This window comes from Benincasa hispida, chromosome 6 (assembly GCF_009727055.1).
Source record: "Benincasa hispida cultivar B227 chromosome 6, ASM972705v1, whole genome shotgun sequence".
Lineage (NCBI taxonomy): Eukaryota > Viridiplantae > Streptophyta > Magnoliopsida > Cucurbitales > Cucurbitaceae > Benincasa > Benincasa hispida.
Window position 1 is genome coordinate 39,171,574 of NC_052354.1, and position 72,089 is coordinate 39,243,662.

At 33.2% G+C, this 72,089-nt stretch overlaps 4 protein-coding genes across 5 annotated transcripts; 2 read left to right on the plus strand and 2 right to left on the minus strand.

Annotated features, from left to right (window-relative positions):
• The first annotated feature begins 21,043 nt into the window (after positions 1 to 21,043).
• LOC120079230 lies at positions 21,044 to 21,397 on the plus strand. The gene has a single exon (XM_039033392.1). It carries the CDS (start codon positions 21,044 to 21,046, stop codon positions 21,395 to 21,397), a length of 354 nt encoding a protein of 117 aa, XP_038889320.1.
• An 11,076-nt stretch (positions 21,398 to 32,473) lies between these two features.
• On the plus strand, positions 32,474 to 34,933 carry LOC120079530. The gene is made up of 2 exons (XM_039033742.1): positions 32,474 to 32,501; positions 34,199 to 34,933. The coding sequence occupies exon 2, from the start codon at positions 34,254 to 34,256 to the stop codon at positions 34,662 to 34,664; it is 411 nt and encodes a 136-aa protein (XP_038889670.1). The 5' UTR covers positions 32,474 to 32,501; positions 34,199 to 34,253; the 3' UTR covers positions 34,665 to 34,933.
• A 1,300-nt stretch (positions 34,934 to 36,233) lies between these two features.
• On the minus strand, positions 36,234 to 39,521 carry LOC120080338 (transcription factor MYB36-like). The gene is made up of 3 exons (XM_039034981.1): positions 39,332 to 39,521; positions 38,360 to 38,489; positions 36,234 to 37,125 (listed from the first exon to the last, which is right to left on the minus strand). Exons 1-3 carry the CDS (start codon positions 39,465 to 39,467, stop codon positions 36,507 to 36,509), a joined length of 885 nt encoding a protein of 294 aa, XP_038890909.1. The 5' UTR covers positions 39,468 to 39,521; the 3' UTR covers positions 36,234 to 36,506.
• A 7,222-nt stretch (positions 39,522 to 46,743) lies between these two features.
• Positions 46,744 to 58,330, minus strand: LOC120079734. Of its 2 annotated transcripts, XM_039034083.1 has the most exons (11): positions 57,961 to 58,328; positions 57,816 to 57,846; positions 52,802 to 55,360; positions 52,611 to 52,712; positions 52,310 to 52,462; positions 51,906 to 52,069; positions 51,617 to 51,764; positions 51,167 to 51,289; positions 50,983 to 51,070; positions 47,325 to 47,782; positions 46,744 to 47,191 (listed from the first exon to the last, which is right to left on the minus strand). In XM_039034083.1, exons 3-10 carry the CDS (start codon positions 55,163 to 55,165, stop codon positions 47,616 to 47,618), a joined length of 3,309 nt encoding a protein of 1,102 aa, XP_038890011.1. In that variant the 5' UTR covers positions 55,166 to 55,360; positions 57,816 to 57,846; positions 57,961 to 58,328; the 3' UTR covers positions 46,744 to 47,191; positions 47,325 to 47,615. The 2 variants fall into 2 exon arrangements, with proteins under 2 accessions (XP_038890011.1, XP_038890012.1); XM_039034084.1 differs by lacking the exons at positions 46,744 to 47,191; positions 47,325 to 47,782; positions 50,983 to 51,070; positions 51,167 to 51,289 and adding an exon at positions 51,296 to 51,453 and having other exon boundaries at positions 57,961 to 58,330.
• Positions 58,331 to 72,089: the final 13,759 nt, after the last annotated feature.

A 72,089-nucleotide genomic window follows, 5' to 3' on the forward strand; every position in this document is an offset into this window, starting at 1 on the left:
ATTGATTCTCAACTTGAATCCATTGAGCTACCAAGGGGACCTTATGGACCTGTAGCTTGAAACTCTAACGGTACGTAAATAACTAACTAAACTCTTTAGTCACGGAATCCACCATTCGTTAACTGCCAAACACTCCATTAAAGACCAACAACTGCACTCTTCTTACTACAGATATATTTCTGTGTCCATATCAACCAATCAACAGTGCAATAACCCTTCACAAATCGCTCGTAAGTACAATTGGGCCAATTTACCATTTTGCCCTTGTAGTTACATCTAACTCCTTAGGTACCACTGATTCCTCTAATGAACAATAAGTCATAGTTCTACTATGACTAGGTTCTCCCTTCTAAAGAAAGGATGTAGCCACTATGTTCAAGTCCCAAAATCAGCTCTACAGGCAGCAATCTATGTACTTACCCCTGCTTTGGGGAATGAGTGAATTTTGTCTTGTGTAACTGAGTTCCCAGCTCCCCAATCAGACAAATCCCCAAAAATGTAGGCTTGTTAATTTGGCAATCTGGCACTCTCACCTATACTAATCAAAGGTAGGAGTTTTCAAAACACTTAGGATTAAGGTCATGTCACCTATGGTCGTTTAAGCTAGATGTAAGTCTCAATTATCAACGGCATTATATAAAATGACTAATCATATCGTGGTCCGGTCTTATACAAACTCTTTGTATAGGACACCCTTGCTAGCATGTCTCCACATGAATGGTCAGGATCAGATCATCTGTAGTAGTTCACAACACTTGTAAACCTCTACAAAGTGGGCCATATCCGTAGTGTCACTAGGATAAGATATCCCTTCTTAGTCTTTATACTACAGACCTTTTAGGTTATTACTTAAGGCATGATCCACTTGTATATCTCATATACATGCTTAAGTTTATATACAATAACCATGGATCTTTGTTTATTGGATATGAGTAAATGCAAATAAAATAACTCTTATTTTATTAATAATAATGTGTACAAAGTTTACAAACTACGAGACTCCAGGCGAATTAGGACACCAATCCTAACAAGTGTAACCCTTCATTTTATACTATAAAGTTCTGCCCCACTGAGTCAACCGTAGGGAAAAATCAATTGAGGCAAAAATTAATGTAATCCTACCCGTAACTTAAATTTGAGTAAAATTTCATGCAAATACCTTCCTTAGAGGGACACAAACAAATGGTGCCACGAGGCTGAGCATGAAACCTTACTGCAAACTAATGAATGAGACCATGGGATGTGTTGACAAACATCCCTCTCTCACTTACTATAAACACTTTCTCTATTCACCTTGATATTGACCTATACAAACACCTCCCTTAGAGGGACATAAGCAAACGATGCCACGAGGCCGAGCTAGATCTCATGGTGTGAACTTTTAGGGAGAACATGAAAGGAAATTGACACATCATATACATCATTTTCCTTCCACTAAGTGTTTTAAACCTAGGGTTTGTTACTCAGTAAATCCGGTTAATAATTTATCTAAGTCCATTGTTAAATTGGCCCAATATAACTCTTATATTGGATAGTTTAACAATATATAGTTTTTTTTTTTCGTTAAACACTTTAATAAACTAAATCATGTATTGAATACTTAGAAAATAGTTGTCTAATTCACCTTCCAAGTCAAATCCCTAGTAGGGGTGTTTCGTTTCCATCATTTTAAATACCTTACCCTTAGATAGAACCTTCCTTAGACAAAGGTGTTGAATTTGGTACCCTAAATCTCATATATCTTATAGTTTGTAAAAACAAATTATATATTTAATAAAACAAGAGGTATTTTATTAATATTTACACAGCATTAATTCAATCTAATAAACTAAGATTCAAGGTTATTTTATGTAACTTAAAACATGTATGTGGTTTACATATAGGTGGATCATGTTTAAATAATAACCTAAATGGTCTGTAGTTGATGGATAGGGCTGGATACCTTATCCTGATGACAATACGAATACAACTCGCTTTGTAGTTGTTACAATTGTTGTAAAGTACTACAAATGATTTCATCCTGATCATTTATGTGGAGACATATGAGTGGGGGTATTCTATACAAAGAGTTTGTATAAGATTGGACCATGAAATGAATAGCCTATCTATATAACACCGTTGATAGAAGAGACGTACATTTCACTAGGATGACCATAGGTGACTTGACCTTAATCCTGAGTGAATTGTGAACTCCTATTTATAAGGGCAATCTTTTGATCTGTTAGGTGAGAGTGGCTATGCTAGCGAACTCAACAAGTCTAGCATTTTGGGGACTTTACCGAGTAAGGAGCTGGGAACACAACTACACAAGATGAAATTTGCTCATTCCTGACCTTAGAGAAAGTAGATAAATTGTTCCCTTAATAGCTGATTCTAAATCTTGAATAATGAGGCCTCAACCTCTCATTGGCTCGAGAAATGCTAGTTTATAGTTGGACTAAAAATTATTTGTTTATTAGAGGAATTAGTGGTACTTAAAGAGTTAGATGTGTAACTACATGGGTAAAACGGTAATTTGACCAAACTGTAGTTATGAGCGATTTGTAAAGTGTCGATTGACTGTTGATTGGTTATATCTATGGACATAGAAAGATATCTGCAGTGTGAAGAGTGCAACTATTGACCTTTAGTGGAGTGACCGGTAGTTAATGAATATTGATTAATTTGATTGAAGAGCTTAATTAATTAATCTCATATCATTGAAACTTCTAATCTGTAGGTTCATAAGGTCCCTTTATTAGCTCGTTAAGAATCGTAATGAGGAATGATTTGAAATGTTCAAATTACTTGAAAGGAATTCTATATCAATATGATTAACATATAATGTATGATGATACATTATAAAATATGGTTAATTATAGATATGATATATAATCCAAACTATATAAGAGAGATATATTTGAATGTGATTCGAATATTAAATTCATGTGAATTAGATTCATATAGAAATATAACGTAGAGAGATGTATGCATATAAATATGTTATGTTTATATGTTAATTAATTAACTCTATATTAAATTGGATTTAATATATAGTTATTTAATTTGTACGCCAATTTATTAAATAATGATTATTTAGTTAATTAACTAAAAAGGAGAAAAAATAAATACTTGGAGGAAGGGTTACCCCTCTCTCTATAAATATACCATTATAGCCCTTTTTTAGGGCAAGGTTTTCATTTGGTGAAAAAAAAAAAACCAGCCTCCACTCCAAAATTCTCTTTACTCTCTCAAGAAAATTCTCTCAACCTCTTCCTCTTCCAAGGTGTTAAAGCTCATACATCTAGCTCCTTGGAATCCTAGAGAATAACAAAGAAACTCTTACGATGGTGTCTTTGTTCGTAGAGAGGTGTTTGTGACAAAAGGAGAGGAAAAATGTGAAGAAAAGGAATCAACAAAGGTGAGATCTCTTTTTCCCTTTCTTCCTCATTAGTAGCATGCTTAATTTTTAGATGTTTATCCTTATTTTGTGTGAATAGTTCACTGTTTTTGTTTACCATAAAATCGATTTTCAAATGGCACTGCGATCACATGTTTTGCGGGAATCTGATGCCCTTCAAAAGGTCCCTTATAGACAATTATTTTATAAATTTAATATTTTATTATTTCCAATTTAATCCCATTAAAAAAAATAAAAGATTAACCTATTTCTAATCATATAGAAATATTTTAACATAGGTTTAGGTGAATTAATTTTAAACCATTTAAAATTAATTGAAACGTATGTTTGCATGCAACTCTTGATTATAGATTTAAATTCTAATAATCAAACTTATAATACTTATAAATTAATGAAATAATTAAAACCTATAATCATGCATCTAATGACATTAATTAAATATAACATTTATATTTACTAAGTAATGACATGTTAATGATGCATGCAATCACATAATATACTATTTACATTCAATATGATGCATGGGCATGCTTATAATACATGCAACTATATAATATAACAATTATATTAAAAATGATACATGATAAAATGTTTATCCTATGGTGGGATTTTAAACTATATGGCATATATTATGTACCATATAAAATTAATCATACATCACATATAAAATTAATTAAACAACAAAATTGGACCAAATTTTGGTAATCCTAAAAATTAGTTAAATTAATATAACATTATATTAATTTAAGTAATTAAAGAATAAATATATTACATTAAACTAAAAAAATAGGTAAAAAAAAACGACTGTTGCACCACGTTTACCTCAAACCCACGACCTCTAAATCGTTGGATGTATGTATGCAAATGTCTCGGAGCATGGCAACGCTCGGTTGAAGCGTCGCAACGTTGGTCTAGAAATTGTTCTAGCGTTGTTTCGCTCGGCTAGAGCATTACAACATTGGTCTGGCATAGCAATGCTCTGCCTGAGTGTTACAATGTTAACCCTTCTGTGCTACAGCATAAAGGGTAGTGTTTCTATGCTCTCCCATTACGCTTTAGTATAAATGCAATTTCCACTGCAAATTGAGTCTGTTCTTGTTCCAAATTGTACCGAATCTTCTTAGCAACACTTGACGATTGACCCAGACATACAGACTCGAAAGCATGAATTAAATGCCTAAAACAATGAGCCCTTACAACTTTAAACAATTTAAAGCAATAAATCTAAAGTGCCACATTTTGAAAACATCCAATTTGCAAACCAACATTCACATTGCAATGCAATACCCACCATTTCTCTATTTTTTGTTTCCAAAAATAAATTTAGAGACACGATTTGGCTTCGATACCAATTAAAGGGATGGAATCCCAATGTAGAAGCGAGTATCGCCTTTGTGTCAGTGAATTCTTTTTCAAAAGAAACTTAAAAATAGAGAAATAAATACATAATAAGGATAAACATAACTCTAAGCATGGTATCAAAAATTGTACAGAGAGGAAAGGGAAGAAACTTACCCTTAATGAAAAACACTTCTTCACGTTCTCTTCTCTAAAAGATCACGAAATCTTCTCGTCTTCACAAACATAACAACGTACAAGATTTCTCTTGGACAATACCACCAAGGCCTTCCTTGACTATTTTCAAGGTAAAAACCAAAATGGAGTTGTGGGATCGTCTATTGAATTTTGGTGAGGGATTTGGAAGGAAGTTTCTTGAGAGAGATCTATGAGAGGAAGAAGGATTGTAGAGATTTTTCACACTGTGAATTTTATATACCTTTTCAAAACTTCCTCTGTTTGTTGTTGATAACTTGTTGAAATACAAGTTATTGTAGCCTTTTACTTAGAATAGTGAGGTTAAAATAGGAAAATATGCATTGATTAGGCTAGGAATTCATGCTGAATATTATACTTGCGCTGAAGTACACTAGAGTTTCCCGTTGACTGAATTTCATGATTAAATTGCGCCAAAAGTGTCTATTTTGCAATTAATTGCAGGACTTCGTTGCATGCACGGAACTCCTACCTATGAACAAACAATTGGTCACATGCCTCGGGATCTCTGAACAGATACCAACGATTTTCTAACAAGCATCCAAAATGTTGATTATGATTAATAAGCCAGCATTTGCACCTACCGTGTCAGACAATAACAATTTATTAGAGCGGGAATTCCAACAAGTCCAACGCTCAACTCTATAAATAGAGCCCCTATGCCCAAGAGACAGATACATAGAGATATCCATATATCTAGAGATATATACATACACACAGAGAGAGACTTTAAGATTTAACGAGAGAACTTCCATCTTCCAAACTTCATCCTGATTCATCATCGGACCTTCGCTGGAGTAAGAGATTGAGAGAGCTTCTCCATTCACACAACCACTCTATCCTAATAGCCTTGGCATCCATCTGTTGGAGGCAAGGAATTGCTGACAATTGTTCCCTTTTACTTCTCTACTACTTTTGTTGTTGTATTAGATTCTATTTAAAAGATTATTCATTTTGTAGACAATGACTCTATCTTTATCTTAATATTATCATGACTATTTTCATCATCTTCTCCATCTCTACTTTTATTTTCTTTTTTAACATGAGTAACTAATTTTCACGGGGAAAGGGGAAAGGTTAATGCCATGAACTAAGCTTATTTTGTAAAAGTTACCCTGTTTGCTTAATGTATGACTATTTAAATACTTGCCTATAATGACTCATTTGGTCAATTAGTTATAACTAACTTCCCAAGAGGATAAGTAGTTGTGAATCTCATTAAGCAGAGCAAGAAGTGTTTCTAGAGATAGAAATAACCTTGCACTCAAGGCAACAATATTCACGCATCATAGAAATATGATCAGTGTAGCGGGCCACCGAGAGGTGTGCGATGAATAAAAGCTGCAAGCTAGGATTAACTTTTAAGTTGAAGCTTAGGGATGCGACCTTGGTCTCCCCCAAACCCTGATTTCTCTATATATTTCTCACGCGTTAAGGTTGTTGTGTTACATAAGTTTTCTCTAAATCAATTTCAAAGTAATCTTAGTATAAATCCTCGTGTTCAACCTTGGGTCAATTCAAGAAACTTGTTGTCTTGTTATACTTGGCAAGAGAACAAGAAAACTTGTGACTAGTGCATGATCCATTACAACTGATCACATAACATAACATCGTATAGATATCCTAGTGTAATGCATGATTGACGCATTCAAAGAAATTCTACAACAGTTGTATATGAGAGAATGAAGGGAGTTGTTTTCATAACTCCCTTCAACACGTAGAATAACTCCCAAGGGAGTGATTCTACATTTAATTATATTAAAATTAATATAATTAATTAAACTTTATATTATATCTCATATAATATAACTTATAGTTTATATTATATCATATATAATATAATATAACTTTATATTCTCTCATATTACCTATAGTTTTAATATAAATCATATTCATATTAATTTTAACCTATAGTTTTATATGAATCTCATTCATATAATTAATATCTTAATCATATTTATATATTTATCTTTCTCATCATGTAACGACCCGACTCTCTAGGATGGGTTTAGGATTGTTACTAATGCATGCACAAACCTCAAAATGACTTTTTCACAAAATTTGGCTAGAACCAAAATAAATTCATAAATTAAGTTTCTAGTATAAACCCTAAAAAAAACATAAAATCACTATTTGGAGTATCCTTAATTCTAATTGAAAACTAAATTAAATAAGTAACCGAATAAATAATTAAAGGATTTAAAATATTGGACTCCTAGACTAAAATAGGAAAATACAAGAAAACATATGTGGAAGTGATGTCAAGTCCCAAGGCTCAATCACGAATTCTTCTTGTCATTCGTTGTCCTATCTTTTCCTTTACCTGAAAACACACAAAGGAAAGAGTGAGTATAAAGATACCCAGTAAGTGACCCATTACAGGGCTCACTAGATGTGCATGTTAGCCTTTCTATCAGGACAACAGTGTGCATCCCAAACATAGGCATAGGCATAAAGGTGAAACAAAGACACGTTTTCATAGGTAGTGATCCCAAAGGGTCACAATCATAAGCATAGGGGTGATCTCATAAGGATATCGAAACATACACAGAGGATGTACACAGCCCGATGGGAGTGTGATAACACCATAAAAGTGTTATTTTTCCTCAAAGCTCATTCATGGATTTTACATGTTTATTATGCTATTTTGTAGGTAATTGGGCATCTAAGGGACAATATGGATCATCAGAGTCAAAACAAGATGAAAATGAATCAAAACGGAGCTCCCAGGCATCAACAATGAAAAGAATAAGGATAAGACTGAGTAATGTCTTAAATATGTTATTTTATAGGCATCAAACACTTAAGAGGTAGAACCAAACGTTAGGGACCTAACAGATTTGAATTGGATCAAATAGAAGCTCTAATAAAGCAACTAGGTCAAAAGGGAGAAAAGACACATGAAATTATGAAACTGGCACTAGGCAGAGCATAGAGCTACGCTCAAAGGTAGAATTGTGCCTAAAGGAGAGCACCATGGAGAGCGAAGTTGCGCTCTGGGTTGGCGCTACAACAAGAGTGTCGTTGCGCTCTCCAATAGCGCAGCTGCTCTCCATCACTTTTGTAAAAGTATTTTTAGTCGAATTAGGTCATTCATCATCAAAATTTGCAGCCTCCACAAAAACTTGCTCTGTATTTCTCACCTCCCAACACTTTCTCTTGTATCCTTCATTAATTTTTTATATTATAACTTATATTGCCACATTATGAGTAGTTAAGGTACAAGATTTCAAGCTTAGGATAGGATTGAATCTCGTCAGTTCTTGGTTGTGAGACTTGATTAAACTTCTAGTTGCTGCTGTACTTTTATTTGTTCTTGAATAATTTTTAATTTCTATGCTTGGAATACATTTATGGTTTGATCACCCACTATGATTTTCTTTGATTACTAAAGAGGAATGCATATTGTGTGTGAATCTCATTACGACATAGGGTGTTGCATGTGTGGTTAATTTTCAAGTTGTTTAGGGCAACTCTCATTTGATAATTGCATGACTCGCCTAATTCAAGAACTAAATCAATTGGTTAAATGGCTTTCCAATATCCAATTGTCTTGACTAGATACCTAGGCTTAATCCGTACATAAAATTAATATGGGCGCTTGAACCCAATTAGTTAAGCATATAGGATAATTGAGAATTTGATTAGTACATAGAGTGTTTAGCTATGGTATTCCAAGTAAATGAGCCAAGTATAAAATTTAGCATACAACGACCCCTTCGTGTTTTATGAGCAACCAAGTAGATGATTGGATTCTGAAATCCTAAGCTAAGTTTCTTTAGATTGAATTAAATTTCCTTTTACAATTACGCATTTAATTTCATGCTATTTAAATTTATTGCATTCAAAACAACTCCAAACCCCCATGTAGTCGTTCAAATTCAACCATCGGCTAAATTCTCAGATTCCTTGTGGAGATGACCTGATCTTGCCACTCATACTACATTGTAGTGTGGATAGTACAGATTGAAAGTTATAAATTTTATTTGTTTAGTCAAGGTTTGTGGGCGAAAACAAATTTTGACCTAACAAATTGGCACCATTGTCGGGGAATCTAGCAACATTTTAGTCAACTATTGAATTTATTCTTGTTTGTGTGCATTCTCTTTTGTGTAGGACTCGTTCCTTTGGGAGTTCTGGGCTTCATTATTTTCCAGATATAGAAAGAGAGGAGCAACGATTCAGAAGAGAAAGAAAAGAAAGACTAGAGGAGGAACACAACCCTCATTTGGACCAAGAGGAAGAAGAGGACATTCAGAAGCATAGAAAAGAGGAGACCTAGCGTTTAGAGCCCGAGGCAGACATTGGGGATGGCCCAGAGCGCACATTGAGGCAGTTTCCTAAGCTCAACTTAACACAATAACTATTGTATATTGTCTATCTAGAGACCTTGTTCTGTTTGAGCTCAAGCCAAGCCTAATTCATTTGTTGCCACAGTTTTTCGGTAGTCGAGGAGAGGACCCAAACAAACATTTAAAGAGCTTTCACGTGGTGTGTGAGGTTATGAGGCCTCGAGAGCCTTTCCGTTCTCTTTGAAAGAAGAAGCAAAAAAGTGGCTATACTACTAACCTCCGGGGTCTATCAAAACATGGGTTGACTTGAAAAAAATAGGTTTTTAGAAAAATTATTTCCTGCTTCCAGAGCCAACAACATAAGGAAAGATATTTATGAGATCCTCCAGAGTGTTGGAGAGACCTTGTCTGAGTACTGAAAGCATTACGAGCGGTTGTGTGTCAGTTTCCCATACCACCAGATTTCATACCAGCTTCTAATCCAGTACTTCTATGAGGGGTTGCTCTCCTATGATCGGAGCACTATCAATGCTGCAACTGTGGAGCATTAGCTGATAAGACTTCTATCGAAGCCATATTACTGATTCGACGATGGTTGAGAACTTTCATCACTTCAGGACACGAGCTCTCGCTGTCATGTCCACTACTCAAAAGATAAGTGAACTTAAATCTCAAATATCTAATCTTACTTCTCTTGTGCAATAGGTAGCTCTTGCTCAGCTGCAACTTCAAACTCTTATGGAGGAAATGAACTATGTTGGCAACTAGGGAGGAAGAAGGTATGAACCTATTGGCAGCTCATACAATCAGGGATGGAAAAACTACCAAAACTCTCGCTGGGGAGGAAGGCCAGTTGAATAGTTGAGCAGCTCAAACTTTGGTACATCATTAGAGGACATTGTCAGGTCATTGGCAGAGAAATGTGGGAGATTTCAGCAAGGGGACGATGAATTTTTAGAAAGAGAACTCATTGTTCCAGCAGGAGACAAGAGCGGGAATGAAAAAGCTGGAGAATCAGATTTCCCAGATGGTTGTGACCATAAGCAGGCTCGACAACCAGAACGGTAAGCTCTCTGCTTAGCCTGAGCACCAAGTAAGGAATGTAAGTGTGGTAATTGCTCTAGGTACCTTTGAATCTCTTTAAATGATGTCTGAAAAAGAATTTGACGAAGTGTTTGGTCTAGATGACGAGTCTGAGGAAGAAGAAATAGAACTCACACTACTTAGGAGCCTAAAGCAAGCAAGAAATGTTCAATATGATCGATCTAAGAGGCAAATAACACACTCGTACCTCCCTTTCTAGGTAGACTTCTCAGTCCTGAGAGAAGTAAGGACAAGAAAGATGTGAACGATGAAATCCTGGGATATGTGACTACCTGCTCTCCTAAGATGAGCAATGTGCAATGTGTAAAAAATGAGGAAAAGCCTAAACTTGAGAAAGCAATGACAATTCTGCCAAGTAATCTTTCAGAGAAATGTGACAATCCAAGTACGTTCACTTTACCTTGCAAAATAGGAAAGAAGAAGCTTGAGAATGTCATGATAGATCTAGGAGCTTCCGTGAATGTGATGTCTACATTTGTCTTTTATGAGCTAAAACTAAGGAATTTGCAAAGTCCTAGAATTTTGATTTAGTTGGTGGACCGTTCTTTGACTAGGCCCTTAGAAGTAATTAGAGATGTAATTGTAAATGTTGATAGCTTTCTCTTCCCATTTGACTTTTCTGTTTTGAATGTCTGCGCAAATTATTCTTCTTGGAAATTTGTTCTATTAGGAAGTCCCTTCCAGACCGCCAAAGCTCATATAGATGTTAAGGAAGGGTTTATTTCAATTGAGTGGTGTGGGAAATCCAAAAAATTCTCCATGCTTGATGTAGATGCCTTTACAAATCCTTTTTCATAAAGTGAGATTTTACCCTTGTAGGATAGTGGGCAATCCAGTGCTTCACAAACAAAGGATAGAGAGGTGTTGATCATCTCTGATCCCTAATGATCAAGCAAAATATGGTTAAGCAATCGGCCTTAAATATTTACGCTTCCTAGATGCAACCAGGTGTTGGAAAAAAAATTTATCGCTTTCTTTTATTTTATGTTTTTTGTGTAGCTTCTTTGTTTTTCTTTTTTTAGCTTATCTGGGAAATTTTGTTTGCAAAGTATCATTTGAGGCTAAATCTTGAAGAAAGCTCATCCCTCCCTTCACCATGCACAAATGTAGGAGGGTTTCACTATTCCTCTTTAATTTGTTCCCTGCTCTTAATTTCTACTTTTATATATTGAGAACAATGTATGTTCTGAAAGTTAGGGGTGGTTTAGGTATCACTTACTTGTGTGTTGATGCATATTTGGCATTCTTTGAGCATCTAAGCAAGGACTTGAATGCCTGTTTTCTTTGTTGCTTGTGCCCGTTATTAGAATCATTGGTGATACACTCATTTAGGATCTTACATGTTTGAGATAGTGTACAAAGAAAACAAGCACATTTTTTTAGCCCTTTTAAAAAAAATATTCTATCTCTCATGCACACTTGAGTTCTTTGTCTACCTATCCTAGGTCTTTTGCATGCTTAGAGTGGCGTTATAAGGCCTAAATTTTGTTGTCACCCCAAAAGACCTTAGTGATAGGATTAAACTCTTCTAAACATCAATTTAGTAATACGTGCACAAGGATATAATGAATCGTTTTTTCCACTTATCTAAAGAAAAAAAGAGAAGAAAAGGCAAGAGAAAAAGGAAAGAAATAAATGTGATATGAAAAAAAGAAAAAGAAAAAAATAGAGAGAAGAAAAGCAGAAAAAAAAACTAATAACAGAGGTTTACTACGCTTTCTTAGGAACATGATTAACCTGATGCGACTATGACACCCATAGTTTCCCTCTGAGCTAAAATATTCCTGAGAAATGAGTAGCTTAGGCACCTATGAAGGAGAACTCGGCCTGTAGTTAGATGTCATTCTCATAACCCAGGTCGGCAAGCCAAAACAAAAGCAGTCTTTCTAAATTAGGTTTCCTCTCCAATTACTTAGAAAGAAAAAAGAGAATGTGTGATATGCTGACGACTTACTACTGGGAATCGTGGGTGCCATAGAGCTTCTTAGAAAAGTAAGGAAACTCTCTGCACACCTCTCATTTGGGCAAAAAAAAGGTTGTGAAGGTTTGCACCTTTCCTTACTTGAGTAGAAAGTTTGAATAAAAGAAAAAAAACTGGATAAGGAAGAATTGAAGGTGTTTTTCCCTTATTGCATGTCATTGCCACTTTAGATCTAGGAAGTTTAATTTTTTTTTTTTTAATTTTTCGAGCCAGAGTAGTGAAAAATGAACTAAGGGTTCTATAAAACTAGTATGAGCTTTGCTTAAGCTTAAGTGGTGTGGCTTTGAACTCATTTATGCATGAATAGGTTTGAAGAGAGTTTTCTTAAATTGTCTCAATTGATTGCTTGTCTTTAGAGTACATTATTGATTGCATGCCTGATCTTGATAGATTATTAAAAATGTGAGTAACGAGCCATGTAACTAAGCAAACATATTATTTGGTGCCTGATTGTAGGTCTCTGCCTTACTCGGGATGCTCAAGAATTAAGTTGGGGGTGTTTGATAGCACCATAAAAGTGATATTTTTCCTTGCTTAATTTGGGCCCGTTCATAGATTTTACATGTTTATTATGATATTTTGTAGGTAATTGGGCAACTAAGGGACAATATGAACCATCAGAGTTGAAACGGGATGAAAATGAGTCAAAAAGGGGACAAAAACGAGTCAAAACAGAGCTCTCGGGCATCAACAATGAAAAGAAGGAGGATAAGACTAAGTAATGTCTTGAATATGTTATTTTATAAGAATCAAGAACTTAAAAGGTAGAATCAAGCATTAGAGAGCTAGCAGAGTTGAAACAGACCAAATCTAAGCTCTAACGAAGCAACTAGTTCAAAAGGAAGAAAAAGCGTGCGAAATTAGGAAACTGCCACTAGGCAGAGCGCAGAGCTGCACTTAAAGGCATAATCGTGCCTTAATGAGAGCACCACGGAGTGCACAACTACGCTCTAAGGTGACGCTACTAAGAGCATCGTTGTGCTCTCCAACAGCGTAGTTGCGCTCTAACACTTTTATAAAAACGTTTTTAGCCAAATTAGGTCATTCATCACCAATTTTTGCAGCCTCTACATGAATTTTCTTTGTATTTCTCACCTCCCAGCACTTTCTCTTGTACATTTCATTAATTTTGGATATGTAACTCATATTATCACATTATGAGTGGCTAAGGTACGAGATTTCTAGCTTAGGATAGGATTGAAACTCATCGATTCTTGGTTGTGAGACTTGATTAAACTTCTAGTTTCTGCTGGAATTTTATTTGTTCTTGAATAATTTTTAATTTCTATGCTTAGAAAACATTTATGGTTTGGTCACCCATTATAATGTTCTTTGATTGCTAGAGAGGAATGCATCTTTGTGTGTGAATCTCATTAGAGCATATGGTGTTACATGTGTGGTTAATTTTCAAGTTGTTTAGGGAAATTCTCATTTGATAATTGCATGACTCACCTAATTCAAGAACTAAATCAATTGGTTAAATGGTTTTCCAATATCCAATTAGACACCTAAGCTTAATGAGTACGTAAAATTAATATGGGTGCTTGAACCCAATTAGTTAAGCATATAGGATAATTGAGAACTCAATTAGTACATAGCGCATTTAGCTATGGTCTTCAAAGTAAATTAGCCGAGAATAAAATTTAGCATGCAACGACCCTTCGTGTTCTATGAGCAACCAGGTAGATGAGTGGATTTTGACATCCTAAGCTAGGTTTCTTTAGATTGAATTAAATTTTCTTTTACAATTACGCATTTAATTTCATACTATTTAAATTTTTTGCAATCAAAACAACTCCAACACCCCTCCTATGACAGTTCAATTCCATCGTCAACTAAATTCTTAGATTCTATGTGGAGATGACTCAGTCTTGCCACTCATACTATGTTGTAGTATGGGTAGTACAGATTGGAGATTATACATTTTATTTGTTTAGTGAGAGTTTGTCAACGACAACAAATTCTGACCTAACAGAGTGTTAATAGTCATCATCAATCTAACATGCAACATACAATGCAGAAATTCATATCAAGCCATAACTTATTATAATAGTAATTAGTAACATAAGTCCTAAGTTTCCAGAACAGTCTCAACAGTTCATCCATCAATCAATCATGGCATAACATTCCATCATAATAAAAACATGCTTTCAGTGTTATTCACAATCTTAACATCAATTTGGAGTTTGAGAGCAAATCGGTAGTAAATCACTTACTTCAAGTTTAGACACAAAATTAATTCAAACAAACAAGCTCTTCATCCCAAGTAACACCAAGAATAAACCAAAACCAATACTAATTTAATATTAGCCTCTACCGACATTTTCAATCCAAAATTCACCTTAAAACTCCCCAATTGCTTACCAAAATGCTGCCGAAAAACACAACAATGTTGCTTGATAGTGAATTAGTTATCTCAAAAAACTTCAAATTATCTTTCAAATGCCAAGAGAAAAATAATTTTAAACCCAATACATAATAGGTGTTCAAGAACCAACAAAGAACAACACAAAAACCCAAAAACTTACCCAAAACTCAAAATATCGGCAAAAACACGACACTCCAAAGGCGATGACGTTGAACCGACAATGACGATGACCCAAATTTGGTGTGCACGACACTGGAGTAGATCCACATGCGGCTGTGGGTGGTGGTGCGACCAAGAGAACAAATAGTGGTTAGCTCGAGTTCGATGGCATCACGGTTTGAACGATGACTTGATGGAATGAACACATGTGCAGTGGAAGAAAAACGGATCTAAAGTACTTTAATTAGGTTAATTATAAAGATAAGCATGCATTAATATAATAAGTAAAAGGGGAAAAAGAATACAACCTTTGTAGACTTTGAATCTTCTCCACCTTTGCTCCAATCTCCTCACGAATAGTTCGTAGACCACCACGAGAGTCTTCCCGACTATTCTCTGGCCTTAGAACGGGATGGTTGGAACCAGTGAGTGACTAATTTGGAGAGGAAAAGATTAAGACTTTGAGAGAAAATTGTAATGAGATTATCACATAATCTCATCCAATTCCACTATGGCCAAGAGTTTTAAAATTCAATAAACACTTCCTTTTAAAGACCATTACATGCAAAACATGTAACTTTAAGTTTGATGAGAATTTGACATGCAAAAATCCACTAACTCAAAGTGGGATTTAGTGGGGCAAGTGTCTTCAAATGAAGACAACACTTAACAATTCAATAGTTGAAATTTTCCACTCACAAATATTGGATCTTTCTACTAACTTGGTCAAAGTTTGACTCTCAAAGTCCAAAGTCAACAAATTTGACTTTTTTTTAACTTTCAAAAAGTCAAAAGTTAATAATTTGACTTCCATTGCATTTTTTACCTAGTCAACAATTTGACTTTAAATGCAATTTTGACCAATTCCATTTAATTTCAAAATTATAATCAATTTTTAAATTAAATTAATATTAAATAATTTAATTAATTTAATTTAATATTAAATCTAACACTAATCCCTATTTATGTGAATCCCTATTCATAATCTTGATATTTAAATCTTATTTAAATATCTCATTTTTTCTCTCTTCATGTTTAATTCACAATTAAACATTAGGTTAAATATATCGTATATATTTATCGCTTTGCTCTAAAAATCGAATTTTAATACTTCAAATTCATTCGTCACACTGTTCTAAGGTTTAGTCTAATATGAATTGTAGGGGGACCTCATGGACCTACAGATCATAGGCTTCAACGATCCGCGATTAACCAGTTAAACTCTTTAACCTAATTAACCACCATCTGTTAACTACTGGGTCACTCCACTAAAGCCCATTAGTTGCACTTCCCTCACTGTAGATATATTATGTCCACTCAATATAACCATGATTAGTAAGTTAACCATTCACAGGTTGTTTGTAATTACGGCTAGGTCAAAAGTTGTTTTATCCCCGAGATTACATCTTGCTCCTTAAGTCCCATTAATCCTTTAATGAACAATTGGTTTGTAATCCAATCACTAAACTGAGTCCCTTTCGGGCCAATGAGAGAGTGGGGTCCCTTGTTCAATACCTGAAGCCAGCATTTAAGGGAACAACCTCTTTACTATCCCTAAAAGGTGGTAGGATTAAATTCCGTCTTGCACCCTATGTCTCCAGCCAACTACCCGGTCTTACTCCTGAAATGGGAGGCTTATTGAGTTGGTGCTATTGAGGCAACCCTCACCCATGCAAATCTAAGGACAATCCCAAATAAATAGAAGTTCATAGTTAGCTCAAGATTAAGGTCAAGTTACCTAGGTCTAATCTTAAATAGTAAATAATATTATAAAATAAGAGTGACTTAATTCTTGGTCTGATCTTATGCAAACTCATTGCATAAGACACCCTCACTTCTCATGTCAATACATGAACGAATCTGGATCACTTCATTTGTAGCACTTTACAACAAATTGTAACAACTACAGAGTGGGTCGCATCCAATAGTGTTACCTGAATAAGGCACCCAACCTTATTCGTATAATATAGATCATTTTGACTATTTACTCGAACCTGATCCACTCTTATGTCTTCACATAAAGTTCAAGTACTCATGTAAAAGTCATAGATCTTTTGGTTTATTGGATTTATTTCTAAAAATGAAATAAGCAATTCATATATTCAATAACAACTTTATCGATTTACAGAATAGGTTTATTGTTTACAAACTACGAGTTTTAGGACATAAAACCCAATAAACTCCCACTTAGAATGAAACTTCAGTGGTAACATACATATGAATACATTGAGTTTTTTAGTTTTATAGAGAAATACAATAAACTAGGGTATCACATTTCCTGAAGCCTTTGTTTTTGCCTTGCAATGTAGCTTTATGTTGCCAATAGTGTAGCTATGTTGCCTCTTGATGGCAAAATTATTATTTTTGCATCTTCTTCAATTTTGGTGATTCCAAGCTCCTTTTGACTTCAATTTGGCCTATTGTTCTCAAGTGACTCCTTTGATCTCTCGGGATGAAATTACCTATAAAATAAACATTTAAAGCATATGAATTATAGAAAATGGATATAATTAGGGACATAAATATAGCTCTTTTTAAGCCTATCAAACACCCCCAACTTAACTGTCGATCGTCCAGAGCAAGGAAAAATAAAAGTATACATTCAAGAAAAAGGATTTTTTTTTGTTCATTTAATCATATGATCAATTTTCTCCACTCAATCATTTGGTCTAACTCGAGTCCTACCAGTCTTAGAAAGTAATGCAATCAATCACTTGGATAATTAAAAATTTCCAAACAATCAATTCAAACCTTTTTTTTTTTTTTTTGGAAAAGGAATTTTCAAGTAAAATCATGGAAGAAATAATGCAAAGCACTTGTTATTTAAGAGTCTAAGTGTTTACTGATTGGACCATAAACAAGTTGTTCATTAGAGGAGCACTGGTACTTAAGAATACAAAGGTAACCCAAGGATAAAATGGTAATTTGACCCAGTTAGTGTTATGGACACTCATGAAAGATTAACTTGTTGTTATTGTCTATATCCATAGACACATAAATATACCTACAGTGAGAAGAGTGCAGTTGTGGGTCTTTAGTGGAGTGTACCCACAGTTGATGAATACTAATTAATTTGATTAATGAGTTTAGCCAATTAATCTCATATCGTTGGAACTTCTAATTTGCAGGTCCACCAGGTCCCCTTGTTAGCTTACTAAAGGATATTAAAGAGGAATGATTTGAATTGTTCAAACCAATTTGAAGAAATTATATATTTATGTGATTAATATGTAATTGATTATGGACGTGATCTATAATCTGATTTAAGTAGGAAAGAAATATTTGAATGAGATTCAAATATTTAATTCAAGTGAATTAGATTCAAAAGAAATTCATTAATTAAATTAGTAGAGAGGTGATGCACATAAACATTCGATATTTATTTATGTTAATTAAATATATACGTTAAATTGGATTTAATATATAAGTGGTTATTTAATTAATATGCTAATTAATTAACTGAGCACAAGGGTAAATTAGGACCCCTTCTCCATATAAATTCTTCCTTATGGCCCTTTTAGGGCAAAAAATCATTTTGGTGAGATTTACCCTAGCGACCAAAACACAAATCCTCTCTTTACTCTCTAAGAGAAATCTCTCTACCTCTTCCTCTTCCAATTAGTTGGATACCACCTATCTCTCTATTAGAATCCTTGAGAATAACAAGGTTATTCTCGTGGTCGTATTCAAGTTTAATGTAGAAGAAGTTCGTGCCAAGATCGAGAGGATTTTTCGTGGAGCTCGGAAATCTTAAAAGGTAAGAATGGTTCTCTCTTAGTTTCCCTTTTCTAAAGTATGTTGTTTCATATGTTTATCCTTCATATATTCTATTTTCGAACATTCTTTTTGTTTATTCAAAAATCGATTTTCAAGATTCAAGGTGTTCACACACTCTACTCGAGATTCAATCCCTACAATTGGTATCAGAGCCAATTTCTTGCATCTTCGTTATTCGTATTTTTTTAAAAAATAATCAGTTTAGAGGTGGGTTTTTAAATCTACATTTTGAATGAAGGTTTGCAATATTAGATGTTTTCAATTTTGGCACTTATTACTTTTAATGTGATTAAAATGTAAGGGCCCATTGTATTTTTTGGACATTTATTTTTTGCTTCGAGTTTGTAAGTCTGTATCAATCGAAAGAACAAGTGTTGCTGAAGAGATTGGGAAAAACGGAGGTATTCGAGGTAAGTTTGGAGCAAAAACACACAAGAAGGAGGCATTTTGCCTTTTTGTGTTGCAACAATGCAATTGTAGCGTTGTAGCGCTAAAAGGCAAGGTGCAACGCGAGGGAGTCGTAGCGTCGCAACGCTTCGAATGAGTGACGGAGAAAAGCGGCATGCACGTAAGGATGAAGCAACTAAATTTTTTTGACCTAATTGCTTTGTTTTGTTCTTTGTATTAATTAATTAAATCAATATATTAGTTATATTAATTTAATTAATTAATTTTTTACATTAAGGTGCCAAAAAATTGGTCCAATTTTTTATATTTAAATTAATTTAATTATGCATTGGATGTATGTTTAGATTAATGTTTAAATTCATATTACATATTGTATGTCAAATAGATTTAAAAATTCCCTCCTTAGGATAAACATCTTCATGCATCATAATTAAATATAAGTGTTTTTTATGGATATATGATTAAATTAGCATGCTCATGCATCATAGTATAAGTGTTATGTTATAAGGATGTATGATCACATTAAGCATGTTCATGCATCATGGTATGTTATAATTATTATAATGAATGGTGGAATGATGTATGTGAATGCTTGATTTTCATGTAAGATTAATATAAGTGTTATATTCATTAAATGAAAATAGAATTTTCATTGAGCATGACATTACTTAGATAAATATAATTGTTGTATTTAATCAATATCATTATATGCAAATTTATAGGTTTTAATAAAGCATTAAAATATAAGTGTTATGTTTTTAATGAGATAGATTAAAATCTATAATCAAGAGTCGTATGCAAACATAGGTCCAAATTAATTTTAAATGGTTTAAAATTAATTCACCTAGACTTATGTTGGAAGTATTTCTAATGAGATTAGAAATATGTTAATCTTTTAATTTTTTTAAATAGGATTAATTTGAATTTCGTTAAAAGATTAAATTTATAAAATAATTGTCCACAAGGGACCTTTTTCTAAGGAACATTCTGTCTAGGCGGGGGGTATTTAAGCTGACGAAAACAGAACACCTTCTCTAAGAACCGACTTGGAAAGTGACTTGGGTAAATATTTTATAAGCATGCAATAAATGATTGATTTTATTAAAGAGTTTAATAAATGAAATTAAGTATTGTTAAATTATTTAATATAAATTGAGAAAATTAAAAAGACTTAGATAAATTCATTAGTCGGTTTTTAACTAAGTATAATAAAACCCTAAAAATATTAAAATACTTTAGTGAGAGAAAATTGGTATATGAGATATATCAAATTTTAACTCTCACGTCCCTAAGAATTCACACTATGAGATCCATGCTCGGCTTTGTATCGCCCTGAGCGCGGCCTCCCTTCAGAAAGTGTTTATATGGGTCAATAGCAAGGTGAATAGCGAAAGTGTTCATAGTAAGTGGGAAGGGGATGTATGTCAACGTATCCTATGGTCTCCTCCATAAGGTTGTACCGTGAGATTCCTATGATCCGCCTGCGTGTCATCCTAGAGCTACCATCCCTTCGAGGGCCTAATCATAGGAGTTGAAACAACGTAAACTTCAGTAATGGATAGGGTTTCTTAGGTTAATCTTCAATAGTTGTCTTTCCTTTCAGTAGCTTGTTGAAGCATACCTCTAGAACCGAAAATGAGAGGGTCACACTTATGGGATGAATTAAGTTAGTTAATGAATCATTGACCAAAAAATGGTAGCTAAAAACTATAGGAATAAGAGTTATTCTGATATTAGTGATTAGCTGAGATTGTCTCAATTCAGGGGAGGAGTAGTTGATCACTCTTTGATGGTTATTGCTCTAAACCTCTGAAGTATCGTTGCAAAAACTAAATCAATTGTTTAATTAGAGTTCTATGGCTATACGTATTTTTTGCTAAATTGATTGGATAAATAAGTAATGGGTCAACACAAATATAACTAACACGGTCAATTGTTTGTTATTCGTTTCAGCATGTCTTCCATAATCATTTCCTTGCTTTAACTGGTGAAACTATGTGATGTGGAAATCTAATCTGAATACGATTCTGGTTATTGATTATCTGCGATTCGTCTTGACAGAGGAATGTCCTTCAGTCTTCGCTCGCAATGTATCCCAAGCATTGAAAGATGCTTATGACCATTGGACAAAGGCCAGTGACAAGGCCCGAGTCTACATCTTGGCAAGTCTGTCTAACGTTCTTGCCAAGAAGCATGAAGCCATGATGTCTACTCATCAAATCATAGAGTCCCTCCAGGAGATGTTTGGACAACCGTCCATTCAGATCTGGCACAAGGCTCTCAAGTACATTTACAATGCACGCATGAAGGAAAGCCAATCAGTGAGAGAACATGTTCTCGACCTGATGGTCTAGTTCAATGTTACCGAAATGAATGGAGTGCTCATCGACGAGCAAAGTCAGGTATCGTTTATTTTGCAATCTTTTCCAAAAAGTTTCCTTCAAATCTGCAGCAATGCAGTTAAAAACAAAATACAGTACATCATAACTACCTTTCTTAATGAGTTACAGATTTATCAGTCCCTTGTGAAAGGTAAGGGACCGATAGAATGAAAGGCAAATGTTGTCTATTTCAAGAATTCCATAAGGGTTCATCCTCGAGAACCAAGTCTATTTCTTCATCCTCTAGTTATAAGAAGATCCAAAAAAAGAAAGGAGGGAAGGGGAAGGCTCCTACTGCTGGGAAAGGCAAGGGTTAGGACAAGGTGACCGACAAGGGCAAGTGCTTCCACTATAATGTGGATGGTCACTAGAAACGCAATTGTCCCAAGTATCTCACCGAAAAGAAGAAAGAGAAGGAAGGTAAATATGATTTACTAGTCGTGGAAACTTATTTAATTGAAAATGACCATAATGCCTGGATACTTAATTCGAGGGCCATTAATCATGTTTTTTCTTCTTTACAAGACATTAGTTCCTTCCAGCAGCTCGAGAAGGGTGAAATGACGCTCAAGGTTGAAACAAAAGACACCATTTTAGCTCGTGCAGTGGGAGCTGCTAAGTTGTTTTTTGGAAATTGATTCTTTTTGTTAGAAAACTTATATATTATTCCTAAAATGAGGAGGAACCTTGTTTCTATTTCCTATTTAATTGAATAATCGTACTTTGTTTCTTTTTCATTTAATGAAGCGTTTATTATGAAAAATGGTGTGACTATCTGTTCAGCTAAACTAGAAGACAACTTATATGTGTTAAGACCAATTGAATCAAAAGCATTTTTAAATCATGAGATGTTTAAAACTGTGAATACTCAAACAAAAAGGTGAAGAATTTCTGTAAGTAACAATGATATGTATTTTTGGCATTTGAGATTAGGTCACATAAATCTTGAAAGGATCAGGAGATTGGTAAAGAATGGACTTCTAAGCAAGTTAGAAGATGATTCATTACCTCTGTGTGAATCCTGTCTTGAAGAAAAAAAATGACTAAAAGACCTTTTAATGGAAAAGGTTATAGAGCCAAAGAGGCCTTAGAACTCATACATTCGGATCTTTGTGGTCCAATGAATGTAAAGGCTAAAGGAGAGTACGAATACTTCATCTCTTTTATAGATGATTATTCGAGGTATGGTTACTTATACCTAATGGAACATAAGTCTGAAGCCTTTGAAAAGTTCAAAGAGTATAAAGTTGAAGTAGAAAACCTATTAGGTAAAACAATTAAAACACTTTGATCTAATCGAGGTGGAGAGTACATGGATTTAGAATTTAAGGACTATATGATAGAGCATGAAATTTAATCACAACTTTCAGCACCTGGTACACCTCAGCCTAACGGTGCATCAAAGAAGAGAAATTGAGTTTTATTAGATATGGTTCATTCTATGATGAGCTATGCTCAATTGCCTAACTCGTTTTGGAGGTATGCAGTAGAAACTACAGTTCACATCTTGAACAATGTTCCCTCGAAGAGCGTTTCTGAAACACCTTTCGAGTTATGGAGAGGACGCAAACCAAGTTTACATTACTTTAGAATCTAGGTTGTCCTGCACATATGTTAGTGACAAATCCTAAGAAGTTGGAACCTCGTTCAAAATTGTGTCAGTTTGTTGGCTACCCTAAGAAGACGAGAGGTGGTATGTTTTATAACCCTCAAGAAAATAAAGTGTTTGTATCGAAAAACGCTGCATCTTTAGAGGAAGACCATGTGAGAGATCATAAACCACGTAGTAAAGTAGTATTAAGTCAAGTAACTGAAGAATCAACAAGGGTTGTTGAGGAAGTTGGTCCTTCATCAAGAGCTAATGAAGAAGCCAGTACTTCAGATCAATATCGTTCTTCTTAATCATTAAGAGTGTCTCAACACAGTGGGAGGGTTGTGATTACAACCTGACCATTACTTGAGTTTAACTGAAACTCAGATTGTCATACCAGATGATGGTGTTGAGGATCCATTGTCCTATAAACAGGTGATGAATGACGTAGACAAGAAGCAATGGGTCAAAGCCATGGACCTTGAAATGGATTCTATGTACTCCAATTCGGTATGGGAGTTGTAGATTTACCTGAAGGGGTCAAATCCATAGGGTGGAAATGGATCTACAAAATAAAGAGAGATGTAGGTGGAAAGGTGTAGACCTTCAAAACTAAACTTGTAGCATAGGATTATACCCAAAGGGAAGGGGTTGATTATGAGAAAACTTTTTCCCCTGTTGCTATGCTTAAGTCTATCAGAGTTCTCTTGTCCATAGCCACATATTATGACAATGAGATATGAAAAATAGATGTCAAGACTTCTTTTCTAAATGGCAATCTTGAAGAGAAATCTTTATGACTCAGTCCGAGGGTTTCATAACCCGAGGTCAAGAGCAAAAAGTTTACAAGCTAAATCAATCCATTTATGGGTTGAAATAGGCATTCAGATCCTAGAATATTAGATTTGATACAACAATCAAATCTTTTAGTTTTGATCAAAACATTGATGAACCTTGTATCTACAAGAAAATCATCAATGATAAAGTAGCTTTCTTAATACTTTATGTGGACGATATCCTACTCATTGGGAATGATGTAGGGGACCTTACTAAGATTAAGGAATGACTGGCAGCCCAATTCTGAATGAAAGATTTAGGAAAGGCACAGTATGTACCTCAGATCCAAATCATTAGGGATTGCACAAACAGAACGTTGGCTCTGTCTCAACCAACTTATATCGACAAAATGTTGACTCAATATTCAATGCAGAACTCTAAGAAGGGTTTATTACTTTTTAGGCACGGGGTTCACTTGTCTAAGAAACAGTGTCCTAAGCATCTCTAGAAGTTGAGGATATGAGATGTATTCCCCATGCCTCAGTTATGGGCAGTTTAATGTATGTTATGCTCTACACTAGGTCATACATTTGTTATGCAGTGGGAATAGTCAGTAGGTACCAGTCCAATTCAGGGTTAGACCACTGGACTACAGTTAAGAATATCCTTAAGTATCTTAGGAGAACGAGGGATTACAAGCTGGTGTATGGAGCTAAAGATTTGATCCTTACGGGATACATCAACTTTAATTTTCAAACTGATAAGGATTCTAGGAAATTCAAGTCAGGATCAATGTTTACCTTCAATGGGGGAGTTGTAGTATGGTAGAGTATCAAATAAGGATGCATTGAAGATTGCACTATGGAGGCTGAATATGTAGCTACTTGTAAAGTAGCAAATAAAGTAGTTTGGCTTAGGAAGTTCCTAAGCAATTTGGAAGTGGTTCCATATATGGACTTGCCCATGACCTTATACTGTGACAACAGTGGGGCAATAGTCAACTCTAAAGAACCTCGCAGTCACAAAGGAGGAAAACATATTAAGAGGAAGTATCACCTGATACGGAAATTTGTGCAACGAGGAGATTTAATTGTCACAAAGATCACCTCGGAGCACAACATCATTGATCCATTTACAAAGGCTCTCTCAGCTAAAGTGTTCAAGGGTCATCTAGAGAGTCTAGGTCTATGAGACATATACATTGTATAATCTAGGGCAAGTGGGAGATATGTAATGGGTATGTGGATGCTCTAGTTTATTGTATTTATTTACTATATTCCCACTATTTTGGATTCTGATATTATGTATAACCCACTGACTAGAGTTTTAGTTTATATGGGAGTTTGTTGGATTTCATGCCTTAAAACTCGTAGATAGTAAATGTTATCAATTGACTGTCATCAATAAAGAGTTATCAATGTTGTTTCAATAAATATTATTGACTGTGTTGTATTCTATTATGTCTTAATAACCATAAATCCAATAAACTAACATCCAAGTCTACCTTATGAGTCTTGAACTGTATGTGGAGACATATAGAGATCAATGTTCAAGAAACAACCTAAAGGGTCTATAGTATAGGGATAAGGTCGTGTACCTTATCCTGGTGACTCTATGGAGACGACCCACTTTGTATTTGATACAAACGCAATGATCCAATGCATTCATGTAGGTGAAATGCGAGTAAGAGTATCCTATGCAATGAGTTTGCATAAGATCAGACTGGGAAATAGTAACCACTAGATGTAATACCGTTAACTAGTTTGGTTACTATTTCAATTGGATGACTTAGACAACTTAATCATAATCTTGAGTGTATTATAAACTCAAGTTCATGATGGAATTGTCCTATGATTTGTATGGGTGAGAGTGGCCAGTTTGCCGACTCAATAAGCTTACCATTTTGAGGACAATACCGAGTGAGAAGCTAGGAACATAATAATACAAGATGGAATTCACTCTTTGACTTCAGAGTAAATAGATGAGTGTTCCCTTAAGTGATGTCTCCAGGACTTAAACAAAGGGCCCTACCCTCTCATTGGCCCAAGGGTTTCTGTTTATTGGTTGGACCATAATCAGATTATTCAGTAGAGGAACACTGGTACTTAAGGATACAAAGGTGACCCAAGGATAAAATGGTCATTTGACTCAGATGGTGTTATGGACACTCGTGAAGAACTAACTTGTTGTTATTGGTCTATATCCATGGACACAGAAGTATATCTACAGTGAGAAGAGTGCAGCTATGGTCTTTGGTAGAGTGTTCCCACAATTAATGAATGATTAAATTGGTTAATGAGTTTAGCCAATTAATCCCATGTCATTGGAGCTTCTGATCTACAAGTCCACCAAGTCCCCTTTTTAGCTCACTAGAGAATATTAAAGAGGAATGATTTGAATTGTTCAAATCAGTTTGAGAAAATTGTATATTAATGTGATTAATATGTAATTGATTATGGATGTGATCTATAATTTAAATTAAGTTTGAGAGAAATATTTGAATGAGATTCAAATATTTAATTCAAGTGAATTAGATTCATAAAGAATTAATTAATTAAATTAATAGAGAGGTGATGCACATAAATATACGATGTTTATTTATGTTAATTAAATATATACGTTAAATTGGATTTAATTTATATATGGTTATTTAATTAATGTGCTAATTGATTAAATAAACGTTATTTAATTAACTGAGCACATGGGTAAATTGGGAAATACTTGGAGAAGGAGTTAACCCTTCTCAATATAAATTCTTCCTTATGGCCCTTTTAAGGTAAGAATTCATTTTGGTGAGATTTACCCCAGCCATTAAAACATAAAACCTCTCTTTACTCCCTAAGAAAGATGTCTCTATCTCTTCCTCTTCAATTAGTTGGATACCGCCTATCCTTCTATTGAAATCCTTGAGAATAACAAGGTTATTCTCGTAGTCGTGTTCAAGTTTTATTTAGAAGAAGTTCGTGCCAAGATCAAAAGGATTTTTTGTGAAGATTGGGAATCTTCAAAGGTAAGAATGGTTCTCTCTTAGTTTTCCTTCTCTAAAGCATGTTATTTCATATGTTTATCTTTCATATGTTCTATTTTAAAACATTATTTTTGTTTATTCAAAACTCGATTCTCGAGATGCAAGGCATTCAACGCTTCTGCTTGGGATTCAATCCCTACACTAAGACACATCGGAAAGGTTTTATCAAGCCTTTCCCCTACTCTAACTCGATTATTAACCCAAGACGTATCAACTTACAAAAAAGAGAGGCAATATTAACGCAATGGTGCTTAAACTCACACACACAAAGTGTAGAAAGCATTTATTTTACTTAAAGGGCTAGCTTTCACACTTAACCGTAGGGAACCTATCCACTCTTTTCTTGCAGGGCCCTAACTTGACATGGCAGAGATAGCTCTTTTCACCTCTATCCATACACATATATACACTTTTTTTTATTACTTTATATATATACTTGCAAGCTTGCTTTTTTTTTTTTTTTTTTATGCTTTAAATAACTCTTCTTTTTTTAGCAACTATTTTTGCTTTTCTTTTTAATCACACATTAGGCTCTTTTTTATCCACATTGTCTAGTCTTGCTTCTAAAATAAGTTGGTTACTCTAAAGGCTAAAAGTGGGCCTTTCGACGTGAGAAATAAAATCAAGGAAGATAAAACTTTTCTACAAGTCTAGGATTCTTAAATGAACTCAAAACAAAGCATTCGATATTTCATGAGATTGACAAAAAAAAAAAATTAAAAAAAAAGGCTAAAAATCTTGTTTGAAAAATGTATTATATCTAAGGTCTCGAAAGCATGTACCTAAAGGAGTGCATCATCAACTTTTCATTGACTAGAAAGAAATGACTGAGCAAAAACAAAATGAGTTGCTTTTTTTATATGTCATACATTCAAACAATCAAACTTCTTACATTTAAAGCAAAAATGTTAAGTTTAGAGTAAAAAAAAAATTGATCATAAAAAATCAATGATTGAAAATGAGGTATCAAGGATCACAAAATCTTCAGATTTCACAAAATTTCAAAGAGTCAAAATATATCACAAAAAAATTATGAAAGCCATAAACTTGAGCTCATATGCTCAAGGGTTCCAGATATGCATATATATCATCATTATGAATAAAAATATTCAACATCATCTAAAAGCATAGACAAAATCCACGCATAGAGAAAGCGAGTATAAATAGCACCCACCCCTAACTTTAAGAGCAAACATTGTCCTCAATGTTATAGAACAAAGAAAATCACAATGATAAAATATAAAAGGGAATAGAAAAATTCCCTTGATTTTTGGACGGGTGCTAAAGCTTTGAGCAAAATTTTTGAGCTATCTTGAATGAGAATTTCCAGCAAAGAATAATAAATTTAAATTTCTTTCAATTATTTATTATTAGAAAATACTAAAAAAATCAAAATAAAGAGAGAAATTTTTATGCCTAGGTGCCTCGTAGTGCAAATTTTTATCGTTAGTTGCTCGACATTGGATGATCTTGGACTAAGTGTAAGAGGGAACAGTCAAACCAAAGCTCAAATGAGTTTGATTGACTTGCCCTTCATTTGAATCTTTTTTAGCTTAAGCCCTTTCACCCTATCTTCATTTATTTATCTTCTCAAGGAACATGAGAGTTCTTAATCTTCTTTAGGTCTTTCTTTTTCGAACTTTTGAAACACTTGTCCAAGAAGTTGCACTTTAAAGGAACAAGAAGAGCCTTGAGCTCAATCCCTTTAACTTGTGGATTAACAAAGGAGCAAGAATTAGAAGATTTTTCTTCATTTTTATTAGAATTATGTGAAGAATTTTCTTTTATACAAAAACTGTTCAAAGAACTTGAACCAAAGATTTTACAAGACTTAACATTGTGGCAAAAATCATCTGAAGATTTCAAAAGAACATCTTTAGAAGATTTCTCTTTATTGCAAATATTAAGAGAAGAATTAGAAACAAACCTTTATAAGAATCACTTTTGTTGCAAAATTTAGAGAAACATGAGAAAAATTGTTGGAAGCTATTTCAAAATCATAGTCAATAGAAGAAGTCATCAAACTATCAGGTTCATCATACATAGACATCACAATTTCATCATGTGTATCAATCCAACACAAAGACAAATATTCTTCTGGAAGTTTCATGGCATCATAAATGTTGAATGAAACTATTTCACCATCGAATTCAACAGATAGAGAACCTTTATCAACATCTATTTTAGTCTTTGCAGTTTTCATAAAGGGTTTATCAAGCAAAATATTAAAAGACGATGTTGAACATATTTCATCTTTTTAAAGAATGTAAAAGTCCATAGGAAAAATAAAGTCTTTAACTCTAAGCAAAACATCTTGAATAATGTCTAGAGGTTGGATATAAGATCTATCTGCAAATTATATGCATATATTCGTCTTTTGCAAATCATTTAGCTTAAGGTCCTCATAAACATGATAAGGCATCACATTTATGGAGGCACCTAATTCTAACATAGCATATGAGATAATCATATCCTCTATAATACATGGCAAAGTAAACTTACCTAGATCCCTACACTTCTCGGGCATGTTCTTTTTCAATAAAACAAAAACGTTCTTACTCACTGTCACCCTTTATTTTTCCTTACCCTTCCTCTTCTTTGTACACAAATCTTTTAAAAATTTTGCATACCTTGAAATTTTTTGAATTACGTTAAGTAGAGGAATGTTTATCTGGACTTTCTGAAACATTTCTATGAGCTTTTGGTCTTTGTTCTCTTCCTTCAGTCTAATTAACCTACTAAGAAAAGGTGTTTTAGGAATATAAGGCTCAACAATAGGTAGAGTATTGTTACTTACCTCTAGAAAAATGGGTAATTCTTTAGAGTCTTTTGCTTTACCTTCTTCTTCTTTCTTTACCCCTCTTTGTTTTTCTCAGGAGGTTGAACTGGAGGATCGACCGTGGTGGAGGATGTGGTGGGGATCTCCTTCTCACTCCTCAAAGTAATGGCACTTACATTGGCATGGTCCGATTGTGCTGGCAACTTGCCTAATGCTTTGCTTTCTAATCTACTCACCACTATTGCCAATTGGGTGATTTGGGTTCCCAAATTGGAGAAGCCCACTTTTGTTTCTTGTTGAAGAGACTTTGTTTCTTGTGCAAGTTGAATTGAATCCTTTTTTAATTGTTGGATGTCTTGTTGAAATTTGAGAGAGTGGTCAACAAGAGTTTTAACTACATCCTCTAGTGACATACCTGAAGATGAGGAAGATAATGATTGATTCCTATTATCAGATTACCCTTGTGTTCCCCACTTAAAATTGGGGCGATCCCTCTATCCTTGGTTGTAAGTTTGACCATGAGGGTCATATTACCTTTGAAAGCCACCAAACGCATTGACTTGAGCTAAGGGATGAGCATCGAATGAGTGTCCCGTCATACCACAAGCTTTGCGTGTCTTAATTTGAGGAATTCTACCTTGGGCCACCTGTATAAAAAGAGAGACTAGGTTAGAAACTTGAGATCGTAATTCACTTCTTTATTGAAGATTCAAGGTTAAGAGTTCTAGATTCAAAGTTTTAGGAGTTTTCCACCATGGTCGAGATCAACTGGCTCACCTCGGTGGGAGTTTTATCGGCCAATGCACCTCCTATCGCTGCATTTATATTGCTCTTGTCAGAACGAAGTAAATCTGAGTAAAAGTATTGAACTAAATATTGATCACTAATTTGGTGATGCGGAAAAGAAGCACAAAGTTGTTTACAACACTCTCAGTATTCGTATAAAGACTCTTCTACAATTTGTTTAATCCCATTCTTTCCTAATACTATGAGCTCTAGAATCAAGAAAAAATTTTCTGAAAACTTTTTCTTCAAACCGTTCCAGGTGGTTATCAAACCAACGGACAAGTAATAGAGTCAATCCTTAGTCACATCCTTCAAAGAGAAGGAAAAGGCTATAAGGTTGAGTTGCTCTTCGATGACTCCATGGGCACACATCCCGTCGATATGCTTGTAGGGATCTTCATCGGAGTTGCCCTTAAAAATAGGTAACAAATGTATTAGCCCAAGTTTTAATTCGAAAGGCATGGTTGTATCTGGGTATTCAATACAAATCGGTCGTTGGGTATAATATGGCTCCGCTAACTCTTTAAGAGCATGTTCCCTAGCTTCTTCACTCATGTTAGCTTCTTATGTCAAGACTTCGTTTTCTTGTTGTTGATTCTCTTGTTCTTGTTGATTCTCCTCTTCTTGAACTTTCTCCTCAAACTCTTTTTCTCCTCATCTTATTCTTCTCTCCATTTGAAGTTTCTGCTCTTGTTTATTCTTCTCGCTTTGGTTCCTCGACAACGGCGGCGCCTATTTGTTAGGTGGAATTTAATGTTGCTCTTAAACCCCTAAACTAAGCAAATAAAAATTTGTAATTTACCAAACCTACTTTTATACTTAGTAGTAGCATAACTGACAAGTTCGGGGTTGAACCTCAGGGAACCTAATGACTAATTATCTCAATTTAAGAATTCCTTGGATAAAGAGGGGATTTGTTAGTTTGTAAAGAAATTAAAAGAAAGAAACATGCAAGATTTGATGAATATGAGACAAACAAAATTGAGCACAAGATTAAATTTGAAATTCTCTATGTAAAAGTTCTTGGGAAATAAGTGCATTAGGGTCGATTCTTTCATTAAATTCAAAAAGATTATGAAAATTCCATAATTCCATTTCTTTGTTGTGACATTCTTTAAGCTGGAAAGCCTAGACTAATAGAACGATTTTTTGGATGAATCTAAATTAGATTTTTCATGCCAGAAGTCAGAAATTTTTTTTATTCTTGACAAGAAAACTTAATTTGTGCAACTTTATCTACGATTGTGCAAAGTAGCCAAGTAAAATTTGCAAACAAGAATATGAATTGTCAGTTCATTTCTATCAATTTCTATTAATAATATATCCAAGAATCATCAAAGAATTATGAATTTCATAAGGAAAAATTCAAAATTCTCAAGAAAAAGCCCTAACCCATTTTGCATTCCGTCTTTCTAATTAATTCTCGACGATTTATTGGTTAAAAAAAGCTCTCAAAGAATATTTAACAATTTGTTTTTTTTTTTAATATTTACTATTTTTTTTAACAAATATTTAACAAATGGTTAAGATTAATCTCAATTGTAATTTAATGATACATTAATGGTTAGATAAATCTTAATAATTTAAAATATAAATTATTTTAGAAGAAATTGGAGTATTTAGCAATCATTCAAAATAGTTTTTAAGTGTATTTTAATAAGTTTTTATAAAATGTATTTAAATAAAAATAAGTTTTTTAAAAAACATAACGAACATATAGTTAATATGAACAAAAATACTTGTAACAACTTAGTTTGAAAGTAAAAATAACTTAATTATTAATTATCGATATATCTCTGGAATATATTATTTTAATCCTTGATTTATTTAGGGATCGAAGTGAATGGAGGAACTTTGGGTTTTGAATATTGATCTAGAATATCCGGAGATTATACAAAAAATAACGGGATCTCAACCGCCGAAAATCATTTTCACTATAATGAAAATCAACGGTTGTGATTTTCCTCACCATCCATCCGAGCCCACCGACTCACAAATTGGAACCCGGATGTACTAGAACCGGAAGCAGGCGATCACATGGATCAGGCTATATAAATCCTACATCGTCCCTCATCCCAAAGCCCTAACCCTCCGATTTTCAAGAAGCAGCCAAAAGGTTAGAAACCCCACCGCTTCTCATCTTCATTATTGCGTTTTATTTACTTTCCATGTAAAAGAATATTATTCCCAACTTGCTTTCTTGTCGGCTAAAGTGAGATTCTGATTTCATTTTCCTTTATTTTTCTACTTGTTTCATTGATTTTCGTGTTCTTGTTTTGTTCTTTTGTTCTTCCGTTGAGCTTGCTTTCATAATGAAACGAAATGTTAAATATATCTACATTCATGACCTTGAATCAGCCGTTTTCTTCGATAACGGTGGTTTCTTGTTGCTGGAAATTCAATATACAATGAAAGATGCAACACATTGTTAGACTATGCTTGCATGGGTTGTAGTAATATAGTTTCCAATGGACTTTTAAGTAGCTTCTGCTTCTAAATATTGGATATTGTATGTTATAGGACTGTTCCTTAAATCCTTGTTCGTACTTGTATTTTCGACGTTTGTTGATTTCATGAACTGAGTGTATCGTAGTTGAAGAGAGAAGTGATGTATTGTGAAAGTAGTTGGTCTAGGTGTAAAAATGGGAAGAGACTCGCTAGCGTGGTAAGAGTATGGATTCTTGGACAAGATAAAGTTGTCAAGGTTTTGGAAGATTTGTGAAGCTTTCTTTAGCATCAACAGATCATGAAAAGGGAAATTATATTATAAGCTTTGTGTTGTGACAGGTGGATAACCAGGTTAGAGAAGTTTAAATCTACGCCGAACGTGGAATTCTTACTTTCTAATGGATTCATGCAAAGGAATCGTAATAATTTGAATGTATATACTGTTTAGAATTAGCTTAACTTAGGCTGGAAAATAAATTGAAAAAATCAAGCTATTACACTGCTGTATTTGCAAGGAGTTCTTATGAAATCCGCAATAAAGTATGGAGTGATACCAAACTAGGAATGCGGAGATTTTTAGATTTGGGCTATAACCTTTGGCATATTTGTAGAGAAAATTTTGGTCTTACTTGGTACCTTTGACGAAGTTGGATGGACGGTCTAGGTGTATAAAAGGCTCATTTCAAAAAATAAATTTAATCGGATATTTAAGCTTGATCGAAAGCATACAAGAAAGAAGATTAACCTGAGAGCTAGAAAGTGCAATCTTCGTAAGAATAAACAAAAGGAGTAAAGGGATACAGACTATGGTCATTAGAACCGAGTGAAGACAAATGTATAACCAACAATGATTTATCTTTTGATGAAGCAACTAGTCTGTTATTTTCTGGTGAGCTGGTGTCTTAGCTGGGTAAAATAGTTATGTAATGGATGTAACAGAGAGAAGAGGACTTACATCAGTAGAATTGATCTTCAATTGAATTGTATTATAGCTTTTTCTTAATAATGGAGGGGTTGATCTAGTTGCACTGTGGATGCAGACTGTACGCAGCTGAATCACTTATATCCTTGTTCTTGTTCACTCAGCTCTTGATTGTGTTGTCTTTCTTGATTTCAGAACTTAGTGTAACACGTTAATATAAACTTTTGACGTGCCATTAATTCTCATGCTCATGAGTTCAATTCCACTTGGTCACATTTGCTTGAAGCTTTTTTATTCTCTCTTTTAAATTTATGGTTAATTTGAGTAGGATGATTAAAAATGAGGTTGGCTTACTTGATTTCTCCTTGAGCAATTTCATACAATATCGAGAATGGAATTCGAACTTTGGATATGTCATCGATCCTGACTTTTGGTTGTGGTAGAAAAGCACAGCAATGTCAAAGCAGCTTGATCAATACAGTGGTGGCTACCAGAGTTATGACTATGAATTCGGGCGACCATTCATACAATCAATCTCAAGGACATGAAGTTCAGGCAACAATTGGATATATGGAGGTTGTTTCTCCTTGTGTAGAGAACAAAAACCAGCTGAGCAGCTATGAACAAAGTTGGAGGACTCACGATCGTAATAGGCAAACTGGAACCTATACGACCACCTCAACAAAGGCAGTTGCTTCCCGTGGTGAAACATTCAAAGAACGATCAACTGGAAGAATTGGTGCGAAGGACGAGTTCAAAACCACTTCCACTTACAGGGTTGGAGACAAAAGTGGATATACTGAGTATCAGTGTCAAGAGAGGTTCCGTCGAGTTGATTTCGGTGGTAAAGGTGGTGGCAGGGGTGGCAGCGGATCTGGTAGTAAGGGAAGCAACAGATATCTCAAATGAAGGGGGGTGGGGTAAGTATGCTGCTCGGCTCTCTTGCTTGGAATTTAGTTTCTGGAACTTGGGTTGGTTTTTTTGTGCAGACTTCCGTTGTGTTAATATGCTGTTTGCTGATGGCTGAACTTTGGTATTTCCCTCTGGATAGATGTAAGAGAGAGCCTTTTGTCGTTTTGGGTGTCTTGTAAATGCTCTAATAGGTTTAGAGAGCTGAATTCCAAAAAGAAGAATGAATGAATATAGCTCTACTAGGTTTAGAGAGCTGATTTGAAATATGTTGGCTTTTTCATCTCTCCCTCTGTTTACTACATAGTTTGTTGGTCATGTTGATAATCTATGCTTGCATATCATTATTACCAGATTTTCAGTTTTAATTTAAGGCAATTATCATAGCTCAATGAAGAAGAGTATGTTTGGATTGAATAGAGTTCTATTTTTTTATAACCATTTGGATTGTATATGGATACAGTTTTATTTTTAAAGTTTTTCATTTGTTATCACTTTTTATCCGTACTTTAAAACCAAGCTAAAATTTGAGTACTAAAATTAAAATATATATATATATATTTTTTTTTTTTTTTTGAATTTAGTTAAGAATTCAATAGTGGGTTATCAAATAGGCCTAGATGAATTATTTTCATAATTGTCAACAAGTTAAAACGAACATACCATAAGATTTTTCACAGTTGTTTGAAGATATTTTATCTCTGGAGATATTTTATGAATCTTCTTGAAACAGAGTTTCTTACTGAATTAAACTTGAGATCCTTTGCATTTGGTCCTATTAACTTGATGAAAACGATTGCAATGTAACTATCTAGAAGCTATGATACTTGTAATATTTGGTATTTTGAGTTCTAAATTTAGTCCACTATTCCTTTGTTTATTGGTTAGTTAACTTGGTTTACTGGTTTTTTTACTTTTAGTTTTATAGAACAGAGAGAAAAGTATAAAAGATTAAAATAGAGTAAAATATGAACTCTATAAATTTTTAATATATTTAATAACAAGATATATCGAAGTGAGTATAGTTCATAACTTTTCTTTAGAAATTTAGACTAGGAAATTATCAGAAATAACTAAATTTTTACTCTACAAAATTAGTACATTTTTTAAAAATTTGTTTAAATATTTTTTCTGTCCATTTCGAGTGAGATCGATTTTAAAAAAAATATATAAGTTTGATTGTTTTGGTTCTTTTAGGTTTTTTCGATATATCTCGAAGGGATAAAATCGAGATTCGAATAATTTTTTCAAAATATTATGTGATCTTAAATTTCATATTTTTAAATTTTTTTGGAAAGATTAAATTTTTCAAAGAAAAGGTAAAATGTGGAAAATCTATAAAATCTTAGATGAATCCATTCGAGATTTTCTATATTTTTCATATCTTACCTAATTCTCTTTTTTGTAAAATTTAATTTTTTTCAAAATTTAAAATTCAAAATGTAATTTGAAAATATATAAAATTTGATATAAGATTGAGATTGATTATCTAATATTTTGAAAAAAAAAAATAATAGAATTTAAGAGATGTCTCCAGAACAGCCAAAAGAGGCCAAAACAATTGATAAAGCTAGAAAAGTGAATTTTTCAACTAACCAATCTCTCCAAGATACACTAAGAAAAATTAGTTCAAAAAGTCTATTAGTTTATGGTGTTATTTTTGACCATTTTTCCATGGACTACGGTTGTATTTTTGGCGTCTCAATCAGAAACTTGTGCAAGAAAGCTTACAAAATACACATGCATTACAGCACCATTATTATCACAATTTACAAAACTCATTAACCTCTCTCTTTCTCTCATCATATTTTAGAACAATAATTACAAACATGAACCGATCCCCTAAATACTGTAACCAAGCTGTTCGAAATCCTTAAAAATCCCTTCGAATTGAAGATCAACTGAAGCAGCTTCCCACAGTTTCGTAGCTGCCCCAGATTTTGCATCAATATCATTGTCCCACCAATACAAACTCTCCTTCGAATCATCCATTTCCTTAACACCCTCGACCTCTCTATCTCCTCCATCTTCCTCCCCTCGAAACTCCATCGAGCTCGAACCAACCGGACTCTTCCCTGTAGCCATCGATGTGCAATTCACAGCACAACCTTCTAGCAGAGGGGTGGCCAGACTGCAGCAACCACTGTTATCGGGTAGTTGGCCAGTTCGGGTTACCTTAACTTCCTCGACGGACATCGGAGGCCAGAGTGTCGAGATGTTGCTGAAAGAAAAAGGGCTTTGAAGGGCTTGAAGCTGCATTTGAAGCTGAAGCCTTTCAATGGCAGAGTTTGTCAATGGTTGTGTAGTACTATCTCTGGAATCGCTGTGGGATGATAACTTGTTGATGTTAGATAAGTATTGTTTGGGAGCTCCGAGGAGTTTCTTCTTCAGTCTTGTATTCCAGTAGTTTTTTATGTCGTTATCTGTTCTTCCCGGTAACTGAGCTGCAATTATAGACCACCTGAAAATGTATGTTCATTTCTTAGTTCAACAATCAAGAATAAGAGATCGAACTATTAATTTTTGAAATAATAATGAACGTATTTATCCATAAAGCTGTGCTTGAAAGAGTAGAATTTTGTTTGGAAGTCGTGTTATTGAGGTGTATGAAGAAAATTGTTAATTATTTATCTCACATGATAATAAACATTTAAATCATGAATATTGATAGTTAACTTAGGGAGCTAATGTTAGGAGCTTGTTTAATTAAAATAAATGCAACACCTTTGGTTATCTAACTTTAATATATAGAGTTTTTTTTTTTTTTTTTAATTAAGTTAAATTGAAATTTTAAATCATGAATATTGATAGTTAACTTAGGGAGCTAATGTTAGGAGCTTGTTTAATTAAAATAAATGCAACACCTTTGGTTATCTAACTTTAATATATAGAGTTTTTTTTTTTTTTTTTAATTAAGTTAAATTGAAATTTTAAATCATGAATATTGATAGTTGAATCTAATTGGTCAAACTTTGAACTTTAAGACTGTTAATGGAAGGAAAACGTTGTACACAACATGTTGATTGAACTAATTATCTTATAAGCTACTACTTTCACTTATAAATTTCCTTATTTTCTACTTTTTAGAATGTTTTCAAAATCAAAAGTAAAGTTTTGAAAACTCAAAAAAAAAAAAATGAATATAGAAAAAACAATCAAATGTTAATTTGAGCAAACTAAAGACTACTGTTGGTTAAAAACTAAGTATAAATTTCAAAAATCAAATGATTATCAAACGGTTCTTGATTTTTTATTTTTAAAACTTTGCTTAGTTTGTCCCGGTTTCTTATATTGATTTTTATCGTTCTTAAAAATATTTGAATTTTTATGCAATTTTTTTTTTTAAAAAAAAAGAATAAATACCCCTTTTTTTAGTTGTTTGGAACTGGAAGATTTTGAAAATATTTGTAAATATTAGATAAAATATCAATTTCTAATCCTAAAATTCTTTGGGGTTACATCAATTAAAATCCAAAAGTAATAATTACTTTTATAAGTGCATATTCGGTAAAAATAATATTTACAAAAATAATTTTAAAAAACTAAACACCAAAAAGGGTATCAAATGGGCATAAACTTACTGTCTATCAAACAAATTGAATGACACAGTATAAAAAATTTGAAATTAGTTTATGGTGGGAAAAAAAGGAATTTAAAGAGATAATGAGAAACAAAGAGAAAGGACAAGGAATTGCCTGCTGCCAATGCTAATGAAAAGGCCACAAATGATCTTGTCTTCTTCTTCAGAGAATCCTCCATGTTTGATATTTGGCCTTAAATAATTCAACCATCTAAGCCTACAGCTCTTCCCACATCTCTTCAGCCCTATAATTCAAATCTAATTTCTCTTTATTCAAAATTTATATCCCATTTGATATTCATTTTATTTTTTATTTTAAATTTTAGAAAATTAAGTCTATTTCATCTATTCGTATAATGATTTATCTTTTTATTAAGTATAATGATTGAATTCTTAGCCATATTCCAAAAACAAAAACAATTTTTTTTTACTTCTCAAATTTTGGCTTGTTTTTTTAAACCATTGGTGAAAAGTAGATAACAAGGAGGTGGAAGTAGTATCCATAGATTTAATTTTCATAAACAAAATGGTTACCAAATTAGAACTTAAAATTTCAAATTTATATATGTAATAATATCAATTAATTTTTAAAAATTTTGAACTTGTCAAGAACTTATAAGACAAATAATCAAAATTAGGGGTTTTTGAAAATTATGTTTATAATTTTCTCTTGATTTGTTACTAATGTTTTTCATCTTCCGTAGGTAAAAAACTTGAATTTTTAACCAATTCCAAAAACAAAAACACGTTTTAATTATTATTATTATTATTATTTAACAATTTTTTTAGTTTTCAAAATGAAGAAATAAAAAAACATAGAGATAGAAAGAATGTTTACAAGCCTAAGATCTGAATTATCTAGAGAGAAAAAAAAAACGTTTTTAAAAAAAGTCACTCTTATTTAAATTTTTTAATTAAAAACTATTTAAAATACATTTAAAAAGTTTTCAAAAGCTATTTTGTTTTCAAAATTAAACACTCGAAAAATTAAACCAAATACATCATTAATCATGGAAAATAAAAAATAAAAGACCAGAACAAGGCCAGAAAAGAGAGAGAGAAGAAATATAAATATTAAGTTCAGAACCTATTTTTTGGGGAAGAGCAATCCAATTGCCAGCAGTTCCATGGAGTTGAATATAAGCTTTGAGCTTCTCATCTTCTTCAGGTGACCATGGCCCTTTCTTCACTTTCTCTTTGTCACAACATGGAGCTCTCCCCATTATTTCTCTCTCTCTCTCTCTCTCTCTACAAGCTCAACTAAAATGTTCTTTAGAAGTGAGAGTTGACAGTTTTGGGGGAAGTCCCTTTAAATTTATATATTAGCTTTGAAACTTGTGAGAGAGAGAGAGTGGAATAGGGTTAATCATCGAAGACTTGGACTCTGATAAGAGAAAATTTCTTATACTACGATAGTATGAACAATTTTTTTATATTATCTCCACTTATTATGTGTCACACTCTTTTAATAATAGAGTGAGATCTACTGTCATTAATATGAGATCCACTAATATTTACGAAAATGTCTATTTTTCTAATTAATAGTATGTTTAGATTTCGTTTGAAATTGTTGTAACTATTGAAATAATTGTGTAATTGTGCTTTTAGTAAAATCAATTTTAATGTGAAACATACAAGTGTTCGATAAATTTCAGCTTTATACTTGAGTAAGTTGGTTACGGTATTTGATAAATAAATAAAAAAATTATTGTGTTTTATATATAATCACCTTTTTTTTTAGTATTTATGAGTTTTAAATAATTGTTTAAAACGATATATTTTGTTTATTCTAGATTAATTAATTGTTACATATCTTGTTTTTTTGAAAAAATAAATTTGAGATAATTTGAAAAAATAATACATTCGAAAATTAGAAAATATATTTAATTAGTTTAAAAAAATAGATATACAAAATCAATCTTAAATTTAAGAATAAAATTGAGAAAATACAATTTTATTAAAAAGTACATCGGCTTGTAGGTAGGAGGATATGAAGGATAGTAGCTAGAGACTCATTTAAAAAAGGTGTGAAATGAAAGTAATTTTTAAAAAAGTGATTTTAATTATTAAACACAAAAAATGGTTTAGAGTATTTTCACTTCCATCTCTTCTGAAATCAATCCCAAATACATTTTAAGAATGATTCGTAAACATATGTTTTTAAAATGAAATTAATTTTTCCAAAAGTACTTTTGAAAAAATTAATAATGATTTTTTGAAAAAAAAAACTAAGAAATAGAAAAATTAAATTAATTTAAAAGTCATTTTTGGATTTAATAACCTTTTGAAACAAATCTGAAATTTATCTTTAAATTCATTCTTTTTAACTTGGAAGTTTGTTCTAAAAAATATCCTTAGAATTGATATAGTGTGAAAATTGATATGATTGTTAAGGTGAAAATTTTGTAAAAAATGTATATCATTATTTATGTCATGATTCATCATGTGACAATTGACGGGTAAAAATTGATTGTGTAAATAATTTTAATGATATATTTTATGGTTTTAATTTTTACATATATCAATCATTACCTCTTTTGTTTTTAACTTAAAAGATATATTTTTTGTTTATTTTCAAATTCAATTATTTTTAAAATAAATTTTAAAATTTAAAAGGAATCAAACTTCTCAAAAGTCTAGAAACATAATTGAAGTAAATTTATTCCAAAAAAATTAATTGAGAGTGTACAATATGTATATAAGTATTAAATAAGCAGATGTTTTTCCGGTACTTAAAAAAATGTGATACAAACATTTTTTTTTTTTTTTTAGAATAGATGATATTATTATACAATAATAAGGGGATCCCACAGTTCGAGATCAAGGCATCAAAGCACAAAGCCTAAGCAAAGACGGGATAACAAAACCCAAAACCAATCCGAAGATTAGATCAGAACAAAACCAACAAACTCACAAATCAAGTAAAAGTTAGTAGTAGGATATCAATGGATAACAAATTTAAATTCTATCAATATTTATCAATATTTTATTTACTATTTCTATAAATAATTTGACATTTCATTTTTATCTGTTAAAATTTTTCATTAAACAAAGTTAAATATTTTAGAAAAATAGTATACATAATTTTTTTTATTAATATTAATTGTCATTCGTTCAATTTTGTGCTGATTTCAAACCATGAATTAAAAGAATGTTTCATAATAGAAATAAAAAAGACTAGACTTTATCGTCTAAATTCTTTCTTATCTCTTAGGTTTTTGGATTAGTTCATTGGTTTGTCTTAAAATGCATGCAACTAGACAAAGTACAACACAAAGTTTTTCTCAATTTATTTTAATATATTAAATTAAATTGCTTTTTGGGGTTTATAATAATTAATTTATTGGGATTGGAATTATTGCCCAAATTATTTCAATTTAATTGAAGGGGTATCAATCTCTTCTCTATTGTCTCTATTATCCCTATAATGTTCCATTGCCAACCATAAACCCTTGACTCTATATGAATTTTGATCTGGCTTTCCATATACTTTTTCAAGTATTATTAGATACTTAAGAAATTAAAACATTTTAAGTATTTTAATGAAAACTTTTTACGGATAAAAAAAATGTCAAACTATTTACAAAAATATGGAAAAAAAAATACGGATAGACATTGATAGACTTCTAATCAGTGTCTATCATATAGTATCAATGATGAACTTTTATCAGTTTCTATCATTGATAGATACGGATAGACTTTTATCAGCCTCTATCAAAAGAATATTAAATTTTACTATTATTTCCTTTACTTTTCTATTTTTAAAAATCCCCTATTTTAATAGTTTATGGACAAGTTTGGATTGACTAGAAAAAAATAAATATTTTTCAAAAAAATCCTTTTTATTTAAACTCGATCTTCTAAAAGCTATTTTTAGTGGTTGTCAAACACTTCAAAATCTTCCAATAAGACTTTTCAAAATTAAACATTTGAAAAATTAATCCAAATATATCCTAAATATCGTTTTGGTCCCTAAACTTTCAAAATGTTTATTTTAGTTTCTTGAATTTTTTTTCTTAAAAAAGAAACAATAATTTAATTTTGATAATTCTTATATTATTATTTTATCTAATATTCACTTGTCAAATGCTTGTTCTAACCTATATGTGACATCCGCTAGTACACACATATTCAAAACTACGGCATTACTTTGTGTTAAAAACAAAATAAAGTTAAAGAACTAAAATGATTATTTTTAAAAGTTCAAAGGCTTAAATAATAATATATACGGTTGAAAAATCTAGAGATCCATGTTGAAAAATTTAGGGATCCATAAATATAAAAAATTTAAAAGTTTAAGGATGAAAAATTAATATTTTAAAAGTTTAGAGATTAAAATAGAATAAGTTCAAACAAACCATTCTCCTTTTTCCAACCCATTCTTACAAAATCAAACCACAATTTAGAAAAAAGAAACGATGGATGGTGTTGAAGCTCTTTATTTTTTAGTTCAACAACATGTGAAGGTGTGAATTAGAATTTTTTACCTTAAATGGGGATATAATAATAAGGTCTAAATTAATCGTAAGCAATATTTATAACCAAAGAATTATGATAATTAGTGGATCGAACAATCGATCGTGGAATAATAATTAGTATCTTTATCCATTGAATTATGCTCGAATGGAAAATCGAAAAATGCTGAAGTGTGGCTAATCCAAGACTTGCAGTTTACCTAAAACACCTCACAATCTTTTGGTAGTCAAAATTTGACATTTCGGATATAAGTATAGAACTTTATATTATTTTTTTAACCAAGAAATTTATATTATTTAAACATGGTTTTCCATTTTAAGAAAACGAATTAGTATATTCAATTATCTTCAACTCAATTATTCGGTACTCTAAAAATTATTAAAAAAAAAATAATTGACAAAGTCAAAAGTAGTCATTAATTAATTAAGGTATCAATTTTAGTTAATTTATTTGCTTTTTTTTTTTTTTTGTTGCTCCCTTCGGTTTTTTTTTTACTATAAATTTATCATATTTCATCCAAAACATTTGAATTCCTAATCCAATTCTAAAAATAAAAACTAATTTTTTAAGTTTTTAAAAATAATGATAAAAACTGAATAATAAAAATAAACATTATAGGTGAATAGACCAAAATAGTTATTTTTAAAACTTTAGAATCCAAAATGGGCAAAAGTTGAAAATAGGACCAAAATAAACCAAGATCACAAGTGTTAGTATTTAAATCTAAACTTTTTTTTTCCTAAAAGATTTTCACTTTATTTATCCTCTTTCATTTTTGGGATAAAATTTTATTATTCAACCTTATTTGTTCTCTTTAGTGTGTATTATTATCTATCGTTACACTCATAGTATTAAATTTTCGTTGAAATGTTGATATGTCTATCGATATTTTCACATTTCTATAGGTTCGGTGTCGATATTAATATGAAGGGCAAATTGATATTTTCATTATATTATAGAAAAATCCACAAAACATAATAATTAAGTAACAAAATATCACTAATGTAAATATAATATAAATAAGATATTTTAACTTGTTCTCTAGAGAAAAATATATGTTTTGAATTTTTTGTTTATATAATTTTTTCCAAAATATCCATTAAAATCAAAGTTTTATCGATATTTCTATGAATGTTTTGTAAAATTAAAATCTCGATATTTCCATGGACAATGATATTTTAAGCATCGGTTACACTACATATAATTAATTAAATTTATCTTAATTACCCCCGCAAATCAAGCTTAGAAACCAAAAACCAAACCAAGGAAAAAAGGTCCCTCATTGACCTTTAATTCTGACTTTTACTAACCCTAATATTAGAAGAAAAAACAAAGCAAAAGGCTAGCTTTCTAATACTAATTAATTAATTCCAACATAATTAAAGTAGATTATCCCCAATTAAAAGCCAAAAAGAAAACACTCAAATCCCATAAAAAATAATCTCAATAATTAATTTATTGGGATTCTCAAGATCAAAAAATTTTGAAAACTCTCATTGTGTTTGTCATTGCTCTTAACCAAAGAATCAAAGCATTGACATTGCAAAATTCTTCAAATAGTGTTAGCTGGTAAAGATAAGCATTGCCCATTAACAACTAAACCAAATGTGATTAATTATTACTATTCATTTCTTATTAAAATGTTGACTGACCTTCTTATATTAAAGTTAAGCTTATATAATGATTGATAAATATGAAACAATGTAGCATAGTTTTGTATTACTAACTTCACCTTTGATTATTTGAGTTCCAAACTAAATGTTTATTTTGTCTTTCTTCCAATGTGATTAATGAAACTTTTTTCATATTTAAACAACACTTTTTGTCCCCAAACTTTCATGAAACTAACAATTTAGTCCATAAACTTTGGTTTATAATGATTTAGTCCATGTACTTTCAATTTTATTAACATTTTAGTCCCTGAATTTTAGTATGTAACAAAGTGGTCTCTAACATAAAAAATTCATTAAATATTAGATGCCAGTTTTATTATTTTATGATGTAGACTTTGTATTTTATGAAAATATTGAGTCTCTAATTAGTTTATCAGTTTACTTATGCAAGAAATCTCATTAAATCTTAACACTAATTTTTACCATAAAAATTAAATCGTTACAAATTTTAAAGTATAACGACTAAACTGTTACATAATTAAAAATATATGGACTAAATCGTTACAAATGAAAGTTCAGAAACTAAATTGTTAATCTTATAAAAGTTTAGGGACTAAAAGTGATTTTCTTAACCTAAAATTTTAAATTTTGGATTAGTTTGGTCTATTTTTTTAAGGATCGAGGGTACTTTATTGAAGTGTATGTGAGAAACATATATAAAAGAGGATCATGAGACAATTCGGTGGTGAGAATGATGGAAAATATATGTCGTAATTAGCTAAAAGCTTTGAATTTAGTAGACTAAAGAGCTTCTAAGACAAGAATGTTATCCCAAAGTTGAGACCGACTTACCTACTCTTAAAATTCAATTGTTTGTTTCAATCATTATATACCACAACCTAGTAAAGAATAACATGTTGAATCACAAAGGTTTATTCAAGTTTAGGCATGGTTGGATGATGAGTTTGGGAAAGAATTAAGGTGGATTAGAAAATAAATGATAATATTTGCTTCAATCATCCCTAAGTTTTGAATATTATATTTTTAGTCCTTGAACATTGAAGTATGTTTAAGTAAGGTCAACACTTCGTTTGTGTAATGATGCTTCTTTTAACATCTTTTGTTAATAGATATGCGTATGTATATATATAATTACAATTCCTTTCTTCATTTATACAGGGTAATTTTCTTTTTCACTTTTACACCATAGTTAATTCACTAAATCAATATTAATTATTTTTTTTTGAAAATCTAAATGAAACTTTTGATTTCATCAAATTTAATTCTTGCAACTTAAGAGGAAGTGACAAAATTACCCTCTTCTCACAACCATGTTATAGAAAGCCCAATAACCCCACCAGAATACAAAAAACAAAAAAAAAAAAAACTTAACCAACAAAGAACACGAAGTCAATGCACATAAATACCAAAATTTAACTCCACAAAAATATGTAAACCTAACCAAAAAATAAAACATGTAAAAGACTACTCAAAGTCAAAGACCAAAATATTCAAACCCAATTTCGCCACCCAACACAGCTAAAAGGGCCGATGTCTACCAAAAATACCATCTAATTAAATTATAAAAATGCCGTTCACACGCTATAATTTAAAAAAATATATATATATTGAAAACCCAACTAAAAGTGTCATCCATAACAAATTAAAGTTCAATTTGATAAATTTTATCGAAGAACATAGTTCAACTAACATAAAATTTATACTATTTATTTGAAGTGAGTTACCATCTCCACTCTACCTACTGTAAAAGAAAAAATTACTCTTCAAAAAAAGCACATTAAAACTGTCATCCTTGTTCTTATATAACATGTGGTTGCAGTGATGTCCATGTGCTTTTTACTTTTGAACAAATTGCAAATTCAGTCTCACTGAGTTAATGAGCTCACATGTCTATTTTCCCTTCCCTCAAGTCATTATCCATTCACAATCCTCTTTTTTTCTTTTTTCTTTTTCAAATTTCCTTTACCTTCTACCAAACCCATAACTTTACCCTTCACACCCACCCCCATTTGTTTGTGTTCTTGTTTCCTTCCAGTTTAGCCTTTTTGACAACACAAGAAAATTAGGGTAGTTTCTTTTGGTACACGAGTGGAGTGTAAAAATTTGAACCTCCACCATCAAAAAATGAAATAAATATCAATGTCAATTACTATTGAGCTATGCTCACTTTAGTAAAAGTTTTCTCAAAATTGAGTCCAAACACCAAAAGAACAAAATATTATCAAACCAACTCTAATTCAATATTTGATAATACTCGGCGAGCAATCTTACATATGCGTAGAAAGACAATCGGGCCAAAACAAATTGACTTTGATGGTAGACCGTGAGCACATATTAGGTATTATGTTGAGTCAAATCATTGAAAAGAAAACGTTGATGATGTTAATCATTGGAGAATTTAAATGCATATCATTGTCCTTTATGCAAACGTACATACTATAAGAAATAGAAGGAAATAACAAAGTCAACCAAGCATTTGAAATATCAGTCTCTTTTGAATCAAACAAATCTAATGAGGCCCTACCAAACTCACCCAAACCAACATCTTTTCTTCTGAAAACTTATATGTATAATAAATTTAAATCAGTTTCATCTCAGATATGGAAGTACATTGTTAGGCTTGTTCCAGCAGTATCTTTCCCTTCCCCAAGATGATGTGTACCTTCCCAATTTGCACCCCCCCCTTCTCCTATTTACACATGTACTCCCAGTACAGAAGTCAGAAAATTTTTAGCAAAACAGGTCTTCCAGCAAATTATAGCAGAACCAACATATATATATGTATTGTATCATTACCGTACAGCGTACGCTTCCAATGGCAGAACCCAAGTGAAATCCTGAGCAATGGAATCAGGGAAAATGTTAGAGAAACTCGCATAACCCTCCAAGGAAGTAGAAACAGCAAGTATGAGAAAATTAAACAAGCTCGGATATTTGCGGTATAAAAAAGAAGAGAAAGAGAAGGCGTACATTCCCATTGACTACATGGATCTCCTTCATAACTGTACTTGTAGTCTCCCAGCGATATAGTCTCTATAGAGCACATATAATAACCATACTCTATAGGTAATATGCTAGAGAAAAGGATTCCACAAGAGAATGACATCACATCTAATAGCCTTCTTACACTTTACGAACCAGCAGGCGGCCTTAAAAGTTGCAAAAACTATGCTTCATATTTTTTTTTTTGAAGTGTCTTTTGCCAATTCTTGGCTTATCTTATGAATGGAATAGTGGATGGGTTGTATTGACGATTAACAACTATTTCACATTCATTGCAGCTGCCATATTCCTTAGCTTCTGAGAGATTTCTGAAAATGATGGCCTCTTAGCGGGGTCTGAGTCCCAACAGCTTGACATTAATGCCTTCCATTCTGGGTCGCACCATGACGGGATTTCAGGGCGTAAACAATTATTCACAATTCCTCCTGAAAATAAGAAATGAGAAGATTCAGTAGAACAAGATCTTTGGCCGACTATAAGTATTAGCCTTTCATTTGTTTGATAATTTTGGATTTTCATTTTTTCCAAGTTTGAGTGTGCATTTGATAATATGTCAAATTGTTGCCATTTGACTTTGATGAAACATTTTTAAAATTGTGCTAAATTTTGCCAGTAGAGTGCATAAAGAATTATGGGCACAATTTTGTTAGGCTGTCTCAAAAGTTCTTTTTGTTGGCTCCGCTTTGATACTCACTTTTCTATTGGGAATCAAGGTAGTAGGGGCTGCCTTTGTCCCACATTGGTTAGAATGACCAATGTGGTGGTACTTAAGTGGCTTGGTTCTCCCACCCAAATAGCTGGCTTTTGGGATGTGGTTCTCCAAGGTGCTTAAGTACTTAATAAAATGGTATCAGAGTCAGTTGTTGATGTTTCGGACTGGAACCGGCAGAAGGTTCTAACGGGTGTGACCGAGTGAAGTACCGCCGGAGTAGCTGCCAGGACGTCGGCTTTCCAAAGATAGGCTATTGTTAGGAACCAAGGTAGTGTTGGCTATCTTTGTCCCATACTGGTTAGAAATGGGATGACCAATGTGGTACTTAAGTGGCTTGGCTCTCCCACCCCAACAACTGGCTTTTGGGATGTGGTTCTCCAAGGTGCTCAAGTACTTAACAATAATAAAAGCTGGTTTTTTCGATTGGTAGGAACTAAACATAGAAGACTATAATTAAAAATTAAAAAGATCATGAAACAATGTATTCAAGGAGACGTTTTGAAAAGTCCAAATATTAAAGTGAACAGTAAGTCCAAAACTAGGGCCAAAACCATATTTGATCTTTTTGCCCTACTCAACTAGGGAATTTCAGACCTTATCAATATGCTCGGATTCAGAAGGCAAAAAATGACCGATTGGTAGAGGAAATGCTCACAAAAGGGATCGTTCAGCTTATACAAATCCTTTTCCGAGCATGGTTTTACTGGTGAAATAGAATGGTAGGTTGCGATTTTGTGTGGACTATAGAGCATTGGATAATGTCATTGCCCAGATAAGTTTCCAATACCAATCATTTTTTTATGAGAAAATTTCATTGATGAAAGAAATAGGGGAATCCTCATAAGCCAAAAGCATTTACAAGAAACATTCCAATTGGAGACTAAATAAGATAAAATGAAATGATTAAAAGGGTGCTTATCTTTGCACCAATAAAAAGCGGTAAACAAAATTATACCAAAAATTCTATCAAAAGATTAAAAATTGTCCTTGAATGGACGACCATTGCGCTCACACCAGAGTCTCCAAAAAAAGGCACAAGTAATGGCCAACCAAATCAACCGTTTAGTACCACCAAAAGGATGACCCACCAGAAGGGATGCCAAAATATCAAAGATAAAGGTAAATCTTGTTAGAGACCAACCAAAAGCTTTCAAAACATCACCCTTGTATGCTTTCTTTCATTTTTTTCCTCAACGAAAGTTTTCATTATTAAAAAAAAAATGTACGGAGTGAGGCTGATATCTTGTCCTGTTTACCTCCTAAGGCCAATTTGGCTAATTTATTTGTGATGTAGCCTAAGATCAATGTGTTCCAGCCATGACTGATGTGAGAGGAAGTGAAGCGTGATCCAAAACTGTGCAAGATCATCCCAAGAGTTGTCTGAAGGGGGTGGGGTGAGGAGTTGTCTAAATTTTCTTGGCAATAGGACCACGCTGAACGATTGAAGTATAAAGGGAGGTCAAATCGTCCAAGTTGGTTCCCTCAATTTTGCACTTGTACTATGGTCAATTGGTGAAGGGAATTTGAGCTTCCTTAGGACCTATAGACGATCAACAAGGGAGCTTTATTGTGAAGATATGAAAGTTGTTAATACTTCTGTGGAGGAGTGTGTTATTTGTCAACGTAATAAAACCGTAGATGGTTCCCAAATGGGTCTTCTTTAACCCATTGTTGTTCCTGATCGTATCTGGAATGATATTACCATGGATTTTATTGAGAGGTTGCCTCAATCCGAAGGCTACAATACCATTTTTGCAGTCGTGAACCATTTGAGCAAGGAAGTAGTTTGACTTTGTGGTTTTCCTGGTTCCATAATTTCTGGTCGTGACAAGGTCTTCCTCAATTATTTTTGGAAAAAGCTTTTTTGAAACCAAGGCACACAACTCCCTAAAGCACGATGTACCATTCTCAGACCGATGTCAATTGAAAGTTGTAAATGTGTCAATAATTATTTGAGGTGTTCTTGTGGGAAAAAACCTAAGCAGTGGGTCCAATGGTTGTGTTGGGCGAAATATTGGTATAATACCACATTTCATGCGTTTATTGGCATTACTCCATTTCAGGTTGTAGATGGGATGCCTCTTCCGCCATTGATTTCTTATGGCATCAGAAGGCTGCAAATTCTTCCCTTGACCAATTATTTGAGGTGTTTTTGTGGGGAAAGATCTAGCCTTGATGGCGCCCTTTGGTGGTAAGGCCAACCACCATGAGGGTTAAAACCGTAAAATACTATCAATCACCCTTCTCCAAAAGAGAATTTTTTCATGGATGAAACGTCATAGCCACTTCAATAGTGAAGCATTGTTCCTTTGCCGCAAGCAACCAACCCCCAAACCCCCATATACTGGAGGGGAAGAGAAGTCCAGCTCCATTTAACCAAGTGTCACCTGAACTAAAGGAGCCACCCTTCCAAAAAAAAAACACTCGCTTGATCACCATAACTGAGGCCTTGAAAATCGAGAAGCTCTAAATTGGAAGGCTGTTAAGGGTATAGTTTGCAAGCTTAAGTAAAGCTTTTAAGGGAGGAGTATGCTTCCATTTGCCAAGCTTAGCTTTGAATTTTTCAATAATAGAGTCCCAAAAGCGTTCCAATCGAAACCCCCAAGGGGCTGTTCTTCCTTTAAATATCAATAATAGAGAAGGGAATACCTTTCACATTAACATAAACCTTTTGGGAAATAGTTGCTGTACAATTTGAAGGCCTTTTTTTTTTCTGCCTCTCAAAATTAATATATGTTGTCCACATGAAAAATAAAGAAGTAGCCACCATATATGTTTTACCAACAATCTTAAGATATGATTTCATTATTAAATAAAAAGTTCTTGAAATCATTGCAAATTGCCAGCGAGTATAAAAAACAATCCATATCTTATCTAAAAAGCATAATTTTACCCTCATAGTTCAGTGCTCACCGATTATAGAAGCACAATGCATATCTGAATATGGTTCATCTCCTGTGAGTAGTTCCCACATAACAATCCCAAATGAATAAACATCAATCTGTATTCCAATGAAAACCGATCAGTTTACAGATAAGTTTTAAGAATGTAACTAGCTAAAACAAAATTGTTAAGATTGAGAAAATAGTGACCCTACCTTCTCTGTCACCATGTTACTTTTCCCACTAAGAAGCTCCGGTGCCATCCAGGGCAAAGTTCCACGAACCCCTCCCGATACTAACGTGTGTTGTCTCACCTTTGACAATCCCAAATCGCCAATCTAAAAAATCATGCACATAGCATGTGAACTTAGAATCCAGATCCTTCCCAAGACACAAAATACTCCCTGCCTTCGGTTCCCCATCTCCCCCTAATCTTTTTAACTTTGTGGTGGGAGGAAATTTGTAGTTGTTTAGTTGAAAGAAAAACTTTTTGAATCGTTAGCTTCATAAACAATATAAATTTGATAAGCTAACCATCTAAGTTAAAAACACAGAATAGAATAACAACAATGCATTTAAACAAGCCTATAGGTCCCAACAGAAATATCAGGAAGAAAGGGTGCTACAAAACAGAAATATTCACAAACAAATTGAGCTCGGTATACCTTGCAAACAGGCCTCTGAGGGTCCCTCATATTCACTAAAAGGTTTTCACATTTCAAATCAAAATGTACAATATTCTTCCCATGCAAATATTCCATCCCAAATGCAGCATCCATAGCTATAATGAGTCTCTTACGACGATCAATGGTCCTATGAAAAATGTAGTACTTATGTCATATCACAAATCCCAGTAGGACTCACTAATGAGAAAAGTTTAACATGAAATATATTCAATAAAAGAGCAAACGATCTTTAAGAAAATGAAATAAGAACTACCCCACCACAATTTACCTGTCCTTCTTGTGCAAAAACTGCTTCAATGATCCATTGACCATGAATTCTGTGACGGTTGCTAAGGAACCATCAGGACCATCGCGAACAATACCATAGAAGGAAACAACATTTGGATGGTGTAAAGAACTTAATATCAAAGCTTCCTTCCAAAAATCTGCAATCTGTTATAGGGAAGAAGTAGAAATCAATAATTAGTTGTATTCCGCCAAAACGATGAACAGATTCAGTAACAAATAAATACTGGAAGAGGTATAAAAAAGCTGGTCAATATTTGGTTACACAAACTACACGTTGAAGCACAAACAAGTAACAAGCATAAACAGTAGGACATGGACCAAGTCATTCATTCAATGGAACCACAAATGCCTAGTGGAGGAAGAGCGTTAAGACCAAGATTCTACCAAACGTTCCCTTTCCGAAGGCCGTCCAGCAAAACAGCTAGCTTTGATCCTCTTTATTGCAACATCAGAACCTCTCCATTTCCCATGATAAACAGCACCGTAAGTCCCAGACCCTAGTTCACGAATCTCCTCCAGATCATCATTTTTAATTGTCTGAACAACAATGACAATGAATAAAGAATCAAAGCACATGATTGAAAAGCATAAGCAAAGTCATAATGAACACAAGCAATAGCCAAAGAGCCTTCCAAGAAATTGATATATATGAGGTGAAAGAAAATACGCATGATTGTAAGTTTACTTGTAATCCTCTTGAAATGGCTTCCTCTTCAGCTTTTGTTGGCTCAATTCCGGAGCTTTGATTGTCACTCTCAGTTTCCAACTCAGGTTCCCCATGGGCATTCTGTATGGCAAAGGAAACAACAAAAACATAAACAAGTACAATGAAATATTGTCAAAAGACAGAAAATTGCTCATTTGCTTTGTCCTAACTGAGGAGTGTCGCTCATTTGTCGTCTCTTTTTTGCCCATTGAATCAGGTTTCCTTTGAGCGGTTTCTTCAACCATTGCCTCTTCAGATACTTCTAGTGCGGCTCTTTTCACAGATGCAATCAACTCAGGTAAGAAACTCAGACGGCTGACAGATAGTTTAGGCTTTTCAAGAGTCTCTACAGAAGGTTTCAGACCATCACCATTTTCTACTGCAGAGTTCATGCAAGTTGAATTTAAAGATTCAAGGGGTGCAACCTTAGAACATGTATCATCAGTATTATTCTGCCCTGGATGAGAAACAATGTGTCCTTCAGAGATATCAACTTTCCCGATATCGTTTATCATGTGTCCGTTTCCTTCTCCATGCACAACTTTCCTTTCCATCATCATAGCTTCATTAACCACACTAACAGCCCTCGGTTGTGGATTTTGGCTAGGATGAAAAGGTGCAACCATTTTTTCATGAATAAATGCTGAAGATGAATCTGACCTCGGCATAGGAGAAGCGACAAGGTTTATCTTATCTAGATGTGGTTGGATATGTTCTAAACTTGTGAAGTGTTGATTGTCATGGCCACCCGTGGCCGAGTTAGTCTTCAAAACATGTGCAGGTAAATGCTCTAAACCAGTTGCTCCCTCAACACCCAAATTTTTTTGTGAGGATTCATGCCAAGGATTTTGGTGGTCCATACCGATATGAATTCGTGGACTACCATCCTGCATGGCTTTGATATATCCTGGATTTATGCTCGCATTCCCTTGTTGAAGGAAAACAGATGCTTCATAAGGGGGGGCAACGTGCAATGGATTCTGAGCATTTCGCCAAGAGGCATTTCCAGGCATATGCCTTGGTGCCATTGGAGGATAATGAGGTTCTCCTCCATATCCATAAGGTATATAACCAACACCACGATCTTCAGGAGGGGGGGCACACATATGTTGCCCACTAGGCACAACCTGATCACGAAATACCTCATCATGAAAATTCGTGGAAGCATGGTAGCCATCAGTTATATTACTTTGTGTAGGTGGAAAATTTGAGCCAGAACCATCCACAATGTAGTGATCATTCAATCGTCCAGCCCCAGAAACATGTGTTCTCGTGTCATCCCCTCGCACACTCATATGGTGTTGCATAATCCATCCTTTCTCATGGGGTGGTGTCTCATTATAAGCAGATCGATGATCATTAATATTCTGCTCATTTGGAAAAATACCATGATGGAACTTCGTGTCTGCCTTGTGCATCAAGGCCTCCCTATTCTGAGAGTATTCAAGCGGAAGTCCATTTAATGTATTAGCTTGCTCCATGTGTGTTTGATACCGATGAAAATTTGCCCGACAATGTTCACAAGAACTATTCCCATCTGGAACACCATGTCCATGTAATATATTACCTGGGAAACCTGACTCTTCACTAATTGTTCCATTTGGCAGCCATACAATATTCTCATTATATTGTGGTTGATGTTCATACATATGTTGGTGATTCATTTGCTGCCTGACGTAGTCTTCAGGCATTCTTTCCAAATATTTATCTGGCAAATCTGGGAATGGCATACGGTACCGTGCAAATGGAGAAGATGGATATTCTCCCATCGGTCTTGAATCATATGGACCATGATGCCTGGGTGAAAGGAAAGCAGGACTCCATGGAGCTTCCATTTCACCATACCTTTGAGTTGCAGATTGTTGTTGCCCACCAGACCCAACATGAGGGATTGTGAGCTGATGCAGGTGATATTGTGACAAGGGCTCACAACTCCTCTGAGTGTGAAGACTACCTTCAATATTCATTGAATTCAAAAAATGTTCAGTCCCATGCATATCATCTAAGCCACTAATTGCAGGGGAATTTTGCTGTTGTTGTCTAACAAAATCATTCATGTCATTGGAATTATTAAGAGCATCTACATATCGCCTCTCAGTATCCCTCTCATCCCCATCCACAAAGGGCAAAGAACCATCTTGTTCAGGATGTGAAAACAAGAATATCCTGAGCCTAGTGAACCCGTCGCCAGAACCCACCTTATCATACTCTTCCATCATGTTAATCACATCATCATCATTGACAACAGACACAAGAGCATCAGGATCCTCATCTGGTTGCTGGTACTTCAACACTGCAGCCCCATCATAAAGTTCCCTCATCTTAATCATCAACTCCTCATATGTAATATCCCTTTGAACACTCACAATCCTCGTCTCTCCCCCAACATACCGAAGCTTGCCATCTTGGGGGCGAGGCATTATACTTCCCAAGAAGCTGCACAGGAATTTAACACGCGGGATTTCATCATTTGAACCAGGATTTGAGATAGGTGAGGAATTAGGGGTAGAGCTCCGAGTCAAAGGGCTATCCATCTGTTTAGATATTTGAATGTCACTAATTGCAGTCCTTAGCTTTGCCCATTGAATTTTTAATCACACACGAAAACAAAACCACAAAAATGTGTAACCATCCAGAAAGCAACTCCCAAGTTTCTCAGTTTTTAGCGAAACAAATTCTCCGGTTTCCCCAAATCCATTTGGCACATCATAAGGAATCAAAAGAACATCCTGAAAAAATCAATTTAAAGGATTAAAGAAGAAAAAAAGTAACAAATCAATCAAAAACAAAACCTAAAAGCATCCCAAAATAATAATAATAATAATAAGATATTCTAAAAATAGATCAAAAGATCATTAAAATCCTCCAATTTACAAAGAAGCGGGAATTGCGTAACAATATGTCCATCAGTGTGATGCATTTTTGGTAATTCTCAAAACAAAATCATGAGAGCTAGCGACCAAAGTGGACAATATCACACTAATGTGGAGTTATGCGGGTGGTTTCAACACCTAACAATATGTTTTGTTTGATATAATATGCAAAGGTGATATACGTCCTTTTAGAACATTACATCACAAATATGAAGGTGACAATTCAACTTACAACCTCTTCGAAGTAGCGTGAGATGTCTCAATTGCTGACCTATGAATTATAATTATGTTTTTCTAGCATAAAATATATCAAAGATTTATTTTATTGGTCATATCAATTCGCCATCTATTAGGATTTAAGCTTGGTAAAAGTATAGAAAGTATAGTGAATTTTTGGGTGAAAATTAAAAAGAATTTAGATTGTGCAAGAAAAAAGAGTAGGTTTTGCCATGCAGCTTATAAAACTATAATCTAAAAATCTGCCTAAATTTCTCTCTGCCACAACTAATGAAAACAGTTCACATTAGGAAATTCTAAATATTTCATAACTTTGGGAGATCTAACCATGCTATAAAAACTATATGATAACTTTTCAAAAAAAAAAAAAGAAAAAGAAAAAGAAAGAAAAAATATACAATAAAACTTTTAAAGAAAGGAAAATTGAAACTATGAGAGTTAAATGATAATTTAAGTGCATGTTTAGGTGTGATTTTGAAATTGTTAAAAATCACTTTTTCATGTTCAAAAGTCACTTCAAAACACATCTTTAATCACTCAAAATTATTTTAATATTTAATTAAATGTAATTTCATATCATTAAAACTGGTTTTGAATAATTAAAAGCATATTTTATAATGATTTTAAAAATGACAAAAGTACTTTTAACCATTCCAAAATCACTCCCAAATATGCTCTAAATTTATTTTAATAACCACTGCCTAAACTTTTCAGATATAGCTTTCCGGTTCTCTATTTTTGACTACATGATTTAGGTTTAGTTTTACTTTATCATTCATTATAAATTGTATTCATATTTATGGTCATTGTGGTTGGGTGGAAAGAAATTCTTCTATCCACCCAAATGATGTGTTTGTGTGCATACGCATGTTTTATGCCTGTAGATTTAAAATTGTGAAAAGAACAAAATAGTCCATATTCTCCCACCAACTTGAATATATTCTAAAAATAAAAAATTCAAATATATACATGCACATATCTTATTAAGCTTGATAAAAAATTGTTATAATATCATTTTAGTCTCTATACTTTGAGGTTAGTTCACTTTTAGTCCTCATATTTTTAAATGTTCAATATTAGTTCTTATACTTTCAAATATCCAATTTCAGTCTCTATACTTTTTGTATTCTCTAGTTTGAGAATGGGGAAAAGGGTATGACTTGTACCAAAAGCTTTAAGAGAGTGTTTTTGTAATTGGGATCGAGGAGAGAACTTTTTGTGATTGTAACATTTTTTTCACATAATGGGCTTCTTTCTGGTGAGTCATGGTTTTTCATCAGTTTTGGTGTTTTCCACATAAATTCTTCTGTTTCCTATTTTTTATTACTTTCTTTTAATTTCTCCCTTTTTTTTTTTGTTTATTCCTACGATAGAAGTGGGGTTTTTCCCAACAGTAAAACCAAAAGTAAGGCCATAATAACTTATAATAAATGTAGACAATATATATCATTACCATCGTAAGATGGTGGATAAGTAAGATATTATATCCTTAACACTAACACATTAAAAGATCAAGGAGGACATTTATCAATACTCCTCAATACTCAAATTGTGTCTCGTCATGAAAAAATAATACCTTTGGTATTCCTTTCATAATATCTAAGAAATATATAAAGTTGTATATTCAATAGCTATCAAACAAGCCTAAAAATCACACGGTTATCAAACTAAGCCTAAACATTGAATTGTACTTTTGGATTGGAGGCGTAGCTCCTATTGCCATAGAGTTCCCTGAAACATTTGTAATAAGCACCAAGACTGGGATTTGGGTTTCAAAAGAAGGTAATTTAGATAGAGAATTTAACATTTACGTAGACCTTATCAATTGCATCACATTGTATAGCTCAACTCCAAGTTTATGGTATGTTTGAATCTTTGGACAACTACAAATTCAGGTTAGGTTGGGTTGGGTTACCGGGTTATTGTTTTCTTTTTTCTTTTCATAATTTTAAATACTTAAATTTATCTACCAACACATGACAAAACATTCGAGTGTGAGAGAAAAACACATAAACACGTAAAACAGCGACCAACACATAAACTTCTTTTACAATGAATTTACAATTTTACATACCTTACACTGAAGAATAGCTAAACCTGAGGCCCTGAACGCGAGAAATCAGAAATCAGAGATCTGAGATTAATACAAAAAAACAAAACAAAACAAAACAGAGCAAGAAGGTGAGGGAGACGAGAGAGACGAAAGAGTGAAGACTTACCTTCGGAGTTTGGACTTACTGGCACTCGAAATGGAATGAGTGGATGAGAGAACGCCGTGAAGGAGATAGATGAAGTAGAATTAGAGAGACACCGTGAAGGAGATCGACGGAGTGGAGGGAGATCGACGGTGAGGGAGAAAAGCAGCAAACGTTGAGATGAGAAAGATGAGAAGATCAAGAGGAGGAAGAATGGGAGAACGGAGATGACGGTGGCGATTGTCGAAGGCTGAGGGAAGAAGGAAAGGGAATGGAAATCGGCCAAAGGGGAAACTCCTTTGTACCTTACCTTTCATCTATGATGATTCGTGTTAATCGAAAGGCTAGTATTTTTGTTGTTTTCAAAAGAGATGGGTTTCTCAACCCTCTTTTCGGTTTTTTTTTTTAATCGTTAACGCATATTATATATCTCATATGTTTGATTTGTCATCTTTGATTTTATTCTCGATTTTAAATTAAATCGAAAGTTCCACAACTTTCTAAAAAAAGAGTTTGAAAACATAACGCGTCTAATTTTGAAACGAAAATAAATCTCATTTAAATTTAATATTTTATCGGGTGAAAAATTAAACTTTCAACCTTTTAAGAGAAAGAACATGTCCATTATCGTTAACCTAAACCCATTTTGACAATCTCATTCAAAATTGTATTTAAAATTATTAATGTGTGTGCCAAAATGAGCATGACTCAAAGAGATGCCATTATCAAGAGATCAAAAGTTCAAAATCTCTTTTTTACTACATAATCAAAACACAGTACATAGATGAGAAGCAATGACCAATAAATCAACCAACCACTGGTCTACCACAAAGAAAAGCTCACACAACTTAATAAAACAAGAAAAGCATCATACCTTAGACTTCATAGTCGAACTAAACACCTAGTGAGATAGTAAGGTAGCTCATGGATATAGCAAGTACAAGTGCTTTGTGACCATCCTCTCGACAATGTTTAGGTTTTGGTGGAACAATAAATATTCGGGGGAAAAGTCTAAAATACTTAAATGCCCTAATTTCTTATTTGTAAGTTTCTAAAAGACAGGTATTCTCTTTTATATTTAAAGATGTTAATGAAACAAGTAGAGCAAAAATACTTAGATAAATCTCAAACTCCACTTATCTTTCTGTGCAATTCATCCAAGTATTTAATAACAAGTTGTCCTTTGGCAAAAATTTTCTTTAAAATTTTTTTTAATTATCGATTTTTTTTCCAGTAATTGAAAGAGATAAGTTGCACCTAGGTACGTCCAATAGTGTAGGAGACATTAGACATGTCTTCCTAATCCATACTTGATTTTAAATATGAGAGGTTTGGAAATTCTTCATGAGAAAATTCATTGCTTTCTTTTTTCTTCTTTTTTTTTTTTTGAAGAATGCTTTTTTTTCCTTATTGATGCGGCTTGAATTAAAATGTGGAGAAAACTGGTTTATTATTTTATTTTTATACATTAATTTTATAAGCTTATGTAGTTTATTTATCTATAAACAAAAAATTACGATTATATTACTTTAGTCCATGTAATCTTGGTTTTAGTTCATTTTGGTATCTATACTTTTAAAAGGTTCATTTTGATCTCTATATTTTTAAAATATTCATTTTAGTCCCTATACTTTCAACTTTGACTCAAGTTGGTCATTGTACTTTCAATGTTCATTTTGGTTTTTGTACTTACAATTTTGGTTCATTTTAATCCTCGAACCTTCAAAAAGTGTTCATTTTAATCTCCTAGTAAGAATGAAAATTAAGAGACCAAAATAGTCACTTTTTAAAATACAAGATCAAAATGAACAAAACTTGAAAATATAGTGATCAAAATGAACATTTTGAAAGTATAAAGCCGAAAATGAATTAAAACAAAAAAATACATCAACTAATCTAGTACTTGAACTAATTAAAAATTAATATCAACTAAAAAAAATTAATAGGTATGAGTAAAATTTTCAACATCTCCAAAGTTAAATTGAAAAAAAATTATCATATTCCTTCCCGTCTCTGTCACTTATTAACTTGGGGATTCCCCACTCTCATTCTCAATTTCTCACGAAAAAAAAAAAAAAAAAAAAAAAAAAAAAAAAAAAAGGAAAATGGAAAAAGGAAAAAACGGATAAATCTATTTAAATCCTAACGAAAAGAAAATTGAGGAGAAACCTCCTTCGGAATTTTGAGATGGAAAGTTGGAAATAAAAAATGTATCCATGGAGTTAAATGTAAATAGAGAGAGCGTGTCTTTTTTTTCTTTTAAAAAAATGAATAAATTAAAAAAAAATAAAAAAACATGTTTTCTCGTAATTTCTTTTTAAAGCATATTCTTTCCTTTCTTTAGCATATTCTTAAGATCCTCATGTAATTTTATTTGAATCCATATGGTCTTCATTTAATTTTATTTGAATCCATATGGTCTTAGACTCTTGAGTTTTGTATCTTCATATCTCATTTTGCTTGTTCATTCAATTGTTTACGCATGTTTGATTTACCCATTTGAGTTGGAGAGAGTGTTTGTCCATCAATTTAGGGGGCGTTTGGGGCATAGAGTAGGTTATTATAGTCCGTGGGTTATAATATACTGTCTGTTTTTATAGTCTGTCTTTGGGGTACAAACTATTATAGTCTAGTTTATAATAGTCTGTATTTGGGGTGTAGAGTATTGTATTCTATCTTATAATAGTCTGTGTTTGAGGTGTAGAGTATTGTATTCTGTCTTAATAGTCTGTGTTTGGAGTGCAGATTATTATAGTCTGAATTATAATAGTTTGTAATTTAAATGTAGATTATTTTAGATCATGTGTAATTTTTTCTACTACCATACTTTATAATACTAATAATTATGCATATAAATATGTTCCACCAATTTATACAAAATTAATTTCATTGTAATTTATATTAAAAACTAACCACGATTTTTTTGTCATTTTCAGAGATACCTTGGTTAACATGGCCAAAAAAGAAAAAAAAAATGCATTACTTTCGGATGCAATTCATGTGTTTCATATATAAAGCTCTTTTTTTAGGTACAAGCATCTCTAAGACAAAATAACTAACTCGTGATTGCATGATTAAAATATGACCATTTTTTTAGGTATCAAATATACTACAAACTTAAATGCATAATTAAAACAAACTAATCATTGTTCACTATTGAAAAGCAGTCCAAAACACGGGTTGATCAAACATTCTCTTCAAGGAGGAGGTTGCAATAGTCCAACTTCAGGGCTGTGGGAACGGATAAAAAGCTTTCCATATCTTGCACGCTATGGAATATGATTTGCATAAGCTTCACCCTCTGTCGGTTATGCAATTCAGGAATATCTTGAAGTTGGTTTACGACTTTTGCACTTAGTTTGACTTTAGTTGTACGCTTCTCTTTCGGCCATTCTGCAATCGCCTTCGATTGGTCATTTGCGAACTCCATCGCATTCCTAACAGTCTCTGTCGTTTCATATTGATTCCCACTTCACTTCCTCTTACTTCCTCTCAAAGCATTTCCTCCTTCAGTACTTCGATCGGTACGTGTTCCATGCATGTCATCCTGTGACATGTCCATTCCCTGACTAGACATCGTGGGGATGTTTGGATCCTGTGATTCATGAATAGGAACTCCATCATTCATATGGTTTAGCACGTTAGACCCGACGTCCATAAAGGTCTCTGACCGTCCTCCCGTAGCCCGATCCTTGCCAAAGATGTAGGCCAGATCATCATAGTATGGGAACAACTTGTGTAGAAGCCCCTTTGTTGTAGGATGACTCTGCATGAAGAGTGAGGTGGATGTTATGATTTTGTTACCAATATTCGTAAATCAATTTAGACAAAATTGTACCTTCACCCATCCATCAAATAACTTCTGCTCTATAGTGATGCATTGGAATTCCTTATTCCAGCCAAATCCACTACAAGCTGGTCTTTTCATCTCTGCGATCGCTTGGTAAGTTTTTTTTTCAAGGATTTGACTTGACAATCTATAGTTAGTGATCCTTGGATATTACAGTCGGGCAACTTCCAACCATCAAACATTGTAGTTGTGCCAAGTAGCCAGGTCGAAACGTACCATTGTCTGATCTCCATCCACTAGATGCGACCAACGCCACCAAACACTCGACTAGCTTCACTTCTTCCTCTTTAGTCCAAGTGTGCTTCGAGACTCTTGAGGAACTTGACATTCTAGTGTTGTACATATTTTAATACAATTAAATAATAAATGACAAGTAGTTGTAGCATAACTAATGAAAGAGTTCATGGATAAAGTTAAACACAACATATAGTAAACATAATGAGAGAGTTCTGAATGAAATCATTCATAAAAGCACTACAATAAACAAAAAGTATAAAGGCACTACACACTACGCAACTTTCATTAAGTAAACATCTGTTGTGCCAGTCCATCCCTCCATTGGGTCCATTCATTTGAACTCTCAATATAATTTATCTCACCCCCCTCTAGTTGTAGCAAAGCTTGAATCCACCTCATCCAAATCTTTGGTCAGTCCACTGTTAGTCATCTCCCTATTGATAAGATTGTGTAGAAGGAAACACGCCATGATGGTTCGACATTGGATTTTCACTGGGTAGTATGATTTTCCTTGCAAGATTGCCCATCTACCCTTCAACAACCCAAACGTTCTCTCGATGACATTCCGTGCAGAAGAATGCTTCATGTTAAAAAATTCTCGTGGAGTTATTGGTGCATTACCTCCTCCATGCCACTCTGAAAGATGATATCTTTTGCCTCTATATGGAGCCAAAAAAACCCTCCGCATTTGGTTATCCAACATCACATAGATAATAATACCCTATTGAATGTCCAATTGTTTCAAACTTTATATTACAAATACAATGAGTAGGGAGAGATGGTATGTGTAGCTAGTTACCCTTCGAAACCTTCAGTACATTAGGTCGTGATATTACATCTCTGAGAGCTCGAGAATCAGTTGTGAATCCTTCCCACCTTGATAAGACGAACACAAAGTCGCCATTTGTATCACACATATCAAGTATATTTGTTGCAATTTCACCCTTCCTCGTCCTATACCTTGGGCGATCAGTTGCACTGACATTTACCTTGATGTACGTGCCATCTAATACATCCAAATAATTATGCATTCGAACAAAATAAGAAATATTCATGCACATACATTCTCCTAAGAAATAAGTCACATCAAACTTGGTGTAGTTGAACTATACCTCAAACCATTTCCATCCCGAATCTGTACACGAGTTTATGACCGATAAATGTTTTTCTAATAACACGTCATGTAACTGTAACACCGCTAATAAAACAGTGTTGAAATGCCTAGAAACAGTCTCACCAGACTGTACAAATTCTCTTTGAACTATCTGGTTCTTAACGTCATGGGCTAAAATATGTAAGAATATAGCAACCATCAATTCCACATCTATAACTTCAGTTTCAACTAATTCGCTAGTTGTCTTAAGTAACTGACATAAAATGGCAAAACATCTTCTATCCATTCTTGTACTTTGACGATAACATAAATCAGACTCATGAATGACGAAAGTATGCTAATTGTCTAATACGATGTCTACTGTCGTGTGATGTGTTTTCTATCCTCCTATGGTCATTCAGTAATAACTCTAGTGTTAAAAGTAACTGACGTTGTGAAGCTGTAAATGTTGTTATTATCGTAACTAGTTCTGTTGGGTCCATTATGTACTAATAAATTTGGAACTAGTCTTGAAAGAAAAATTTTAGATCGTAAAATAATTACAAAACTAAAAAAAATAAACTTAGTGAAATTCCAAAAATATTTTTTAGTCATGTTAACATTGTTTTTTTTATATTACTTAAAAAACAACACTTTTTATATAACTTTTTATTAAAAAAAATATTATTTTGTTAAGTAAACTTAATCAAATTCCAAAAGGTTTTTATTTTCTAATACCATAAACTTAATCATGCTATATGTAAAGATACTTTGATTTTTTTTACCATTTATAACATTTTTTTTTTGTTGTCTATGGAAAGAAAAGAGGGAGTGAATGTTAACTGTTAGTTGTGGATGTTAAAAATAAAAAAAATCTCCAGAGAAATTGTTTTTTTTGTATTTGTCTCACTCCTTTGCAACACATTGATAAAACTCATTTTTATAAATTGAGAAAATAACTTTGATAAAAATCGTTGAAAACACACCCATAGTTATTTAAAACTCTTGAAATACATACCAACTGAGAAAATAATACATACCAATTGCAAAAGTTTCCCAAATTTTATAATGGTTGTTTTTGTTACTTTTTCTTGTTTCATAATAATGGTTATTACTTTTTCTAATGCCCTTATTCTAATGGTTGTTTTTGTTACTTTTTCTTGTTCCATAATAATAATACATACCAATTGCAAAAATTTCCCATTTATATTTTTTAACTAATTGTCATGAAAATCCATTTTTAATTTAAAGCTACAAAATAATGAACACAAAAAATTTATAAATAAATAAAAATAAAAACAAACTACAAATATAGCAATAAATATTGGATCGTGATATTATTATAGTCAATCATCCAAATATAGCAAAAAATAAATTACAAAAGTAACAAATATAAGAAACAATTAACAAAAGTAACATATATTTAAGTGCATGTAAACACCTTAGCAAGAGAAAGTTGGTAAACAGTGTTTGATCCGGCTGATTCGTATAAGACCAACCTTAAAACATATTACAATAAACTAGTAGAATTAGTTTTATAATTGGTTAGATGGTTATTTTTTTGTTATTAGTTGTTATTGCCAATTATGCTTTGATTGCCTATTTATTGGACCAACTCATTAATGAGAATTCAAGAAAAAGGCTTTTAAGTTTCTCTGGTTTCAATATGGTATCAGATGTCTTCTTTTTTCTCTCGAACCTCTTCATTTTTCTTCTCCTATTTCCGATTGATTTTCCCGATAACTCATTTACTTCGTGATTAATGGCCAACCCTTCATCTTCTTCTTCAGTTTTTGATCAATATTTGAACCCTTACTTTCTTCATCACTTTGATAGCATAAATCTCATCCTCGAACAGAATCTAACTATACTTCCTGGAGCCGTCCTATGATTCTAGGGCTCACGGTCAAGAACAAACTTGGATTTGTTGAAGGAAGTTTGTCCAAACCTGATGGAGATTTGTGAAATTCATGGATTATTTGTAACAGTGTGGTTACGACATGTATTCTCAACTCTCTCTCGAAGGAGATCTCTGTAAGTGTTAATATCTCCGATTCAGCACAGGACATTTGGCTTGATCTTCAACAATGATATCAACATAAGAATAGACCTCAGATCTTCCAACTTCGTTGAGAGTTATCGACTCTTTCTCAAGATCAGCTCTCCGTTATGACTTATTTCGCAAAAATGAAAATGTTGTGGAATGAACTCGCCTCTTACCATCCATCCTGCACTTGTGGTCATTATACCTGTGGAGGAGTTAAAGATTTGGTTAATTAATTCCAAACAGAGCATGTAATGACTTTCCTCATCGGCTTGAATGATTCTTTTAGCCAAAATCGGACATAACATTTGTTAAGGGAACCTGAGCCTTCTTTACAACAAGCTTTTTCTCTTGTTGCTCAAGAAGTTGAATAGCGTGCTTCTGTTGCACCTTCTTCATCAACAATTTTTTCATCCATTGCAGATATTTTAATAAAGAACTCTTCTTCCCTTTCTTCTTCCTCTGTTAATTCAAGTGCTCATTCCACATCAACTTCTTATAATTCTAAGAAAAAGGATCGTCTGATTTGCACCTATTGTAACATTTTAGGTCATACTATTGAGAAACGTTATAGATTACATGAATTTCCTCTTGGATATAAAAATCAAAAGAATGCCTCGACTAAGCCTGAATCCTCCTCTGCAACTTCTTTAAGTTCTATTCCTGGTTTTACGGCAGGACAATATCAAAGTTTGCTGGTTTTTTTCAAACACATCTTTCCAAAGCCAAGTCTACTTCTGATTCTGATGTTATCACTTCTCATGTAGCAGGTACATGTTCTGTTTCTCCTTTATCTGCTGCTTGGATAGTCGATTCTGGTGCTACTACACATATTTGTTCTTGTTGAGATTTTTTCTCTCATCTCATGCCTGTATCTGGGATGTGTGTTACTTTTCCTGATCAATCTCGTATCAATGTGGATTTTATTGGTGATATTCAGATTGATTCTCATCTCATGATCCACAATGTTTTTTTTTTTCCTAGTTTCCATTATCATCTGATTTTTATAAGTGCCTTAACTGCTGATTAGTCCATTCTTGTTAAGTTTCTTGGAAATTTCTGCATTATTCAGGACAAGTCAACCATGAAGATGATTGGAATGGCTGATCTTTGGCAGGGACTTCATAAGTTGCAGATAAGTTCATATAAATCATCTGATTTTTTTTTTTATCTCTATGTGCTCTTCTGTTTCTCATATGGAGAATACTAATCTTTGGCATAATCGAATGGGTCATCCATCTCACAAACATTTATCTGCTCTGCAAGATGTTTTACCTTTTAAACTCCAGCATAATATTGCTACTACTTGTATAATTTGTCCTCTTGCAAAACAGAAAAGATTTTCTTTCATATCTTATAAAAATGTAGCTTCACATATGTTTGATCTTATTCACTGTGATATTTGGGGACCGTATCAGAATCATACGCATTCTAGTTATCGATATTTTCTAACACTTATTGATGATCATTCCTGATATACATGGGGTTTTTTTTTATGAAACAAAAATCAGATGATTGTTCCACGTTTCTTCGAACTTGTTGAGAATCAATTTAATGCATCTATTAAACAGTTTTGGTCTGATCATGCCCCTTTGCTTTTAATGATTTCTTTGCTACTAAGGGAGTTCTACATTAGTATTCTTGTGTTGCTCATCCAGAACAAAAGTCTGTGGTTGAAAGAAAACACCATCTTTTGAATGTTGCTCATTCTTTACTATTTAAATCACATGTTCCTATTAAGTTTTTGGGTGAATGTGTTCTCACTGCTTATTTTCTCATCAATCGGATTCCTTCTCCTTTATTAAAGTGGAATACTCCTTATTTTCATTTATATGGACAACATGTTGATTATTCTTCTATTCGAACTTTTGGTTGTTTATGTTTTGCTTCTACATTAACAAACCAACGGTTGAAGTTTCATCCTTGTGCAATTCCTGCTATATTTTTGGGTTATCCGCCAGGGATTAAAGGATATCGACTTTATGATATTGAAAGGCAACACATTTTCATTTCGAGGGACGCCACTTTCCATGAACATATGTTTCCTTTTCACAATATCACTGATCAAAATGAAGTAGTAGATAATTTTCCAGATTTGGTATTACCAAGGATATTGTCTACTTTCTTACCTAATGTTGTTTCTACTGATACTAATGTGAATAAACATTCTCTTCATGATCTTGCAGCCACATCACCTACTGTTCATCATGATAGCCCTATTGTGAACAATAATGATGATATGCTTACAGATTCTTCAAATAATGATGTCATTGTTGCTGATACTAGACCATTTTCTTATGATATTAATGATAAATCAGATGATTGCTGTCTTGGTGGTTCTTCCAGCGGTGTTCCTAATATTGATAGCATCATTCCTCGTCATTCTACTAGAATAATAAAGCTTCCTTCTTATTTAAGGGAATATCATTGTAGTCTTTTACATGCCACCTCTATGGAACCAACTGGATCTCGATATCCTTTGACTTCTGTTATATCATATGAAAAACTTTCTCCTACTTGTCGACATTTTGTTTTAAGTGTTTCTTCTGAATATGAACCACAGTTTTATCATCAAGCTATCTTTTTTCCTCATTGGCATTTTGCCATGGCTAATGAATTAAAAGCATTGGAAGCCAACAACACTTGGTTTGTCATTCCTCTTCCTCTAGGGCAACATTCTATTGGATGCAAGTGGGTGTATAAAATCAAGCATAAATCGGATGGATCTGTTGAACGTTATAAAGCTCGCCTCGTTACAAAACGATATACTCAATAAGAAGGCTTAGATTATATTGAGACTTTCTCTCCTGTGGCTAAATTTGTAACAGTCAAGGTACTTCTTACTCTTACTGCTTCTCTTAATTGGCCATTAGTTCAACTTGATGTGAATAATTCCTTTTTGCATGGTAATTTAGTAGAGGAAGTTTTCATGGATTTGCCTCTTGGCTACAGGCATGATCATGTTCCATTTAAGGGGAAGCGTCTAGTTTGTAAATTACACAAGTCGATATATGGCTTGAAGCAAGCTTCTCGTCAATGGTTTGACAAATTTTCTAATGCTTTGTTGTTATTTGGTTTCTCCCAATCCAAGTTTGATTATTCTCTATTCACCAAAGGTTCCGGTTCTCATTTTCTTATTTTGCTTGTATATGTGGATGACATTATAATTACTGGGGCTTCTCCATATGATATTACTAAGCTAAAAACTCATCTTGATAAGACCTTCAAGCTTAAAGATTTAGGAGATTTGTGTTATTTTTTGGGGCTAGAGTTGGCAAGATCTTCAAAAGGTATTTCTTTATCTCAACGACACTATACTTTACAGTTGCTTGAAGATACTAGTTTTCTATCTGCCAAACCATGTTCCTTGCTATTAGATCTTAGTCTTAAGCTTCGGTCAGACCAAGGTGAATTGTTTGAAGATCCATCCACATATCGACGTTTGATTGGTCGCATATTATACTTGACTGTATCTCAGTCTGATATTACTTTTGCTGTTCACAAGCTAATTCAGTTTGTGTCACAACCTCGGTATCCACATTTATCTACTGTTCATTCTCTGTTGCGTTATTTGAAAGGCAGTCCTGACAAAGGCATTTTTCTTATGGCTGATTCTTCTTTTCAATTAAAGGCCTTTACTGATGTTGATTGGGCATCTTGTTTGGATACCAGAAAGTCCACAATTGGGTTTTGTGTTTTTCTAGGTGATTCATTGGTCGCTTGGAAGGCAAAGAAACAAACTACAGTCTCACGTTCTTCTGTTGAAGCTAAATATCGAGCCTTGGCTGTCACCACAAGTGCAAGTGTGTGGATTCTTCAACTTCATAAAGATCTTCAAGTTTCTTCTTCTGTTCTTGCTCTTATATTTTGTGATAATCAATCTACTATTCATATTGCATATAATCCAATTTTTTATGAGCGGACGAAGCATATTGAGATCGATTGTCATTTTGTTCGCGAACGTCTTACTCGTGGTGACATCAAGCTTCATCCTGTTCGTTCTAATGCTCAATTGGCAGACATTTTTACCAAATCATTACCATACTCTTCTTTTACTTTTTTATTAGACAAGATGGGAATTATTGATGTTCATTCTACATCTTGAGGGGGAGTATTAGAATTAGTTTTATAATTGGTTAGATGGTTATTTTTATGTTATTGGTTGTTATTGCCAGTGATTTGATTGCTTATTTATTGGGCCAACTCATTAATGAGAATTCAAGAAAAATGTTTTTTTCCCTGGTTTCAATATAAACAACATTAGTACAATAGTCAAGAACCGTAATAAAAAAAATGTTGGATAAAGAGGGAGAAGGCATACCATTTGCATTTATGAAGTAGATGGAATGTGTTTGTCCTTATACTCGAAGGCAAGTGAGAGCATAATTATAAAGTACAAAAAACAAAAAATGGAATAGGGTCCAGCCCCAGAGTTAACCAACAAGATGAATACAATAAACAGTACCAACAAAATGAGAAACTAATAAGATGAATGCAGTAAACTAACAAGAGAAATAACACAGAATAAGAAAATGTTGGAGACAAGAGAAATAACACAGAATAAGAAAATGTTGGATACAAGAGAAATAACATACCAATTGCATTAAGCAAGTAGATGGAATGAGTTTAACCTAAGTTGAAGTGAAGTGAAGAGAGATACATATATATAGTTGTGTGAATATAATAAACAGTAAACTAACAACGACTGTCAGTAAATATAGAATAGACCATCCAAAGAAAATGGATATGGCAATGATGAATACCATAAACAGTACCTAACAAATACTGTTCATCAATATACAATAAATCATCCTAAAAATAGGGGATATGCTAATGATAAATGTAGTGAATAATACCTAACAACCGCTGTCAATCAATATACAATAAAAATGGTCAAACGGAGGTTAAAAGTTACAAATTAGACAACCAATGGATAAACAAAGACTGAAATGAACAAATTTGTCCATTGATTTACAAAATTTTTCAGAGACAGTAGTAATTCAAAGCAATTTGGACAACCAATGGATAAACAGATCATGATATTTTCAGAGACAGTAGTAACTCAAAGCAAAATAATGAATTAAGTAGAATGAATAGCATAATTTGGAAGCAAAATAATTGAAAGCAAAATGAGGAACATCAAATAATTTGTCCACTGATTTACAAAATTTTGAGCTAAAATTGGAAAAAAAAAAATTCAAAACCTCATCATCGGCTGGAAAAAGGAAAAAGAAGACTACCTTTGACCTCCCCCTTTCCAAGCTCCAAATCTGGACATCCCCCCTTTCCAAGCTCCAAATCTGGACCTCCCCCTACCAAGCTCCAAATCTCGACCTCCCCCTTACCAAGCTCCAAATGTCGACCTTCCCCTACCAAGCTACAAGGCCTATTTCGACAGAGTGAGGAATCAAATAAAGTAGAAAAGGGAATCAAAGTTTTGGAGCAGGAAGAGAGAGATTGTTTGGAGCACCAAGGGGAAGACACACGATCTATAGATATGTTATATGTGAAACCATATCTGAAGAAAAACATGCAAGAAATGCGAAATCAGATCTGAAGACGCCACCAAACCCAGATCTGAAGCCGGGGAAGTAAAGAGAGGAAGAACAAGACCAGATATGAAGCGGAGAAGTAAAGAGAATGAAGAACGAAACCAGATTTGAAGTAAAGAGAAGGAAGAACGAAACCTGAGCATAACGTTTGATTGGACAAGAAAGGAGAAAAATTGAGGGAGAACGATCGAACATGAATGTGATGGAGAACAGAGGAGATGGAAACAATGTATTGTGGGGGTTGGGAACAATTCTGTGAAGTAAAATTGGAGCTCCAACTAAAAAATGTTGGAGCCCCAAACAAGGAGTGGGCTATTATAGCCCATTCCACCTCACTTTAATCTTAGGCCCAAACATGCCCTTAGTTGTTAAGTTGGTTATTACTATCCATCTCTCCGATGTTTGTAATGACTCCACATGTCGGCTACCAACTCTAAGAACAACTAATGTCTCACTCCAATGATGCTCCAATGACTAACTCTAGCAAATACCATCTTTGCGATCAACTTCGGTAACCACTTCCAATAAAAACACTAGCGACAACCACCTCCACGCAACTACCTTGGGTAATCAACTCTTACGATCACCTTTGAAGACCAATTCCATCAATAATTTCTAACGACTAACTCTAACACTCAGCTTACAGACAATCATATACTAAAAAATTAAAAATAAAAACATAAAAAATCGACCAGTAAGAGTATTTTTAAATACAAATTTGAAATTATTGATTCATAATATTTAATAATAATCTTTTATAGTAATTTGACATTAAATACAAAAAATTTGAGTATCTATCAAACAAAACAAATTTACGCATAAAATATTTTTGAGAAAATATAACCAACACATGAGAAAATTAAATGACCATAATTCAAGTTTCTTATGTTAAAAGAAGATCAAATAACATGTTAAAAAATAACATTAGGATTTTTTTTGTTTTAACCTTATAATACATATGTAGTTACAAAAAAAAAAAGTCATTCCATATTTTAATAAGAAGAAAAAACCTATAGAATACATATACATTTGCACTTTAAAAAAATAGATTTATTTTTCACAAGACAAATAAATGCATTTTTTAAAAAAACATGCATTCTCAATCTTGAACATAATGTTGCTAAAGTTTCTAATATCACGTTTATGAATAGTGACACATACAAATGTTTTACCTCAACTAACGTGCATGCATAAGAAACCTTAACCTATAATTTGACATAAGATGTCATAGAAAATCATAAACCCGTGTTGGCCTACTTATTTTTCATATGTATTCTAATAAAAACATTCCACTAATGTTAAAGTATATCATGGTTTTATTAGTCGTGTGAAACGAGAGTATTTTATCCAGTTTAAGTGCAATTATAACATGTAGAA

Excerpts from the sequence above, each read along its gene's own strand:
- LOC120079230 (XM_039033392.1), top strand. The coding sequence starts at position 21,044 with ATGTGGAAATCTAATCTGAATACGATTCTGGTTATTGATTATCTGCGA.
- LOC120079734 (XM_039034083.1), bottom strand. The coding sequence starts at position 55,165 with ATGGATAGCCCTTTGACTCGGAGCTCTACCCCTAATTCCTCACCTATC. Across the intron at positions 52,713-52,801 it reads CAAATGAGCGACACTCCTCA|AATGCCCATGGGGAACCTGA; the intron begins GTTAGGACAAAG and ends TTTGCCATACAG. Across the intron at positions 51,071-51,166 it reads GTAACATGGTGACAGAGAAG|ATTGATGTTTATTCATTTGG; the intron begins GTAGGGTCACTA and ends ATTGGAATACAG.
- LOC120079530 (XM_039033742.1), top strand. The coding sequence starts at position 34,254 with ATGACTATGAATTCGGGCGACCATTCATACAATCAATCTCAAGGACAT.
- LOC120080338 (XM_039034981.1), bottom strand. The coding sequence starts at position 39,467 with ATGGGGAGAGCTCCATGTTGTGACAAAGAGAAAGTGAAGAAAGGGCCA. Across the intron at positions 38,490-39,331 it reads TGCTCTTCCCCAAAAAATAG|GGCTGAAGAGATGTGGGAAG; the intron begins GTTCTGAACTTA and ends TTTGAATTATAG. Across the intron at positions 37,126-38,359 it reads TTCATTAGCATTGGCAGCAG|GTGGTCTATAATTGCAGCTC; the intron begins GCAATTCCTTGT and ends ATACATTTTCAG.